This window comes from Hippoglossus stenolepis, chromosome 3, assembly GCF_022539355.2.
Source record: "Hippoglossus stenolepis isolate QCI-W04-F060 chromosome 3, HSTE1.2, whole genome shotgun sequence".
Lineage (NCBI taxonomy): Eukaryota > Metazoa > Chordata > Actinopteri > Pleuronectiformes > Pleuronectidae > Hippoglossus > Hippoglossus stenolepis.
The window spans coordinates 2,861,366-2,933,454 of NC_061485.1; the positions used below are offsets into that span (position 1 = coordinate 2,861,366).

General features: G+C 45.2%; 2 protein-coding genes across 6 annotated transcripts in view; one reads left to right on the plus strand and one right to left on the minus strand.

Annotated features, from left to right (window-relative positions):
• The window catches only part of chd6 (chromodomain helicase DNA binding protein 6), a 67,616-nt gene extending 52,235 nt beyond the window's left edge, over window positions 1-15,381 (plus strand). For 3 of the 5 annotated variants that reach the window (XM_047339365.1, XM_047339366.1, XM_035151283.2), the window contains exons 30-45: window positions 1-58; window positions 287-344; window positions 1,150-1,522; window positions 1,756-1,964; window positions 2,346-2,443; window positions 2,599-3,414; window positions 3,611-3,865; window positions 4,425-4,746; window positions 4,905-6,290; window positions 6,843-6,994; window positions 7,442-7,708; window positions 8,998-9,618; window positions 9,755-9,994; window positions 10,091-10,231; window positions 10,464-10,568; window positions 10,723-15,381. The exon at window positions 1-58 is cut by the window's left edge and continues 21 nt beyond it. In XM_047339365.1, the coding sequence (XP_047195321.1) occupies window positions 1-58; window positions 287-344; window positions 1,150-1,522; window positions 1,756-1,964; window positions 2,346-2,443; window positions 2,599-3,414; window positions 3,611-3,865; window positions 4,425-4,746; window positions 4,905-6,290; window positions 6,843-6,994; window positions 7,442-7,708; window positions 8,998-9,618; window positions 9,755-9,994; window positions 10,091-10,231; window positions 10,464-10,568; window positions 10,723-11,898 (6,277 nt within the window). In that variant the 3' untranslated portion in view covers window positions 11,899-15,381. The remainder of the gene's footprint in view (window positions 59-286; window positions 345-1,149; window positions 1,523-1,755; window positions 1,965-2,345; window positions 2,444-2,598; window positions 3,415-3,610; window positions 3,866-4,424; window positions 4,747-4,904; window positions 6,291-6,842; window positions 6,995-7,441; window positions 7,709-8,997; window positions 9,619-9,754; window positions 9,995-10,090; window positions 10,232-10,463; window positions 10,569-10,722) is intronic. The other 2 variants (XR_007032584.1, XM_047339367.1) reach the window with 2 other exon arrangements.
• A 3,610-nt stretch (window positions 15,382-18,991) lies between these two features.
• Window positions 18,992-41,783, minus strand: rspo4 (R-spondin 4). Its single transcript, XM_035152379.2, has 5 exons — window positions 41,320-41,783; window positions 35,138-35,326; window positions 34,570-34,707; window positions 31,692-31,886; window positions 18,992-19,786 (listed from the first exon to the last, which is right to left on the minus strand). The coding sequence occupies exons 1-5, from the start codon at window positions 41,402-41,404 to the stop codon at window positions 19,683-19,685; spliced, it is 711 nt and encodes a 236-aa protein (XP_035008270.1). The 5' UTR covers window positions 41,405-41,783; the 3' UTR covers window positions 18,992-19,682.
• Window positions 41,784-72,089: the final 30,306 nt, after the last annotated feature.

Sequence of the window (72,089 nt, forward strand, 5' to 3'; positions counted from 1 at the left end):
GAAGGATGATGCCGAGAACAAAGCTGACGGAGGAGAGGACCGAGACGAGAGCAGCAAGGTGAAGATCACTCACTCGCTCTTTATTTAATCAGGCCGTCTCGTTGAGATTTCATTTGTGTTTCATTAAAAATATCCCTGATAACATTGTGATATTGATTTGAACAAAATATCCAGTCTGAGAAAAAAGGCATCAAGACTGTGTCAGATGGTTGCGTGATAGAACTGTCGCTGTTGCTGTTGTGTTAATTCTTTCTAAACAGTTTTGTGTGTTTTTTTTAATTGACAGGGAGAAGAAACCTGCTCCAGCACTGACACCTCGGACAAACCTGACAGTACAGGTCCAGGTGAGACTCGCTGCTGATGTGTACAGACACGTCCCTGATTTCAGACCTGCACTGAAGTCTATTTTCCTGGATGTGAAATTAGAAACAGAAACGCACAAATACAGACGTTCCCCCTGTGATCGAAGGCTGTTTAGCGTCTTGACATTGTCAGGTCGTAAAAACAATTTTCCTGTAATGGCTGCGACGTCCCTTTTTTAACACAATGTGATATCATTTCTCTCCTCCGGACTGAATCTTTAATTCAGTACGAGAGGTTCTTTCCCCTGATGCGTCCTTTCTAAACCCATTTCACCTGCTGAGGACTTCATTTCACCGCCTCCCAGCAGAGCACAGGGGCTCGACTGGGCCAAATGAGTTCTGATAGTTCTGATAGTGTTCGGTCTCTGTGGGTAAATCTAATGAACATCCACTTGTTGAATGTTACTCTGGAGAAAGACGGGGAGACGTCCACGCAAATGTCCTCAGGTAGAAAGTGTTCTGCTGTGAATGGAGGAGCGTAAGAGAAAATATTATAAACTCCTTCAGTCTTTTCTATTTTTCCAAACATTTTTATTGTAAAAAGAGGATATTTGGGGTTTTAATTTTTAAAATTAGAATTAAAACCCTCACGTCCTGCAGTTGTAACGGCCCAGTGCTCTGCTGTGATTGATTTTAGTTTCCCAGCTCATAGGTCCTCTGGTTTAAAGTGAGAAATCCAAGCAGAGTTAAATGAGAACGTGATCTGAAGTTTTTATTAGTTTCCAGACGTCCTGCGGTTAAGGCCAGTTCCACCTTTTATGGTCAAACTGTTTCTCTCTCCTCCCAGACTCCCAAATGTCGGCTGACGTCTGCGTCCAGGACGGGCCTCTGGTCACCACGACAACAACAGGAACAGGAACGGGCGTGGCGTCTCTGCACGTGGTCCAGGCTCGACCCGTGTGGCCCACGGGCCCGGCCTTGACGGCTCGCGTGCGACGCCTCATCACCGCCTACCAGCGGTTCACGCTGCGCCGCGAGCCGCTGCTCAGGCACGACTTCCTGCTTCACGACGGCCTTGTTGGCATGGGGATGGGAGGAGGCGGATCCTCTCACAGTCACCACGCCGGCGGGCCGCTGGCGTGGCAGCTGGGTGAAGAGCTGAGGAGGTGTTCTGTTGTCGCCACAGAACCGGACCCTCTGTTCCTGGAGTGGCAGAGGAGGTGATGATTCTGGGAATTTAAAGCAGAGATAAACCGATTAATAAATATTGATTATTGATCGTCAGAATCAGCTAATTTTAAGTTTAAATATTATCATTGTTTGGATCCGCAAAACCATGGATTTTTATTCCAACCGTAATGTCAGAGAAAATAATTTTAACTTTTTACCAAGATGATAAAATGTACTTTTCTCTTCTTGAACATTTCTCCTTGTCTCCTCGCTCTCGCCTCAGGTGGACCCGTCGAGAGCAGGCGGACTTCTACCGCACCGTGTCGTCGTACGGGGTGGTCTACGACCCGGAGAGGAAAACCTTCGACTGGTCCCAGTTCAGAGCTCTGGCCCGACTGGAGAGGAAGACGGACGAGAGCTTGGAAAGATACTTTAACTCCTTCGTCAACATGTGCAGGACGGCCTGCAAGCTGCCCCTGAGGAAAGAAGAAGGTGTGGTTTATATTTGATGTGTTACAGAAAACCTTCTCTTGTCTTTTATATCCGCAGTTGGCTGGTTTTCACAATATATAAATCTACAAGTTAATGTCTTTACTGGGATGTAAGAGGGTCGAGCTCGCCATTTTCAGTTCAGCACATGAAAGTTAAGTTAGATCCAACATAAGATCCAAATAAACCTGTTCATGTGTTGGAATGTATATGACAACATGTATCATGTATATAATCTCAGATATTCGCCCTTGCACGTTGATATAAAGTACAGACGTGTTTGCTCACTTCAGTGATACAAACATCAGCTCAGGGGTTGAACTCTCTCTCTCATCTGTGAAACTCGTCTTCATGCTAACGTCTGACCCCCCCGTCTCACTCCAGGGCTGGTGGATCCCGCTGTGCTCGTGGAGCCTCTGACAGAGGAGAGAGCCGCCCGGACTTTGTATCGCATCGAGCTGCTCCGCAAAATCAGAGAGCAGGTGAAGAAACAAAGCTCTGTCGTTTATACGAGTTTTAAGACTCAGTTTCACAGGAACATAAAGAACTTCAGACTGAATCACAAAGCATGCTGGTGGAAACGTTTTTCAAAAATACGACCTTCACACTCTAAATTTCCTCCTCCTCCTCCTCTCAGGTTCTCCGTCACCCGTTACTCTCCGCCCGCCTCCAGCTGTGCCGCCCCTCCCTCTACCTCCCGGTCTGGTGGGAGACCGGCAAACACGACCGCGACCTCCTCATTGGGGCGGCACGTCACGGCTTGAGTCGAACCGACTTCTACATCCTCAACGACCCCCAGCTGAGCTTCCTGGAGGCTCACAGGAACTACGTCAAAAGACAGCCCTCTCACCTTCACCCTCAGAGTTACCATCACCATCCTGGCTTGTCGATCTCGTCCTCTTCTTTCTCCTCGTCGCATCCGCAGCTGCAGCATCCTCACTGCTGCTTGTACGACTCGGGCCTCGGCTGCCACTCCCCTCAGCCTCCTGAATACCCCCACCAGTCCTCTCACCACCACCAGCATCACCACCAGCATCACATTATGCCTCCATCAGCTCCCTCTCCTTCCTCCTCTTCTTCCTCTTCCTCTCACCCTCACCTCCAACCTCCACCACTGGATGCCCACGATTCTGCCTCACCGAGCCTGGGAATGGTGCCCGGGTCTCGGGGAGATTTCCTTGACTGTCCTCCTTTGGATGAATCCCTGGAGCTGAGTTCCCTGCAGCATGACGCCATGTCTGCAGATGCTCTCCACGGAGGGAAAACATCCAAAGACGCCCTCAACGGTTTCCCGTTCAACTCTGCTGCAGGAGGTCAGAGTATGCTCAACTCGTACGGTGTGGGCGGAACAGACCTGGATTCAAAACTAAGGAGCGACGTGCTTGTGGGCGAGCAGGGTTCGTCAGAGGAAACTGGGCTGATGGCGCCGTCAGTGGAGCTGGACCAGTTACAGGTTTGTGTTCTCCTTTTTAATTAATGTCTTATATGAAGTGCCTGCAACAAACAAACAATAAAATCATATGATCTAACTCCCACAAACTCTGACATTTTGCAAGGACTTTCCCAAGGTCGTAATTGTACTTTTCTATGACCTCATCCACATGTGTGCACCGCCATCTTTCTTTCATCCACCACCTCTGTCCCTGCAGGCTCCCTGGGACGGGACAGATCACTCCAGTCCTGCTCACCACATGTTCAACGAGTCCGATCCAATCCTGGGTCCCTCCGCTCTGGAGACCGGCTTTCTGGAGGAGGAGGACGAGGAGACGCAGGCGGGAGACAGAGGAGGGGAGGAAGGTGGGACCCTGGAGGAGTGTTTGGGCCTTCCGCCCTCATCCTCCCCGTCCCACCCATCTGCAGGAGATTCAGTGGAGCCGCTGTCCTCCAGCTACATGCTCTTTAAGGTGGGTTTTATCGTCCTGGTCCTTCAGGACGACATTAGCAACTCGCAGAGAAGATGATGATGATTTCAAAAGCATTTTAAAAACATGGCTGTGTAATCACAACCCCTGTGGAAACAATAATCTGAAACCATTTGTATTTTAATGTTTTCAGTGCGGCAGGCCGAGGACAAACAGTAAATTACTATGAAATTCATTTTATTTCTTTTTCATTTTTCTCAAAACGCCCACTTAAGCTGTTACTGACTTCTACCAGAGGAATATTACTTTACTATTTAGCAGTTAAATGACAAGACCTGCTGTTCTTTAATTGCTGCTGAAATCATTATTAAACAGACAATATTTTCGGTTTCGACCCAATGAGAGAAAATGTCTATTAAAAGCTGTTTAAAGATCAGGGAACTTTGGAAATATTGACGAACTAAATATAGTTTTAAAGCAGCACTATGTGACTTTGACTGAGCAACAGCGCCCCCTGCAGCCACACGTGGTGATCTGTGGTCTGAAAGATTGTTAGGAGGAAGTTCTTTATACATAAATGTGTTATTGTTATTTTGTTTAGGACATTGGTGTGAGCGAGGAACCCAGCGCAGATCAAACCGACCTGTCAGCGAGCCCCCCTCCGCCGTACGTCCCCCCTCCTCCCCTCTCTCTGTCTGACATCACCGCCCATGAGCCACAGGATAGGCTGGGCCACGCCGACGTCGCCGAGAGCCTGACCAATCCTGTGGACGAGGAAGAGGAGCGGCACGGGGGCGCTGGGTTTGAGTTCGATGAGAAGGAGGAAGAAGACGTGGAGGACTTGTCCGGGGAGAACATGGAGCAGAGCGGTGACAAAGAAGGAGGTCAGCGTCTGGAAGGAGAACAGAGTGACGCACAACAAGGTATTAGTGTGTAAAACTATTACGGTTTTATTGGTCTCAATAAAGACAGTTTCTAATAAACATGGGCCATCAGAATACATGTAAAGATGCTATAATCACATAAACTTCCTGCTTTCCTTTCCTCCTGACTTTAAATTCCATCTGACTTATATTTGCAGACCAAAGTTTGGGAGTCTTGAATCCACACATGGACCAGATCGATGGGTTAGAACCAGAAGACCAGGACGAGAGGATGGAGGTGTCAAACCATCTGTCTCAAGACTTTCAGCAGAGCTTTGAGCGAGGAGAGCGTAAATCAGGCTTTCCCCGAGACGTGCATCCTTATCTCGGGAAGATCGAGCAGTGTCCCGAGTCTATTGAAGAGCCGGAGGAGGAGGTGGACGGGTTGATTTTGTATCAGACGAATGAAAAGTCTGGAACTCTGATAGGAAATGCATCTGAAGAGTTCCTGCACGCGAGAGAAATAGCAGAAAATTCCAGAGAGGATGGTTCAATGGAGCCCACGGATCTTTCAGATCAAGTGGATGAGGACGTTCCAGTGAAACAGTCGAACGCTAAAGCCAGTGAGACCGAGCTGGACGGCGTTTACTGCACACGACCCTCCTGCCCTTCAGCTTCACTCCCCTCTGACACAGTGGCATCAACGTCTGATGAGACCCACGCCAAGAACGGTGGGAAAACTGAAGTCTCCACAGATCAGGAGAATTACGAAGGTCCAGGTGAAGACTGTAAGAACGGAGCCCTGACAATCTCCTCATATCAGGACAACAAAGACCATCTGCTTCAACACAACAAAATCCGACCTGTCGCCGCTCTGCCTGAAAACAGCGTTGACGCCAAAACACCGGATCTTAAATTTCCTCTGTTACCAGACGATGGTGGTGAGAAGAAACTGGCTCAACTGGAGCAGCCAATCAAGGTAGAGGAGACAAAGATGGAGGTCGTTGAGGAGGCGTTACCCGTCTACCCTGACAGCTCTGAAGTCAAACATGCAAAGTTTCTCGCTTACCCCGTTAAGTCAGAAAAGCTGGTGACCAAAGCGGAGCAGTTAGATTATCCCCTGAAAGAAGAAACCCTGCAGTCAGTACCTGAAGATCTAAGCATCTCCATGAAGCCTGAGCGCGTGGACCGTAAACCTGAAGTTCTCCAGTTTGCAGCCTTCTCAGACGGCGTCGAAGTCAAACCCGAAGCCAAACCAGTGGCTCTCGAGTTCGCTTCTTACCCAGACGTCTCCAGGCTTAAGAGTGAGACGAAGCCAGAGGGTTTAGGGTTCACAGCTTTCCCCGACACGTCCGCCATCAAGCCCGAGGCCAAGCCGGACGTTCTGGAGCTCGCAGCCTACCCGGACAGCTCAGAGGTCAAACCGGAGGCCAAGCCGGAGGACCTCGAGTTCACGGAGATCAAATCTGAGACGAAGCAGGAGCTGCTGGAGGCCGACAGCACGGTGCTGACCCCGAAGCTCGAGCAAGCGGACGGACTGGTGGACTCCTCAGAGAGCCTGGTGGAGAGAGGCCAAGTGAAGGAGGAGAGGCCGAGTACACCAAGTAAGAATCCTCATACGAGACATATTTTGCGGCAGTTTATTTAACAGTAAACTGGTGTGAGAGAGGTGTAACTACGGCATGGAAGAAACCTCTGAGGTAGATGACATGAGTTTAAATACGTGTTTAATACTTGTTGTTACAGATTAAATAACTATGAGCTTATTGTATTAATTGGACAAACATGTCTTCCAACATCTTCACTTGATGCCGACACCAAACGATGTCATGTGTCATGAAGCAGGACGTGGACGTGGTGTTTCAGGAGCTCACTTTACTACAGACGTTGTCGAACTTCTTTTTACATTCACAAAAACCTTAATAACACACTAGAGGACACTATGTCACTATGTCTCCTTTAAGCTCGGTTTGGTTCAAAGGTCAAAAGAATTTAGAGTAATAGACCTGGAGGAGTAAAGATACATCTCTTAATCCACTTTCTGTCGACTAATCTGTTGCTTGATTAACTGCTTTAATCACGATGATGTTAAATTCACACTACATGTTTCCTGTTAGACAAACTGCTGGTTTCAAACGTGTCGTCCTCTGTCCTAGTCCCTGTGGTGGAAGGATACGCAGGCAGCCCCCGGTTTGCAGCTCCCATCTCCATGTGTGACCTTCCTGACGGCCTCCACGACGCCAGGGAGCCGACCATCGCTCAGCTCTTACAGGAGAAAGCACTTTACTCGTTTTCAGAATGGCCGAAGGTACCGTGTTGTCGTTTCCGTCCAAATGGAATCAGTTTAACATGAGACACATTTCAAAGCTGTAAAAGTTTAGTTACTTCAAGTTGTTGTTTCAGTTTGTACAGATTTTGTTTTTTCCCCAGCCACAAATACCCACAATTTAAGTTTTTCCCCGTGCACCCAAATGTTTCCGTGTTTTCTTCTGCAGGAAGACAGACACCACTGTAGTTTACAATGTGCAAATGTTTTCATGAGGCAAACTCAAAAAATCGGCAACAGAAAGAGACAAATACAGTAGAAAAAGAAAACGGTTAAAGATTAGACATTATTTTGGGTTTATCAAAAAACAGATCGATTCTGAAACGTTGCCCTCCCCTCTCTCGTGTGTTTCTGGCACCGCTGTGTTCATCTTCTCATTGTATCTCCCTCAGGTTTTTAATTCCCGTCACATTATCTCTGCCCCTGTAGGACCGGGTGGTCATCAACCGTCTGGACAGCATCTGTCACGCCATCCTGAAAGGGAAGTGGCCTTGGCCCAGCGAGCAGCACGACGCGCCCGGTTCCCTCACCGCCAACTCCTGCCTGGCCAACAGCTTGGCCCAGCAGCACCACCACCACCGAGGGGGATTCCTCCCCACCACGGCCTCGAGCTCCGTCCAGGGACAGGCCAGAGTTCAGCAGACAAACCAGGGACTGGCGTTCCAGATCCCTCCGCCTCTGACCAGACTACCTAAGGTGAGAATGAACCTGTGACCTGATGAATGAATAGGTCTAAACCCTTTCCCGTCCATATCAGGGTATCTGTCATCTGTCTACATTTATTTCCATTGTCTCATATCACGATTCATACAAGTGGTGTCCAGTTTAAACTGCTGCTAAAGTTCATTCTCCTCAAAGGAGACCGACGAAGACTCTGCAGACTCAGAGTGTTTTACTTTAAATTACATAAAAATGAAGTATGTAATTTATCCTTGTTAGTTTTATTGAGTGTGTATCGCCTGTTTAGTTTTTTAATTTGTACAATATAGAGCAGGCTTGTCAGGTGACACTGGGCACCGCTGGTTCACTTCATAGATTCATCATTGCTTTCTTGTAAAGTTGCTGTTGTCTGTAATGTGTACTGTTGATATTATACATGTTGATATCAGACCTGGGCGTGTAGTCGTATAGCTAACGATTTATTTAAGCCTCATATATGAGGAAAATTTCTAATGCTTTTACTCAAGGAGAGAGATTTAGTGAAAAATCTAAAAGTATTTGTTATTTTACAGCCAATTATCAGACTTAGAAAATGTTACACACCATAAACCAGGGAACTGAGGGTGTGCGACCTATTTATAGACTTAATATCTCATAATCTCAGAGGTGAACGAATCAGGAAACCAACGAGTTGTTATTATTAAAAGAATTTGGAACAATAGACATGGAATAGTTAAGTTAAATCTCAAAATTACTTTTCTGTCGACTCAGCTGACTGTTTTAATCCTAATCACATGATGCCATGAACCACAGATTGTAAATAAAGGGTGTGGGAACCCGAGCCAAGCCCTTTGGGACCCGTTGAGTCGGGGCTGGGTTCTGACAAAAAAGTTTGAAATAATATTACTTAGGCTTGAATCATTTTTCGAGCCCGAGCTGCTCTTGAGGCTCCACTTCCTCCCGCTACCCAGCAATGAAGCCTGAGTATCCGTTATATGAAAGCTGCCCTCTTGCAGTAGTGATCGTGGAGTGGAGCCGTGGCAGCGATCATCATGATTGACAGCTAAGACTTCAGTCAGCCTTAGCTGTCAATCATGATGTTCCACCCGATTTTATGGCATCAAATAACTCATTGACGTCAAGTTACGTCCTGAAGCTGACGCATCAAAACCGAGAGCTGATAAAATACAGTGTTGAGGTAGTTTTCCCCAGGTCTGGTTGACAGCCGCCACTGTGTTGTGTCTCAGTCCATGTGTTTGTTTAATAAAGCCATCATCTCTCTCCCATTCTTGTCTACCCCTCACCCACCCTGTCCACCCTGACAGTACATGCCTCGGGGCGGCGCATGCGGGCGCGGAGCTTGGCGCCTCACCTCCTTGCCTCTCTTACAGGAGAGGCTCGTGGCTCCTCCCTACCTCCCCGAGCTCAAACGCGCAGGAGGTCGAAGGTCTTTCGACTACGAAGCCGCGGCCGCCGCAGCCGCTGCCAAGGTTTTAGCTGGGAAATCAGCGTCGGCGTGCCACGCTGCTGCCGCCACTAGCTCCAGTGGTGAGAAGGGGCCGGTGGTGGCCCCGCCCTCTCACCGCACAGGAGGCATGTTGATGAATGGCTGGCAAGAAGCAGCCATCGATCTAACCAAGTCGTCTACAGAAATAAGCACCACTAGTGGCTCGGGTGAGGCTGCATCAGGAAGCAGCCACCACGGGGCCGGCAGCGGTCACAAGCTGCCGCCGCCCCCCATCACAGCACCGTTAACTGGCTCTGTGGGAATCGACATGGCGGGGATACTGCAGGCCGGGCTCATCCATCCTGTAACAGGGCAGATAGTTAACGGGAGCCTGAGGGGAGATGACTCACTGAGGAGGAGGAGAGGGAGGAGGAGAAACGTGGAAGCTCTGTACTCTGAGTTCACCAAGAGCCGAGGACTGCACCTCCCTGAGACACAGGTGGGTCAGTGTGAGGCCGGTTTGAACTGTGTGTGCCTCAGTGTGACAGAGGAGCTTCACCGGGGGGGAGTCTGAAAGATGGAGTGTTAAATATCAAGCTAACACATCTGTGTGTGTGTGTGTGTGTTACCTGCAGGGCCGGGTGGATATGATCAGCCACTCCTCCGTCTCCTCCTCCACCTCCTCGCCGTCCCCCTCCCCTTCAGAGAGACCCGCGGGTCCTCCCACTCCGTCCACCTCTTCTACTCCCACCCCCACGCAGACGCCTCCTCAGCCGGAGATTGTGGCGATCGACAGGGAGGCGGCGAGCAAAGGTCTGATCGAGTGGCTGAGACAGAATCCGGGCTACAGCATGGATCTGCCCACGTTCGCTCATGTACGTCAGAAACGCGCTATTGGTGCGACAATGCCACGTTTATTTTTGTGTTTAAATAATGGTCGTGTCTCGTGAACGCCTCTGTCCTCTCTTCAGTCCGGAGCAGGTCTGTTACATGGTTTCGTGGAGCGTCCCAAGCAGAGGAGGCATCGCTGTAAAGACCCGACCAAGCTGGACATCAACTCTTTGACGGGGGAGGAGCGGGTGCCTGTCGTGCACCGAGGCACCGGACGCAGGGTAGAAAACACACACACACGTTCACACAGCTCACTTACACCATCGGTTCATCTACATTTTGGAGGAAAAACTCAGTGTCCTGCTGCGTTACACTTTGCTGCAGCTTGGTGGTGCTGTGGTGTCATCCACTGGTCTCACTGGCTGCCGTAAAGCAGATAAACACAGAGAACTCCCACATGTGGCTGAATATCTTTGTCATTGAATTGCTGTGCTGGTTTCCCTCACCTCGCAGCTTGGTGGCGCCATGGCTCCAGCCATCAAAGAGCTTTCCAGGTGGTTGGATGCCAACTCGGAGTACTACGTCGCTCCAGACTGGGCTGATGTGGTCAAACACTCTGTGAGTATAACAACTTTAATGATGACTGCAGGAATAAAAACATGCAGGATTATGATTATGATGAAAACATTGAGGGATGATTTTACTTTTTAATCCTCCTGTAGTTTTTTTATAATACGTTGAATATAATATTTGATCCTCCTTTAACCTGCAGGGTTTCCTCCCTGAGGGGAAGTTCTCTCGGATCCTGACAGAACCAGTTAACCGAGACCCGAACTCTCGCCGCCGTGGACGTCGGCCTCGCAGTGAGATGCCTAAGCCCCTCCTATCCGTCTCTGACTCCTCCTCATCAGGCCTCGGCCCCCCACTCTTCATGAACGGCGGTTTAATCGGCAGCATGGACTCCATGGTGGCCATGCAGAATCTCCGTGGCGGTATTTCTGGAATCCCCATCTCGGGGATCATGGCAGCTGGATTCCCTCACGGTTTCTCCACCCAGGCGGGTGGAGCTGGAGGGTCGGCAGAAGACGCCAAGAACGGGTTGAGCATGTTACCCATGATGCTGCACGGCATCCCGCACCCCCATGGGGCTGCGATCCCTCAGCATGCCTTGTTCAGCGTCGGAGCAATGATGGCACACGCGCAGCCTCCTCACCCCAGCTCCTCCTCTTCTTCTTCTCTGTCAGCGCCGAAGGTCACCACAACAATGGCACCCTCCACATCTGAGGCCAGCCCCTCATCCACAACGCCCGCCGACAGAGAGAGTGCAGCCTCTCCGGCCAACGGCGGCGAAAAGGACTGGAGCCAGGATGAGAAAGGAGCAGCGGACACCAACAAAAGGCCGGGAGCGATGGAGACGGCGGCCATCATTACCTCCACCAGCAGGGCCCATCTTGGCTCTATGCACCTCGGAGCGAGCGCTGGCAGCCATCTTACCTTCAACCCCTTCCTGATCCCGGGCATGTCCCACGGCCTGCTGTATCCGCACATGTTCTTGCAGCACGGTGGCATCATGGCGCTGCCCGCCATGCCCCATGGCGTAGTAGACGGTTCCCAGGGAAGCCCAAAGAGGAGGAGGAAGAGAGGGAGGGAGGAAGGGGAGAGAGAGGAGGAGAGAGAAAGTACAGTTAAGGTTAGCGTCGCCTCCCACCCAGCCTCCTCCGTGTCTCCCTCCATCCCCTCTACCTCGGCTCCGGACCCAGGCCCACCTCCGACTGAAGAGCCCCAGACCGGGCAGGGAGACACGGAGGACGGGCCCTCGGAGCCCCAGGAATCAGACTCCCACCCCCATCCTGAGGGAGCAGCAGCAACAGAGGAGGACGCGGAAGGATCGGAGGAGAAGCAGGAAACTGAGGAGCAGAGACAGGAAGACGGAGAGGAGGGGGTGTAGAGGAGGAGACAAACTGGACAGAGAGACTTCCTGCGCTCTCCTCCCGTCTCCTCTGTTGCTCCTTTTCTCGACTGAGCAACAGTGTAAAGTTTGTGCCGTGTCTGTCAGTCAATGTCCATGTAAAGACTTTTATTATGACGATGACTAATAATAACGATGATGATGATGATTATATTCAACTTGGTCATGTTTATATACCAAGACCCCACCCGCCCTCTTCACTCCCTCCTTGTATACAAACAAGTGTAAGAAACGATTCTTCTATGTATTCTTCCCCTTCATTCTGCATCAAGACTGAGTCCACACACACACACACAGACACACACACACACACACACAGACACACACAGACACACACAGCAGGCTAGATCCTCTAACCCCAGAAGGGAGTGTTTGGCGTGTTGTCACACAATAATCCAAGATGGTCTGTTTTGACAAATGTTTTGGATGCGCAGCTTTAGTTTGGTGTGTTTTGCACAGACACAAGATTTAAAGGAGGTGGTTTTCTTAACTCATTCTGAAGGGAGGAGGAACACTAGTGTAAAAAAAAAAATGAGCCCGTTCACCTCGGCGCCGTCTTGCTATTCGTACTTGAGGATGATATTTTTGGCCAGATTGACCTGGGAGAATCTGAAGCGGTGTTTAAACACCTCCGTTACATTCGCCTCAGGCTACATCCACACGACTACGTTTCAATAACTGCTACAGAAGCAGCGTCCACTCTTCTTTGGACGTTTGTAAACGCTGCAGACTCCGTCTTAGTTAAAAAAAACTCCATCTGAGATGTTTAGAAATAAAAAACGTCGACCCTCACGACCTCTCGCTGATCGGGCCTTTTTCCGTCATGTCCTAGCCTTTCGCTGATTCGTCAGGCTCCTGTCACATGACCCCCCCCCTTTCCAGAAGCAATCAACTAGCGTCGGCCTCGAGTGTAGAACACAACGTGGAGAATCAATTACAAGTGTCACTGACCCTGTTGTCCTTGCTAACAGCTGTTAAATTATGTGTTTTACAATTATACAACTGTTTACATGTGGAGGAGAACAGCTGTTATTCCAGCATTTCCTGTTTACGTTGGAGTGCACGAGAAGCGTCACGTGATAAGCGTGTTAGTTTCGGGGATTTAAATTGATGCAGAGCCAAAGTTTAAGTTTTAGTTTAAAAAGAAAAAAAAACATTTACGTCGTATGGATGTAGCCTAAGAGTTCAAATGAAACGGACAGAAGCCCGAGCAGGTTTCAGATCGTAGACTTTTAAAATCCCTAAATCATGTTGCTGTGACTCTCAAGAATCAAGAGAATCAAGAAGTACATGAGGTCGATGTCAGAAAGACGCCCAATCAGAAAAACTCAAATGTTTTGATAGTTTTTTACGTGTTAAAGTCCAGAGATCTGTGGTCGTTAAAGTGACCAGAAGGTCAGAAGCCACAATACAGAAGATGTTGATAAACCCCAGGCCAGGATGTTGTATCTTAAGTTTAGGATATCATTATCTGCCGCCCCCCCCCCCGTGTTTTAGATCTAATTCATGCTTTTATTTTGGCTATAAATTATCTATAATTTATCTATGCCATTGCTGCTCTAACTTTTTTTGAAGAAGTTTATTTCACCTTCACTCTAGAAGAATCCAAGAGGAGGAGATGTTGCGTGAAAACTGATTTTCAGAACAAGAACACCACCTTTTTTATTTTCTTTTGTTGAAAAGAGATTCATTTAATGAGATTAAGTTCTTTTATCCCTTTTTTTTTTTTTAGATCATGTTAAGATTTTCTAGCTCAGACACAAAGTCACTTTGAGAGAACGTCCCTTTAGAGCTCAGCCAAACCACCAGGGGGCAGTAGGAGGCCGATTCGATTCCACGCTGTCCATCAGACATTGAGATGGAGGGAGGAAAGAGGAAAGGAGGTGTTTTTTATTTTTTAAAGTCCCAAATGACATCAACTCACAGTAAATCAGATTAATCAGTGGCTCATACACAGTGAAACAACAACTTCAATCATGACCTGTAGCATCATTTCACTTCATATACATTTATACTTTATTTCTGATGTTTGACCAGACGTTGTCTTCTTTGTTTCCACTGCGGGATTCTGTGTTGAGACATGTCCACCATCTGTCCAGCGAAAGGGAAAAGTCTGTTTTCAAGGGACGAAGAGCAGAGAACACAGGAAGAGGAGGGAAACAAAGTCGTGTGACTCAGTCGTTGCTCTTTGTCTCGTCTCTTTTCCTAAGATTAGTTTTAATAGCAGTTCATACTAAGAGTTTCTAAATATGTAAATCTATCGCTGTATATTTCAGTTTTTTTTTTTATATATATATACATATATATATATATGTATATATATATGTAAGTGCACCATTTATTTCTTTCGCCTTTTTGTTTTTGTTTTGTTTCTCCAATGGGAAAAAAAAATACTTGACACATGCGAGGGGGTTTAGCGTTGAGCTTAGTCCCCGTGCACCACACAGACTGTACTGTACATTCAATGGATGCAAGTGGCTGGTTTCATTCACACAGGGTCTGGGCGTCGAGCGGAAACGTCAGATGTTTGTAACGTTCACGTCTTTTGTTTTCATACATGGAAACATTATTTTTGCACAATGTCTTTTTTTTTTTTTTTGTTTGTGAATGTTCACCTGTTTCTATCTTTTCTTCCCCCTGTGTGTGTGTGTGTGTGTGTGTCTGTGTGTGTTTGTGAGAGAGAGCGCGAGTGTGTGATGATGGGAGTGTGTGTGTGTCTGTCTGTGTGCATGCATGCGCACACGTCTCATTGTGTTTCCGTCTACAGGTCACATTTCTCATTGGGAAAAGAAAAAAAACATGGTTGTTGCCTTGTCACAAGTTTGTGGCTCCATATAATTTATTCTACTTTTCTTCTTGCTTTGCCAAACTTTCACCAAATATGACTTTTTTTTCTTTCTTTCTCTTAGTTTCATTATGTATTAATAAAAGTAAAATGCCTTATTTAGCTAGTATTTCTTTGTATAGATGTTCTGTTACATCTCGTCATGTTACGTGTTCGTGCTCGGTCCGTTAAGCGTTCACAGCCGTGGTGATGTGCATTATGTTGAAAAGCAAAGGTACCACTGTCCCAACCACTGCGCTCCGCCCCTGAAGTCAATCAGTCGTCGCTCAAAGCACAAAAAACGGAGAGTGAACAAAAAAAAAGTGACTGTTTCCTTATCAGTGCCTCGATTTAAATGACTTTAAATAAGTTTTCTCTTTGTTGCGGGCGTCGCCTGCACACGACGTAAAACATCACACTCCCGGTGGGAAAGCGATCTTCGTCGGGTTTCACTCTTCGCAGATCGTGGTTTGGTTAAAAGGGAAATTTAAAGATGAGAGCGAAGGGTGTGAGCCTCCTCCAGCTTTTTTTAATTTGAACTGAAACACTCCCTGTGTCGTCGACTGTTCATCTCTGTGACTGTTGTAGTTGTTTTCTAAATAACCCCCAACCCCCAATTAAAAGAAATTTAACTTCAACACACGGTGTATTTTCTATGGAGCCTGTTTAACGTGACGTCGGACATGAACTGAGAGGATCGAGGTTAAACGTGTCTCTAAAAGAATCTCTGAGGCCTTTCTGATCATATTTTCTGAAACTGGTAGAAAATGTTGTTGCTCATTCAAATTAACTGAAGTTGATCTCAGCATCCTGAACTCTGACTGATCACCAGCGTCTCTGAAATCTGAAATAATAAAGTTACACAATTTGCAGAATGAACTGACTGAAAAGATCCTAAACACTGAGACAGATGCTGCGACGGCAGTGGCAGGAATATCCAGAGAACTTTCTTCTTCTGTGGTTTTTCTTGGTGTTTATAGGAGGTTCATGCTCTTTTCTCTCATCCATGACGTTCTCACCTCGGTTTGTTTTCTCAAACCTCGACGGTAAAAGGTGGAGAACAGAATACTTAACATTTACCCTTAGTGGACGGCTGTTAAATCCATAGACTGAAATCAAGATGGACGATGCAGCTTCACTTCCTCCCAACATCCACACATGAAGCCAAGTTGTGATCGTGGAGCCTCGTTAGCCCTCGACCAATCGCGAGTCAGTCTCAGCTGTCAATCATGACGTAATTAAAACCAAACTAATCAGAAACATGAACAAACATCAGTGTGATGAGAACGACCATAAATGACAGAAACCATCTTTGAGAAACATTTATTTATCGTCTACTTTCATTTAATTTTTTTTTTAGTTCGTCCCATCCACTAACTCGGAGGAGGCGGGGCATATGACCTATACTACAGCCAGCCACCAGGGGGTGATTGAGACGTTTTGGCTTCACTTTGGGAGCCCGTCATGTCGTCCATCTTTATTTACGTATTATTTAAGTATTTGCTTGTTCTTGCGTGTTGGTTGCTATTCCATCACTGAGCCACTAGGGGGAGCCAGTCGTCTCCCACAGCTCAATTATCAGAAAGTTTTAAAAGTTAAAAAACTTGCGTCTCACTTCCTGTAACTGGTGTTTCCTCGTGTGGAAACTTGAATGGAAGCTGGAGGTCGTTCTCATGTCACAAACGTGTCACATGTCACACACCTTCTCTAACAGTGTTTTATTTTTGGGGTTCCATGTCCCTCAGAACGTTCACCTCAACAAAAAAGAAACGAAATGTAAACCTTCATCCTAAATAACGTATTTATTGTTGTCACGACTGATCGATGGTTTGTTTTGGTTCACATGGAAGTTCAACTATCGACCTTTTCTGTTTGACCCTCGTCTCCTGCTAATCTGCTTTCAGAGTCACCCTAACCCCCCTACGTCTCGTCTGAGACATCCAATAATGTGGCCTAAAGATAATCCTTGAGACTATCGGGCTGAAACAAACCTGCAGTGTCTTTTGTCCACGAGCCGAGAGTCGCTCCAAATGATAAAAAGTACGTTTATGGTTTTGTTTTGACTGAAGTTTGACTGAAAAGTCTCTGAAACAGACACAGAAGCTGAACAACACCTGGACAACAGCAGAAATTCACACTGATCCATTTATTGTATTTATAGCAAAGATGTGCTTTGTTTTTCTTGGTGTTTTCCCTTTTTCCCATTAGAACATTTGGATCATTTGTCCCATAGATCCAGTTCCATTGGATTTAAATTGTCTTCAACATCCAGAAATGTCCTGTCACACATTCTTAAAGGAGATTATTGTTTTATTATCATCTTGTTTTCATGCTCTGATCAGAAAACATCAGTTTAATCACATTGTCCATCGCTGCAGCTCCTCTTTTCAGCCTCTGCCTCAAACACCTGGTCTTAGCTCCTGTCTCTTTAAGAGCTGATCTGTCGCTGACCTTTGACCTTAGACGGACGAAACCTCTGACACGTGCACGGCCTCAGAACTCGGCTCCAAACAGGATCAACTTCTTCGTTTAGAGAATCTTGTAAAAGCGAGAACATTGCGTGAGTACGAAAGTTTCCTGGTTTCACAGACACTGAAATATGATCCTGGTGAAAGAGGTGAATATAATAATTGAAACGAAGCTATTTTCCATTCTCACAAAAGTGTTTCAGCAAAATGACGACGCGTCAAAGTCACAGGAGAAACAGTCGAGCTCCTCCCCCGTCAAAACTCTTCAATTCTATCAGGCTGCAGCAGATACTCACACATCTGAGTCCTTTAAATACAAATACTCACACATCTGAGTCCTTTAAATACAAATACTCACAGATCTGAGTCCTTTAAATACAAACACTCACAGATCTGAGTCCTTTAAATACAAACACTCACAGATCTGAGTCCTTTAAATACAAATACTCACAGATCTGAGTCCTTTAAATACAAATACTCACAGATCTGAGTCCTTTAAATACAAATACTCACAGATCTGAGTCCTTTAAATACAAATACTCACAGATCTGAGTCCTTTAAATACAAACTCAAATACTCACAGATCTGAGTCCTTTAAATACAAACACTCACCTACACAGATCTGAGTCCTTTAAATACAAACACTCACAGATCTGAGTCCTTTAAATACAAACTCTCACAGATCTGAGTCCTTTAAATACAAATACTCACAGATCTCAGTCCTTTAAATACAAACTCTCACAGATCTCAGTCCTTTAACACAAACGCTTCATCACGTGTCTGTGAATCCACCTCAACACAAAAAGAATCCGAGCGCGACTCACGAGGTTGTTTCTGTTAAACGTGGAGAAAAGACCGAACCTGGTCGTTACCGAGGAAACGTTCCCGTGGTTGGTTTTGATCTTTCTTTCCTTCCCTCTTTCTTTGGTTCCTCTTTGTAACTATATCTCTCTGTGTTCCCATGTGGACCAAGCTCATGAGTCAGAACATGGTATGTGTGATCTTTTATTGTGCAATAAAAGATGACTTTCAACTTTCCCTCGTCTTCGCTGACTCGTCCATGGACTCTGAATTAACTTGTGTAGAGTGAACTGAGCAGGTGGAGAACGAGAGGTGGAGAACGAGAGGTGAAATCCTCCGTCACAGGAGAACGAGCACTTTGAGTTGAGGCTCAAACTCCCGAGCATCGACCTGAGGGGGAGACGCGTTTTATTTTCCATGTGATGTTTCATATCTTCACCACTTTTCACTTTCATACAACCGATTTTTTTTAAATCTCATGAACCATGACTATGCTTCATGACATTTTACTCAATATAATAAAGTTCAGAAAAACCTGAGGGGGGGGGGAAACACCTCCCAGATTGCAGATAACTTATTTCAATAATGAAATATTGACTTATATCGACCTTGTTTTTCATTTTTCAACTTTGCTCCGGTTGTTTGAACAGAGTTTTATTCGAAGTTCTAAACGTCATCGTGTTGTTCACGCTCTTGTTTTCTCTGTTTGCTGCTGAAGATGCAAATTGAAGAGGTTTTAAGTTGTAATATTTCACCAAAAAGAGAAAAACAAACCCAACAACAGCAACATCCACCTCTTTAGAAACTCGTTGATATACTTATATGAAAATTAACTTCACGTTGATCAGCTCTGAAAGTGAATCGTCCGCAGATTCTCTTCAGACTCAGAGGGGGGGGAAATAATAAAAAGATGTTAAAGGTCACGATGAAAAGAAAACATGAATCTCTAATCGCAGAATCACGAAGCCCGGAGACAAACACAGAGGAAGCGTTTTACTCACAATCTTAATGTCACAAACAGAAAGTTACAAATTCAAGCTTTTTTAAATCCGGAAAGTCACGCGTCTGCAAGAAGCTACAGATCTGCAGTCAGCTCATCAACCATATTTACATTTAGTGACACGTACATTCATGTTGTGGAATAAAATCCCATTTCGTCATAGAAATGTTGTTAAATATAAAACTGACAGAAGCAAACGGGAGGAGAGGAAGAGCAGGAAATAAAACTTTTACCTTAAAAAGACACGTCAGCCACTTAATTACAGTTTGATTTGAAGGAAAAGTTCTTCACACAAGTTGTTTTTCTCTCTTTTAAATATAAACGCACGGATCAAACTTTAATATTCTGTGACTGCGAAATCAGGAACTGATCCGTCTCTGTGGTCGGACACCAGATAAACTCTGGATCCTCCGGGGGGACAGATGTTTGCTGACGATCACCAAGTCACCAGCATTCTCTGGAAATCGTTACTCACAGAATTTCTTAGTCATAGTATCAACTGGAGTTTCCAGTAAACAACTTTCTGATGTTTTTAATAACGAACAGTCTGATCGGAAACATCCTCAAACACTGATTTGGTCTCAGATTGAAATCGCTGACACGTGTCGTGCTGAGCCGCTCGTCTCGTCGCTCGTCTCGTCGCTCGTCTCGTCGCGTGTCCGTCACCTCCTCAGCTTCCTCCCGGCGAGTCGGCGTCGGCGCTGCTGCTGCTGAGGAGCTGCAGGAGTTTTCTCTCCCTCTTTCTTCCAAGTCCTTTTTTACTCTGTCTTCTTTCTGACGGATAAAAGATTAGAGTGAAAAAAATGAAAGAGAAAAACGTTAAATGGTGCAAATGCTTTTGTTTTGTCTTTGCTCGTCTACGTTAGGCCTGTGACCCGCTGACCCCCCGCTGACCCTGGATCTGTACGGGTTCGGATCTATGGGGGAAAGGGGGGAAAGTACAAGAGCCCCAACGATGAAGTCCAGGGCAACATTTCTCAGTTGTGGGTTTGAATCCCAGCTTTGTTTTCAGTAAATTCTGGATTTTTTGGGGTTCCAGCGTAGATTTTAACAACTGAAGCTGGATAGCGAAGCTAACAAACTTTTACATTCAACAAGTACAAAGAACTTCTCCTTCTGTTGGTCTGTTTGTTTGGGGGGGGGGATCAGGACAAAGGGTTGGATCCAAGAGTCTTTTATTACCATTGAGAGTTTTCTGGTGTTTGTCTTTCACATGATGAGAAAATACGAACCGTCAAACGAAACCTCATCAACACGTCCACTCGCTTACTGGGAATTCTTCTATTTTCTGTGAATCCATTTCCCAGATATTTCACTAGGGGGCGGCGGGGGAAACGTTCCAGAGAATGTCGGGAGCTGCTGACTCACAGATTTCCGTTCCCACTCGCGGCCCTTCCAGAAAACGTCAGGATGCCTGTCGGGCTCGAGCAGAGCAGCGTGTTCTCCTGAGGCTCGTTCTGTGTTTTTCAGTTCTGTTTCCCCCGGAGGGAACTCTGGAAGGAGAACGAGCATCGCTGGTGTGAGAACCCTCAGAGTGTGAAGTGACCTCATATCTCACACATCACATGTGTTCACCTTCAAATCCAGTAACTCTGTCTTGCGTTAGTTTGACACTAACAACGCGCCTCGAGAGCCGGAGGTTTGCCGACCTCAGACCTGAGCCGCGTTCGAACAGCTGCTCTGCACCTCCAACGTCACGTGTTCGAATACAGACAACAGAGTTTCTGTGAGTTACGCATTCCTTCGTTCACGTTTCATCAAAACATCGGAAAAATTTTTTTTGCACGCTGGGAAAATGTCGCTCAGGTGTTTGTGAGCCTCAGATTCTGATCCGGGACAAAACACTGACAGTGACGTGAGCTGAACGTTGGATTCTGCAGGTTTATGGTCAAGTGTCAGTGAAATATTCTCATTGATGTATTGCTGCTCGGAGACGGGAATCTTGGCCACGAGTTTGCAGAGGGAGAGAAAAAAGGCTTTTAAACTCTGGTCAGCGAAGATGTGACGTGACGAAACGGATCCGACTCCCAGACGCATCTGATTCTCTGTCGGGTTTTTCAAAAGTCTGAGGGTTTAGATCAAAACTTGTGGCTTTTTGAATTCAGGGACAACATGAACACAAGGACATCAGGACACACACACACACACACACACACACACACACACACACACATACACGGAGGTGATGAATGTGTGTGGAACTCTCTCATGATAGAAAATGTGCTTTTGATGCGGAAGAGCTTCAGTGTTTTTGGCCGGAGTTTAAAAGTGCAGTCGTTTTGTGTAAGAAGCTGCAGCGAGTTTGATTCAGACGTCGATTGACTTCAGAGAGTAAAAGAAAATCCAGGAAGGAGGGAAAGAGGAAAGGAGGAGAACAAAAAACTGGATGAGCTTTGGGGTTTTTGATGAAGCGGAACCGTGAGCGCCCACTTTTAAAACGTTTTTTGGGATCTGGAAGTAAACTCAATTTGCTCGTTTCAGAATAATTTCCTAAAAACACATTTTATTTTCCTCATGTATCATGTTGGGAAATAAACCTTCCCTTAGATCTACTTCTGTATTTACCTCTAGAGACAATAAGGGAAGGAGTAAAGTGTGTTCGGGTATCGAACCTGTGGCGCTGACAAACACGACGTATGAAGCAAACACATGATGTTGTGTTGATATCCAGACACACAATGTGTTTTTCTGTGTCATGCAGTCGCTCCCATCGTCGGTCCAGACCGGCTGGTTGCAGCTCCGCACTGATTTGCTCAAGGACACATCACACATCGCATGAACTTAATTCCAGGCTGGAGGTCGTTTGCCGATTGCTTCTCACACGTTGCTTTGAATAATATTTTGTTGTTTATCTGTCGTGTCAGAGGAGGAGGAAGAGGAGGAGGAGGAGGAGGAGGAGGAGGAGGAGGAGGAGGTTCAGCTCTGCTTACACCCGACCTCTTCTTCTCGGCCCCTTCGGTTACAGGAAGGCTGCAGCGTCAGGCCCCCGCCGTCATCTGCCCTTCATTAGAGACGAGCGCCCGTCTTCTCAAATCAGACTTTTTAAATCCCCTCGTCTCCTCCTCGTCCTCGTCCTCAAGTCAAACTCTCCTCTCCTTTTCCATGGCCGTCCCTCCTCCTCTCCAGTCGTCTCTTCATCGTCACGACCCCTGACACTAGCTGTCACTTTGACTCTGGATGCTGTGCTGCTGATTGGGAAGGCAGGCTGTCCTGAAACGCCTGTGCACGTCGCCTGTGCACGTCGCCTGTGCACGTCGCCTGTGTGCACATTTACATTTGCTACACATTACGAGTGTTAGCGGAACATGTGCTGCTCGTATGTTCCTCAGAGCCCGAGTGTGTGCGTGCTCCTGGTGGACGTAACTAACTGAACGTGTCCATGTGGTCCGTGTTGGTCTCTGTTGGTTTATTCATGTGTGAAGTTTTGCAAACTCGCAGGTACAAACAAGAACAAAGTGGAGTTTGGCAGAAAGTCTGAGACATTTGGAGAAAGTTAAAGGTTATTTCATGTTGAGCAGACTCAGTGGGAGCAGCTGGTTCTGAAAGTCCGTCCCTCACTACACATCGTGGATTCTTCTCTGCAAACATCTGCACGGACTCCTGAGAGCGAAAGTCAACGTTTCCCCCGTAAATCAAATCACAAACAATCAATGTTTTTATCAGTTCGAGGAAAATCTCAGAGATCAAGTTCTTTTCTGTTTTGACCTAAAATCGAGAAGATCTGTTCGATTCATTCCGGTTTCATCGCGGCTCCGTCCACCGACCGCTGCGGCACAGACCCTCACTTCCAACGACGTCACCTGATGCAAGATGGCGACGCTCGAGGGCAAAATATTATGGCTTCAGTAGTCGTGCATTTAAATTCATCTTAAGTCTTCATCACTAGTTGCTGCTGTGTGAGAGTGAACATCCCTCGGACATCTTTACTGAATCAAGTGCTGCGCTGGAAAACAGCCCTAACCACAGGGACACACACACACACACACACACACACACACACACACACACACACACACACACACACACACACACACACACACACACACTGGCCTTGTGGCTCCTTTACTTCTGTACAGCCCTCACACTGAACGTGTGACCGCACCACAACGTGGACACACTCAGTTCCCCCTTCCGGGTGAACGTCGCAGTCCAACATTGAAAACAGACGCTGAGCTCTTCCATGTGTTGCCGGTGTCGGTGCTGATGTGACGACGCCGCCCCCAAAACCGGAGCGTCGTTTCAAAAAACGTCTCAGCTTCGAAACCGAGACGTAAATTTTGATTTATTTGTTCGTGGGCACGTTCGGGTTGTTATTTTTTTTCGTGACGACAGGAATTTGCTAATGAGAAATAATCCGTGGTGGCGGTGTAGCGAGAAGAGAGCGACTCTACGGGAAGCAACGGGTCACCGCTGGAGACGTCCAGTGTTTATGGGGCAGTTAATAATAATAACAAGAAGAATAATGGCACACAGGTTTTATTTATAGAGACGATTTACACGCAGAGAAAATTATTATACAACATTAAGTACACACGGCCCTGAACAGCACTCTGCAGTTTAATGGGTTCATGGGCTTGTGTAAAAAAATTGGTGATTGATAAAAAAGAGAAGGAGAATAGATCAAGTGGAGACGAGTCACTAAATCAGCAAACTGACTATAAGATAGAAAAATTTATGAAAAGTCTGAAAACGTTTTTTTTTTTTTTTGCATAACCAGACCAAACACGACGGCAGCAGCCAAATCCACTTTTCATCTGCGAGAGGAAAAAATGTTATTTCTTCTTAATAAAAGTCAGATAATCTCACTTTAATGAAAAACAGACATTATAAGATATGAATATTGGCTTTTAAAAATACACAGTGAATCTGCGTCTACAAGCAACCTCAGATAACTTCCCTCCTTCACGCCAGAGATCCGGCTTCACCAACAAAGTGCGACTTTCACCGAGGTTTTTTAAATCAAATTATTTAAAAGCAACTGTTTTTAACCGTGAACGCAAAGTTAACCTGAACCAGGTCTGAACAGGAGATTCAAATCGTAACCTTCCAGGTGGTGGACGGATTTAAAACAGTTGACCAATAAAACATTTCTGTGTTTAACTGCACAAAGATTCGACTTTCTGTTTCTTCCCGAGCTGTGAACATCAGCAGCAGGACTCTGCCTCTGACGTTCTGTGTGGCTGGATCACATTAGAGAATACGATACAACTCAACTGACCCTTTAAATCAAGACAATATTTGTCGTCTCCGCGGTCGAACATTTACTCGACAAAGCCGCAGGATTTTTCAAAAAATGTCGGCCTTATCCTCTTGAGCCTGAACCGACTCCTTGCACAACGCAGAGTTACGCTCAGAACCACATGTTGCAGAGGGAGGAGGGTAGGAGATAAATCAGCATTACGAAGCAGCGTGGAACCATGTGGACGGACTCACACACAAACATGCAGCCCGACGTGAAACACAAATACGCAACACGGCAAAGAGCGGCTGGGTCGACCCCGTCGTCTCCTGCTCAGAGTGCGACAGCCGCCGTCGCACCGGACGAATTCCAAAAGTTTCCCCGGACGACCTTGAAGGAAAAAGATGCATCTGCACGAAATCACCCACTTCAGAAGAAACGCTCCCAGGGTGACGTCGCAGACGGGAATAAAACAAGGTTTATTTCTCCTTTGTCTGAAGCTAAGGGGCATCAGCACTGGATCGCATGCTAACGTGCACGTAATAACGATGCTAACGTGCTGATGGTTAGCACGTGTAATGATTACCATGCTACCAGCTGACTGGTGCTAAACGACGCGACACATGATTCCGATGCCGTCAGTTATTTGGGTTGCAAAGTGAGATCTTGACCCGACGTTGACGCGGATGAAAAATACCGAGGATGATACTTGGCTTTTGAATTCATCCCGAGGGCGCGTTAACGTCAATAACACATTTCATGGCAATCCATCCGAGTCGCTGAGGCATTTAACTCGGAGCCGTAAATGTGAACCTGATGTTGGTGCTCGAGGAGAAACAGAGAATCACCGAGACCATTAGGACTCTTCCTCTGGCAGCCATTAGTGTCTGTACAACGTTTGGCCCCAATAAATCAATTAGATGCTGAGATGATCCACAGAGTGAAGACTTTCAGCTACTTCATCACAGAGGATATTAGATCATTTGAATTCTGAATCTGGCGACGACGAAAGGAAACAAAACTATCACGACTTTCCGTCCAATGGTTGTTGAGATGTTTCAAACCACATCTTCATCTTGAGGCTGATTGATAGAAATCACGTGCAATTACACTTTATGTAAAAAGGGTTTATTTTCTTATTTAAGATGTATTTATACGTAAATGTATTTGTGTTTTTTACCTCATGACACTAAATAAGACTCTTGAAGGTCACCAGAGCTCAAACTACCAACCCTGCCAACAACAACAACAACAACAACAACAACCCCAGTCTCCCCCCTGAGCCACGTCCGTCTCATATCACACAAATAATCACATCATATCAATATTATCTATACTCGAACCAAAGGATACAAATGTAAAGGTAAATATAAAGCATCAGGTGCAGTGGGAGACGTTATATATTTATAATAAAATAAAATATAAATACCTGCTCCTAATTATCATTCAACACGTAGAGTAGATCAGCTGAGGAGGCGTCGAGCAGAATAAATCTCAAGGGACCAAAGACACCTGCTGCTTTATAGAGGCAATGTTAACTTATAGATGTATACATTATATATATTAATTTTGTATAACAGAGTATACAAGGACCACCTGTGGAGCAAAGGGAGTCTCTGACTTTATAGACAAAAGTGAATCGGTCCCACGCACACGAAACCTCATGGAATCCACCTAGAAACACACTTCTCTCATTTCGGGTCGGCCCCTGAACGGAGGGAGAAACTACCGACTCTCACTTCGGCGTTTCTCAGACTGAGGACTCAGAGGAAGACGGACCGCGGCTCCCTGTCCTCTAATGAGGACCTGTCGTGCAGGGTTCGGTTGCCCCGAGGCCGCGGCTGCACCAGGACCACTGTGCAATAACTTGATGCATATGCTACATGGGGGAATATGCACTTCGGCTCTCGGTGTGTGTTGTGTTACACTGTGAGATCCGCCCAGATCCACGTGCTTCCAGATGAGAACACTCCTGCATGTGGAAGCAGCAGAGAGTAATCTGAGTAACTCCCCGTCTGTCAGGCAGGATCCGTCTGAGCTGTGAGTAGACGTGAGATCGTTCTTTATAATCTTTCCAGTCCCGAATATTAAAGCTCTGGTTTAACTTCTGCCCCCGAAAAAAAATGAATAGGAGAGAATCTCTTTCTGTTCGAACGGAGGAAATGAATGACGGTTGCCGTGGTAACTTCGTGATGGAATGACACCCAGCATCAGCACCTTCAGGACTCCTCCCATTTCCTGATACAACTGCTGGTTGATTCACATGTTTCTCAGTCACACGATGGTTGAACATGTAAAACTATAAAAGTTAGATATCACAAGATAAAGTCTACTCATCAAACAAAGAATCAGCATCCTCTGTGATTTAGGGAACTCCTCATGTCTCCTCATGTCCCCTCATGTCCCCTCATGTCTCCTCAAGTCCCCTCATGTCTCCTCAAGTCTCCTCATGTCTCCTCATGTCCCCTCATGTCTCCTCATGTCTCCTCAAGTCTCCTCATGTCTCCTCAAGTCCCCTCAAGTCTCCTCACATATCTACATGTCTCCTCATGTCCCCTCAAGTCTCTTCATGTCCCCTCAAGTCTCCTCATGTCCCCTCATGTCTCCTCATGTCCCATCATGTCCCCTCACGTCCCTTCACACCCCCTCAAGTCTGGGTCAGTTCCGGTCTTCACCGAGAGGAGCTGAGTTCAGATTTTCTGCTGAAAGTGCCAAAGCAGAAAATGAGCTCATTCCCACCGGTCTCCAAAACTGATCTGGGTAATATCACTGTCCCCCCTTCGAGCTGTTGGAGGGAGAAGTAAATTATATAAAATATGCAGCACGGAGCAGTTGACCAGCAGGGGGCCGTTTCACTCATCTGTATTGATCTGATATTAGAGACCAGGCTGGTGTTCAGCTTGTCCACAACCCAGTACATGAAGATGGACGACACGTCTTCACTTCCTCCTCCTCTACAGAACTGAAGCCAAATTAACACGTTAGGTGTGAAAACCTTCCAGAGAGTTTAATAAAGAAAAAGCTGCTCTGTATGTATATTTTGTGTAATTCTGCCGACGAACAAATAAATGAACAGATAAATGAACGAGCTCCTCGGGGAAGGAAACAGATGAGCTGTGGGAGAAGTGACTGAATGAGTGAACGGGTTTTGAACATTTGAACATTTGAAGTCGTTTATCCTCCAGTTTTCACTGAAGCCCTATCAAAATAAGATGTGACGTGATGTTCTATAAATACAGGCCGATTTTCTTTTCACATTTCCACCGGGGTCATTTCCTGGTAGTATTATGGGATGTTAGTGATTTCTGACTGAGCAGCCGCACTCAGACTTGTGGATCCAGCGTCCTGCTCTGTGTGTGTGTGGAGCTTGTTCTTGGCGAGCTGGCTGTAGCGTGCAGAACCTTTTTTTTTATTTCATTTAATTCATTAAACTCTGACGCTCGGCTGGAGCAGGATTCTCCTCCCGAGAGGAATCACTTGTCTGAACGAGGCTTTTTCTTCTTCTGCAGCTTCCAGAGGCTTTAAGGGAGTTTGGATTCCTGTTGTGACTTGTGTCATTTCTACTTAACAGAGTTTTTAAAACAATCCCCCCGCTGCACTAATGGAATAATAATGAAGGATGGATATTTGACAGAGTGTGTTGGAGCCTAATATAGATGTGAGACAGATGCTGCTGCACTTGGACCACAGATAGAACTGCTCTCCTCCTGTTTACGTGTGTGTTGCGCTGCGTCGTAAAACACCAGCTATGCAGCCTCCTCAGTTTTATAGCAGGGGAAATGCATTGTGTCCCGAATAAGAGCTGCACCGCCGCGGCTCCGTCTGTAAAAGGGAGTCGAGTAAATCAGTCCGTTTTGATTATCACCGCCGTAAACTACAACTTAATAAGCTTTCACACTAACACCAAGCATGTGTCTGCAGCCGCGTCTGTCAGGTCGAGATGCAGAAGAGGAGGCCGTGGGACGCAGCAACATGTGGACAGGACGAAACCCTGGTTTTTCAAATTGCAGTAAAGGTGAAATGCTGAGCACTAAATCCTGATCAAACGCCTCCAGGCTCCTATCTTGTGCTTTTGGCTGCTTTGTTTTATGAGCTGAATACTTGAGCGCGGAGCGGAGGAACACAAAAACAACAACCGTCTGTTGGAGTCGGATCCCGGAGTCCACGGCCGAGCAGGCACGGAGCAGTTTTATTCTCCTGCGGGTTAATGTGCCCCCGTTTAATTAGCCTCACACATCCTGATCCTGCTCACTGGTCCCGGCCAACTCCAGACAAACAACACGGATCTGCGGCACGTATGGTGAATAAGCTGCGGTGCTGCTGCTGCTCCCAGTCAGACACGTGTTTCCAACGCATGGTCTGGATTATTATTAACTCACCAGTACGCTGGGAGTTTAAAATCATTTCCTGATACAACTGCTGGTTGATTCACATGTTTCTCAGTCACACGATGGTTGAACATGTAAAACTATAAAAGTTAGATATCACAAGATAAAGTCTACTCATCAAACAAAGAATCAGCATCCTCTGTGATTTAGGGAACGTCTCCTCATGTCCCCTCATGTCTCCTCATGTCTGCTCATGTCTGCTCATGTCTCCTCAAGTCTCCTCATGTCTGCTCATGTCTCCTCAAGTCTCCTCAAGTCTCCTCATGTCCCCTCATGTCTCCTCATGTCCCCTCACGTCTCTCCTCACATCGCTACATGTCCCCTAAAGTCTCCTCATGTCTCCTCAAGTCTCCTCAAGTCTCCTCACATCCCCCCATGTCTCCTCATGTCCCCTCATGTCTCCTCAAGTCCCTTCACATCCCCCCATGTCTCCTCATGTCCCCTCATGTCTCCTCAAGTCCCTTCACATCCCCTCAAGTCTCCTCAAGTCTCTTCAGTCCCTCAAGTCTCTTCATGTCTCCTCATGTCCCCTCACGTCTCTCCTCCAGTCTCTGGGGAGGAGTCTCTGTCTTCAGCTCAGACTTGAATATCTTCCTCCCTGTGATATTCCTGTCCGGACGTTAACGGTTCCCGTGGCGATGTTTCCTAACGACCTCTGCGATCTGTCGACCGCCCCTCTACTGCCCCCCCGAGGCGGACATCTGCTCGTCCATCACGTTTACTGCCATGAGATTTTGTGCGAGAAATGCGAGTCTCTCTCTGGGGATGAATGGTAATCCCCTCGGTGACCTCTGACCTCTGACCCCCAGCCACTGTTCTTTGTTCTTTGTGACTGTACTTTACTTTCCACACCCCCAGGCTGCAGCTGCTCTCTGTGGTCGGCGTTAGCACGCTGACAAACTGAATGAAGATGTGCTAACACTGAACTCAGGGCACGTCTAAACCAGAACCACAGAGTCTCTGCAGGGAACTGGGGCGGCACCGCCTGCATCTCCACCTCCGCACCCTTCACTGGGACTCGAACCTGTGATCAGGAGTCTTTAACCGCTGGGGCCCCCCCCCCCCGCTCATGGAACGTCACTGATAAGATAACGGACGTGGCTCTGGAAACGTACATATTAGCTGTAAGATGCTAAATTGTCGGGAAATCGGGCGACGGACCCTCGGCCGGGTTTCGCCCTCGTGTGACGTGTTGCTGATGCAGTGAGAAAAAAAAAGAAAGAGTGAATGAGAGATGAGACCCGTCCTCGTCATCTGAAAACAATAAGACAACACCCGGGCAGAGTCGTCTAATCGGGAACAACGGAGGAATGTCAAGGAGATGCCACAGCAGCCTTTTATCCCAGATGTGTGCTATTAGGTCCACGGGTCTGATCCCAGCGCCAGACTCCGCTGGATCGGATTTCTTCCTGCGCTAATGCCACCGGACATACGATCTGACAATGATAATGATGATTACTTCAAATGACATGCCTTCCATTGTGGAAAACACACAGGCATGCACACACACACACACACACACACACACACACACACACTGAAAACACAATATTTGCGGAGCTCTAAAGAGAAATTACCGTTTGGCTTTCTCGCCACTTTGGAAAAAGTGAAATAGAACACGGCTCCGTACATTCCTCTGCACGTTGAAATTCTTTTATCGGCTTCTCCCGCTGTTTGTGCAAAGTGGAACAAAATGGAACAATAAACAACGACTGGGTTTTAGTGGAGGAGCAGAGATCGCCGCCAATTTAGCTTTTCTTTTGAATGTCGTGGAATATATTCGCAAAGACGTTCATCGTTAATTTAACGCAGAGTTGAAAAACAAGATCCAGACACTGTCTCTGACACAAACGTTCTACTGCTGACGAAGCAAAGCCTAAAAATAAGGGACTGTAATCACTGTTTCTTTCTTCTCACTGCAATTCTAACCGACTCTGACAGCATCTCCACAACAGAGCTTAGAAAATATCCCTTTTCTTGTCTTAAGTCTATTTTCAGGTCGAAGAAACACGGAACACATGATGAGAATTACGCCCTGGACACGACTCGTCCTATTTCTGCGAGTTAAACCGAATCCGAGAGGCTGGATGTCCTTGGATGGAGGTAACGTAAAAGGCTTACACCACGAGTTGAAGCTCAGGAGGTGCGATGGCTTAAGATGCTATCTCACCCCCGGGAGCCGCCAACATAAAGAAATGCAAGAGAGAGGAGGACGAGGGTGATCTCTTCATCATCCTCTGTAACTCTTTTCTTCCACAGTTCTCAGGACAAAGTCTGGATGAGAGTGGAGACGTTTGAGGTGTGTGTCCTCTGATGAACTCTACAACCGCTCGGGATATTGATGCATCTTTTCAAACACCTGTGACCCTCCTCTTCCTCAGTCTCCCTCCAGTCTCTGTCTCATTCCTGGTGGAGCTCAGCTGAGTTCCTAGACTGTGCAGCCACGCCCCCATTCAACCTTGATGACATCATGAGGGGGTCTAAGCGCCGATTTAAATCACATCACTTTCATTTTCTTGTTGTCAATGGCAACATCAGGAAATCGTTTCATGTGTCGTTGGACAGGAAACATCCAACAGCGTCTTTACCTGGTGACGGTTGATGAAACTCTCCGTGGGAACAGTGACACCTCGTTGCTCGTGTTCTCAGTTCTGCATCATGATATCTATAATTTTAGATTTAATTAAAAGTCCTTCTGACGTTTGATTGTATGATTTTTCTTACTCATCACCAATAATCCTGGACTTTTGAAAACTCTCTCCGCTGATGTTGCCGGACGGTGGAAACATCCGCCCACAACTGGAAGTGGCACATGTTTTATGTTTTTTTATAGGATCCAATCTCTCCTACTTGGCCTTATAAAGTACACACGTGCATCAGAACAGCTCGTAACACGAGACCCAACAATGCAGGGAATCCACAGATGTTGGCCGTCCAACACAATAAAGAATAAATCAACTAAATGATCGGTTGTATCAGACGGAACTGATTAGAAATGGTTTCTGCCCAAGCTTCCATTTTGAAATGATAAATAACAGCTGTTAAATATTTTTAACCCCTTTTTGTACCAACGGTTCACTCCTGTCACCTCCGTCCGTCCGTCCGTCCTCACCTGTGGGACACTTTTTCTTCATCCTGCACCTTTGTGTCTCGCTGTGCGATGGACAAAGCAGAGCTGCGTTCTCCTCCGGCGTCCTGCCCCCCCGAGTCCTGGTCTGCATCCCCCACCTGAAGCCACAGGTGGCGCCATCACGGAGACAGACGCTCCACTCGCTCCAGTCTCCCAGCGGAGCCGGGAGACAGTTGTCTAAGAGAGAAACACACAACAGACCCACGTTTACTTTATCTGACAAAACCAGATTCTTAAAAGACAACAATACTGGGGGAAAAAATTAAAGAGCAGAAACGCTTAATCACTTTCACATGTTCTGAATCCATTAGGGTGCATTAAGGCTCCTGAGGATGAAGAAGACGATGATATCGTGAAAGAGGAAAAGGGCTCGAGCACTTTCAGGCCAAGAGCCTGAAAGCTAAGAGCTGTGGACCAGAATCTGGTGCAAGTCAGCGGTTCCTACACGGCCAACGTAAACTGGATCGAATCCCAATTTAGATTTCGGTGCAATTTCGGTGTTTTTTTGTGGCCAATCCCGACGTGAGCTCGATGTTTTAACGTAATCTGCACTGAGTTTGTGATTTTCTGTCCCTGGCTCACAGGGTTATTGTTTGTTTTAAATCAATGTGACCGAACAGAACCCGAATATCATTCCAACATTTTTGTCCAAACCCGGCCTCACGCTCGTCTGGTTTCGACGAGTGACGCTCGACCTTGTGTGTGACCCCCAGTCGATCCCATGGGCCGGCAGCGTGGACGTCCCGGACCTCGGTTCTGACACCGTTTAGAAACCACAACTGTTTTAAAATGACCCTTTGAGGTGGAAAGTGTTCAGACTCTGAACTATAACCAGAGGAAGTTTTCTGTTAATTGAAAAGAATGACCTGGCCTGACGTGCTTTTCCATGCAGGGATACAAAGTTCAGAGAAATGAGGAAAACAATAAATTACAACCGAGACTCTATTGAGACGAATGCTTCCTTCAGAGCCCTGGCAACCACTTTGTCAGGGTTCCATCTGAATGTCAGCAGAAGAAACGGACGGGACATTACGCTCGCTGGTTGCTGATGAGTGATGTCACCCACAAAGAAATCAGCCACTGCAACATTTTCCACAACGGAAAAACCAGCGGCTTCGGCCAAGATCAGACAATCATCTCTAGATAATCATCATTATCGTGGTCGGAGCTCAGATGAAATGACTTTTTGCTGGAGGTTTGCAGCACCGGTGGGATGTGGAACCCTTTAACGTCACCGTGAAGCACAAGAGGCCCAGAAACAACCGGGGCCACGGCCGGTGCAGGTGGAGGTCTGAACTGCACCGACAGAGGAGCTCAACCATATATCTCACTGGCTTCGACAGGCGGCATGATACACAACCACATGTGAAGATCGATGCTGAAACTCAACCTGAGTCGTGTGTTTTACTGAGAGTTCGGCTCCGTATTGGAAAAGATTTACCTGGAAGATAAACATAAAGAGAGAGATAAGTTCTTGACAGTTCTCAGAAGAAAACTTTCAATCTTTCAAGTCAGAATTTGGAGCTTAGATGTGCGTGAAGTTTATTTTGTGTTTTTTCTTTTTGACCTTAAACATCCCACTGCTGTCACACACATTTTAAATAAATAGAGAATAAACGCCAGAAACCCATCATCAGCGTTTCTATTGTTCGTCAAACGGTTTAAACTTGGATAAAACCACTTCCTCGAGAGCAAAGATCTGAAATGACTGAACCACTTCAAGGTTGCGTCTCTTCTTTCATCGTCTGTCCTGGAGTGTAGTTTCCCCCAAAACAGGTGCGATCAATCAACAGCCACTATTCCCCCCCAAAAAAATCTGCAGCTCGATGTAAAGCAAAGAAAATTCCTCAGACCACAACCGATGGGACCCTCGACCGCTCACACATGAAACACAGCGAGAGGAGTGAACACGGAGACGCAGATAAAAGCAGCAGGTCTGCAGCTCATTAAACTCTTTCTCCCCTGAAGCCCACGGTGCAGAGCGGAGCTACGTTTTAATGCTGCCTGAGGTCAACGGGCTTTCTGTTCCTGTCAGACGGTAACCTGACACGGCCATTAAGACGGGATACGAGTCACCAAAGGTTACACAGGTGTTACGCAGTGAATTGTGGGTTATTTGGACGACGGCGTACAAACACCTGGATTCCTGAGGTGTGTGGAGAGCGACGTTTCACAAGGAACCGGGTTGTTCATGCTCCGGTCGACGGGATTATTCGAATTATCTGTGTGTCGTGCTGTGTCGGTCGTTTCTGCCCATGTTCCTCGTCATGAGAGGAGGAACCTGCTCTGGTTTCTGCTGCTCACAGCTGCACCGTTGCTTCTTCTTTAACACTGGACGATGGACATGCCGGACACTTATCGGCATAACGACAATAATCACAGTTTCATTGACAGAAAACCGCCATGCCGTGATTCTGCCCCCCCGTCTGGAGCATGGCATAATGCCTGCCCTGTTGTGTACTTTAAAATGATTACCTCCACTTTGGTTTTTGTCATAGTTTGCAGGATTAAGCAAAAAGTGCTCGACGGGTTACAGCTCAATTCGTAAGGATGCGACATGGAAAACAACCCCTTAAAATGTCCATGCAGATCCAGGAAGTTGCTTTCACAACAACTTTCCGGGTCAAAGGCCAAGCGAGCGAGCGAGTGAGCGTGCTGCAGAAAGCGCTGCACAGAGCCACATGAGGCGGCAATGGAGCAGAACATCTATTGGTTATTTATGAAACTGGCAGGACAAGAATACGGCCTGTAGATAATAATCGAGGTGAAGCTTCGACACGGTCTGAGCTGTTGGAGCTTGTCGGAGGGATGCACTCGGCTGTGTGTCGTCCGGTGGTTGGTCGTGACGTGTCCGACTCACCTATGCAGTCGGTTTGGTGGGCGAACGTTTCCTTGGGGCAGCTCGTCAGACACTTTCCTTTGTACAGCAGGAAGCCGGCTTTACACTTGGTGCAGAAGTCCCGGCTGAAACAGTGCTCACAGTCCAGAGAGCGGCATTCTGGGAGGAGGGACACAAACAAATATTAGACATCATGAATCTGTCTGAGTCTTGATCGGCAGCTGTCACTCTGGACGTGAGAGCTCATTAAACTGCAGCAGGTTGAATTGTGACATCTTCACTTCCTCAATGAGATTATTTACGAGTTTAAATCAATAAGATTTCAGGTTAAGATTTGATATGAGCAACAAAAAAGACCGGATTGTTAAAAGTAATTTCTCTAAATATATATTTCTCAAAGATGGTCCTGTTCTACAGATTAGACTGATGTATGATCAACGGCTCATGTTCAGTGATTGACAGCTGAAACTGGCTTGCTATTGGTCGAGCACATGCAGGGGGCAGGACCTCGATACAGAGTCTGTCTCACAATGTGAGACGTGACGAGTCAGATCTCTGCCGGTGGAACAACCTGTGTGTGAGAACGTACTGGTGCAGCGGTTGATGTCCTTCCCTCTCTGTCCGTAGTGTCCAGCCGGGCAGGCGTGGACACAGGTCCCGTGGTGAGACATCCCCTCCCTCTGCAGGAACAGGAAGAGTCGCTCGGGGCAACGCACGCAGCCGTTGTCACGGGAACACTCCAGACAGCTCCGACAGTCGTCTGGTGTCTCTCTGTGGGCTGCAGGTCACACCGCGGATTAGGAGAGGGCTTCGTTTTCAATGTGATGATAAGGGTCACTTTTACTTTTCTTGCGGTACGTGGAGAGAAGGATGGAGAGATGGAGAGAGGGAGAGAGGGATGGACAGATGGAGAGAGGGATGGAACGATGGACTAAATCTGCAGAGGAGGAGACACTAAACACGCTGAGTGTTCGTGAGTCTGAACAATCGTCTGATCCTCAAAGTGTCCGGCTGTCGGCCTCTGAGAGAACCGGATCAACAGCAGAGGTCATTAAAGGTCACAGTTCATGAAGCCCGTGTACTGTTCATTACTTCTTCTGATGATAACTGATGTCAAAGATTTAAATCGTCTTATATTAAAACATGCACATGAAAGAAAAGGAACTGGGGCTGACAATTAAGTAGCAAAACTATTTACTTCAATAAATTAACTCTGGTAAAAGAAGAAATATTGATTTAAAGGTCCAACCTTTAAGAGCTCATGTTACATATATATACATAAATATATATATACTCACTGTATACACATACATGTTACTGCTTGTTCCAAACTTTACTGCTGCTCTCCCCGACAGCCCATAAAGTTTAAGACATTCTGGAAAAGGCAGGAAATAAATAGTAGCTAATGAGGCTGTGGTTCACTGGGTTCATCGTGGACTCACTAACGACCAGAATGAATCAGTGTAGGTTTCAATAAATAACTGAGATCGGACATCACAGATCAATACTGAACTTTCCAGTAACAAGTTGGGTGAACGATAAAAAATCCATCACGGTCAATTTGTCCGTCAGCCGTCACCCCGACATCGGCTGATTGACAGAATCACCTGCAGGCGGGTAAATGCAACAGCACAACGTGGACACCATGTTTCAGATCCTAGAGAGAAAAGGACCTACTCCACATGAAGCCTTTAATTCTAACTGTTCATCGACTCACTTAACGTTTGGGTTTGTTGTTTGTTCGAGGAAGAGAAAGAAGATTTAGAAACTGAAGCTGATGAGGATCCACAGACCAAACCTAACATTTCAATGTCTGAGGCAAACGCTGAGGCTGCAGGGAAAAAAAGTGAAATGACAGTTGAGACAATGAGTCATCGTCAATAGAGTGGACTTTAAATTTGCTTACCACGGGGGGTGTGGCCTATTTGCTGCTGCTGTAATCAAATTTTGGCTCAGATTCCCACAAAGAGCAGGATTTAGGATTTTCCTTTCATCTCTTTGTTCATCGTTGTGAGACAAGGTCCTTGGCAGAGGTTTGTGCTCTGGTGCTAATCTCACTAAACCAATCGTTGAGTATCTGTTACTCATCTGTGTCGTCCCCTGTTCGGCAGATTTACTCCTTTCTTCTCAGGAAGTGTTTCCAAGGCTCTGAGGACAAAGGCTTTCTCAGATGAACAGACTTTCCTTGTCATTGATAAAATAAAGTCACAGAATTGTTCTTCAAGTCTTGATGTGGTTACTGATATCTGACAAACGTGAATGAACCAGTTCATGAACCATTAACCAGTTGTTATTAGTTAATTGATGCACTGCAGAGAGAGAACATGAGGTCAGTTCGTCAGTAATGCAGAATCCAGAACTCAGCTGCTTTTCAAAGCCCTCGAACCTCCAGTTGAACGGCAGCTAAACTAGCCTGACGCCACCGATAGACGGATATTTCTAGACCTTCATCACACGGATCTAAACGTGACACTGACCGATGGGAGGGAGGTTGTGGGAAAGCGAGAGCTGCAGCGGACGGACCGGTTTGGTCGTCTGAGTTCTGGCAAAAACAAGTTGCGCCTCTCCCTGCTTCTTTGAACTCGGTCCGTCCCTGTCAGCCAATGATGACATATTGAGTTGAGAAATGTAAACTGTAAAGGAGCTGACACATGTGTTCTGGGGGTCACGCCACTCGAAGCTGTTCAGACATGTTATTGACAGTGAACACACGGAGGTCATCGCCGTGTGTTCAGCCACGCGGCCGGAGGAACGGGTCTGTCTGGGAAAATCAAGAAGCGTCAAACATGACGACCGAGCAAAAACCACGGGAAAACAAATCAAGGAGCCTGATCAACTTAAAGACTGATGATGTTCAATTAGCACTTTGCATCTGCAGCACTGACCGGCGACCTCTGAACTCGCATTATGCTCAGCGAACGTACTCCGGTGATCTCGGCTCAGTATGAGTGGAGCAGGGTTTCTAATAATCAAGAGTAAAGACTGAAGAGATAAAGACGAAAGTGAAGAAGAGTTCAGTGAAGAGAAGAAACGAGCAGATTTCCTCAGAATAACCCAGGGACCCATTTCCCTGAGCTGTGGGACCTCACTCTGAGGCCCCGACCCATTGTCTGAGAAACAGTTCTCTGCACATGTGCTATCGATCTGAAGGCTTAAGGGACTTTTAGAGGAGCGGCAGGTTTAGGTAGCGTAAAAACTGTGACCTCTGACCTTGCATGGGATTGCACGGGGTTTTTAACCAGCACCAGGTGTAACGAGCTCTGCTGGGATCTCTGCGAAACATGCTAGAGCGCAGACGGGACTTCCACCCTAAAACTGAATTTACACTGAGCTGATGCTGTAAAGATAACAGACGGTAGAAAAAAGGTAAAGACAACAGTGGACAAGAAGTGAATCTTATTCTGAGCTTCAGCCAAAGTTGGGTGAGCTGCTCTCAAAAAGACAACGGAGAGAATGAGTCTCTTGAGATTCTCCCCACTGCGTCAGAAATACAAAGTTTATACTGACGACTCGTCAAGAAGTAACGTCAATCAAAGGTCTCACGTAGGTGATGACGACAGGACGTACGTACAAAATACTTTGGTGCGAAATCACAACTAACCTGATTGAATGTAAACGATGCAACAAAGACAATTACCTTAAACTTCAGTCCCAACTTGAAAATGCTCTCAAAGTTAGATGCTGTCTCTATGGACTCATTCTTACAGAAGATATTTCCTCATTTGGAGTTTGGATTCTCTCGATTGGGGCCTTTAGCATTGTGGTTTCCGATTCCAGTTTGATAAATCACGTTTGAAGCTTTGGTTCCCCGCTGGTCACCAGTACGTGTGGAGAACACAGTGACAGAAAGAATCTACTTTTGAATTTAATCTTAGTCTTAGTCTGACTCTTGTGTTAAGAGAAACTCGTCGGACTGTAAACGTTGTTCAGAGAATGGAGGAGGGATTCTTGGACCCTGTGTCGATTCACAAGACCCAGCTGATTGGCTGTTGCCTCTGGACGCTAATTCGTTCTCAGACGATTTTGGATCCGCTTTTTTATTTCCCTAGGTTTACAATTGGGTTGCGATCTTGTGGCTCCGCAGGTCAAAGCGTGTTCATGAATCCATGTAGTGACCCCTCCATGTTTCTCCACTTGTTTTCCACGTTTTAATTTTAAATCCCTTGTCCATTCACAGAAGGAATTCGGTTTTAGGGTGTATTTTCCAGTAACACACACAGCAGCCACTTCTGTAGATGGAGCCAAAATACCCACAATGCACCATAATGTATACATTAACTAGAAAAATGTGCCAGGTGGGGGTGATGTGATAAAACAACACAAGATGTGCGGTTCCTAATTACACACGTGCGCATGTCCAGACAATTGAGAGCAGCTGCGTTTGAGACTTGCTGCCATTTGACACATTTCTCACCACGTGACTTCTCGGGTTTGTGCAGCGCGTCGGTCGAGCGGCTTGTGTTACATCTTCATATTCACTCTGCAGAGCTGAGCTGAGCTGAGGATCCTGTGCAGCTGCACCGAGACACCGTCAGTCTGCAGATAGGAACCCCGAGGTTCCTGGTTCAGTTCTGGCAGATGTCAGAAGAAACCAACTCTCATCTTTCTTGTCAATTAACACAATTATGCAAAACAACCGAAAACCATGATCCCTAAAAATGGAGCAACACAATGAGATCAAATGTGTCTGTGTCGTGTTTTTCTCATCAGATCCATAATAATCAGTCACATCAACTTGTTGATCTACTCACTAGTGAAACTGTTTTCATTGACTGTTGATTGTACAGATGTTCTAACACCATCTTCTCTTCCAGAGTCCGATACATCTGGAAACAGTAACGATCCGAAACCAATGCATTCAAACAGATAACAACTTATACAACATATTTTAACAGTTGTATGCTACTAGCCCTGTGTTGCTCGTGCTGTAAATAGCAACACTAGCGCCACCTCTTGACACTGAAGTCGATACACGTCCCCGTTTTACCTGTTTACCTCGTTCACAGTGTGAGATATTGCCAAGATGCTAACATCTTAGTGGACGCCGGGTAAATCACTTCTTCTCTGTCAGTGCAGCACGACTGCTGTTCTGTAGCAGAGCAGAAGAAGAAGGGAGTTCTGTGCAGAAGTGTTTCTGAACATCAGAGCACATAAATAAAGACTTTCAAGTAATAACACTTATTAAAACTATCAACTTAGTGTGAGCAGAATATGTAAATAACTGTGTTCCTCCAGCAGGACTCCAATGAGACAGTGGAGTGTATGTACCCAACATTTCAAACAGCAGAACCTTGAACGTTTGCACACGGTGACATGGATTCACTGTCGGTGCCTTGAATCTCCAGTGACGATTGATTATTAATTGGCACAAAGAAGCTTTAAAGAAACTGTGGATGCGCAGGTGTTAAGTTCCTGCGTTCGAGGACTTGAAGCCAAACATCCGACCGTTTGTCTCTGGACACAAGCCCCAGTTATTCTTCGTCCCTCCCTCTGAATTCTCCAGTAAAACAGTCACAGGTGCTGAACATTATCTGCAGTAATCTTATAAAAACACAACTCGCACTAATGGACGTGATAATGGCCCGATGACTTCTACAGTTCAGCTTTCCCGCTCTGAACCTTTTCAGCTGTGTGTGTTTATTTCACAGCTAAATGAACCAAGTCCAGATGTTGCAGAGGGGGATTGTTGAAGAGGGACGAATAAAACAACATGAATGAAAAGAGCCACAACCAGTGTTTGACCTTTCAGACCTGAAACGCTATCGAGCTCAAAGCTGCTGAACCATTCGCATCAAATGTCTAATTGTCAACATTCATTTTCAAATTTTCTACAGCTCTTCACTTAGAATTTGTACATTTTATGTAACTATTGTAAATTACAAATATAATGTATAAAGTGGTGGATTTCTACTTTTAGATATTTTTTATTTTATGATTTAAATTCTAATTCCAATCTTTATCATTTATCTGTATTAAATGCAACACCTGCATATTATTTTCAGATTTTTTTAAATACTGAATTTCCAACCGCTGTCGAGCGTCTGTTGGTTCAGATCCTAACGAGCAGCGACACAACAACTCAGCCGGAAGATAACTGGGGCCTTTACGAGTACATGTCGGGGGACTCAGTGTGTTGTAGTAAAATGTGTTGTTTCTGGATTTGAAGCAAAAGTTGTCATGAAATGTAAAATAAGTGGTCGAACGGTAATGGAGACCGCTGGACGTCGTAAAAGATTCTTTAATATTATTTATTGAAATGATTGTTCATTGTTAAATCTGGAAGCTGAAACTCTTCCTCTGGATTAATTCTTCATTATTCTGCGTTCGATCAAATACATAAATATTGATATTGTTATTTTTATCTAATATTTTTATTTTAAATAATTGATATTAAGGCAAAAACCTGTTTTTACATTTTTACTATCACAAATGTACTATAAAAAGAACAGTTTAATAAAAAGCACAAACCTCTGCTCTTATTAAAAACAACAAGTGCTTAATGATGAATGATGGTAAAAGACATTTTACAGTTTTTTACAATTTTTCTAAATGTTTTAAAGTGAAAATTACATTAATTACTATTATTCATTATTTATTAATTCAACTTTCTCGTAGTAAACGTACAACGTTGATGTATCAGAATTAAAATTTGAGTCCGATTAACAATTTGTGCCTGTTTCCATTGTGTATAACGTACAGAGTCCATCCACTTGTCCAAAGTTTTTAAATGTATAACCCCCCCAAATAAAACCCCTCGTGTCGCCCACTCACCACTTTGCTTCTGCACGACACCAGACCCCATCCTGATCACCTCGCACAGCAACGACATCACAATGGCAAAGAGTCGCAAATGCATCTGGGCTGCTGGCAAACGCCCGCTTCAGCGCCAGGCTGCGGACATCTGCAGGGACTCCAGGGGCGCCGGGGCGAAGACTTAGTTCCACAGCGAGGGACGAGGTGAGAGGGGCAGCGACGTAGGGGGGGGGGGGGTTTGGAAGCAGCAGCGGCAGGGATGGATGAGGTGGAGGAGATAATCTCACAGGCCCAGAGCAGAAGACGATGAAGACGATGAGTGCTGAGGTGAGGGACGACAGGAGGGGAGATCCTCCTCTCCTTTTGTGGCGCTGCACGCAGGAGATTTAGGGCTGAGATGAGGAGGCAGGCGCCATAAACCAGGGGAGAGGAGCAGGGGAGAGTCGGGAGCGCAGGAGGTGTGGAGAGCAGTGCAGAGTCTCGTCTGCTTCCCCAGACTGACGGCCTGGAGTGAAAACTCACCATTTAACTGCCTCTGTCAAATTTGCGATAAACGAGCTCCACTTATCCCGTAGCCATCTTTAACCCTTTACGGGGCGAGCGGCGCCTAAGTGATTCCACATTTCCATCCTGATCCTCAGCCTCCTCCTACTCGCTCTCTATCTATTGTTGTTCCGTCTCTTCTTTTTATCGCTGGTGTTTACTTCTCCTGCACAGGGTGGCTTGGTTTTCTCTGGAAATCCTATTAAATATGGGCAGTCGGTAAATTTAATTTGACCACCCTGAGAGGCCGAGGAGAACAGCATGACTCGCACGTTGAGATGGGACCGCTGCCTGCCGCGTCCTCGCAGTCGATTTAGCAGTTTGTTGTGTGTTTGGTTCACGAGAAGCTTGTGATTCATACGTTTAACATGAAGATTCTGGTCAAATATACGTACATGCAGATAAAAGGCAAATCGTAAATCCTCCTCGTACTGTCGGGACAAAGTATGGATCTAACATCTGTCAGTGCTGTTACACAAGGTATATTATTCCAAGTGTATTTTATTGTATTTTATTGTAAGAAAACTAACTAAATATGTCCCAAACATTAATTTACAACAACACCTTTTTATGTTTATGTAAAAAATGTAGGGGGCAAATATATAAAACACGACATCATCAGTGGCGACTCTCGGACCAAAGTTTTCTCTTTAAAAATACAACAAAAACTAAATTGTACTTTCTCTAATGTGGTCAAGTTGCATGAAACATAGAAAATGCTCTTTCCTTTCAAATCTGTATGTATTAGTACACAAGTGAAAGTCCACAGCCTGCGTTCACTTTGTTGACAGTTACTTTTCTCTTGTTTGTCCAGATTCTTTATTTAGAATTGTAATATATATTACAATGTTCAGTGTCACGTCTCTACTTCGACTCATTTCCACGTATCCTCCGTTAGCAGATCAAACGTAGCTCGATGTGTCTTTTGTGGTTTTTACCAAAGTTCACTAACTTTCTGATCCTTTCAGGGTCTCGACCTCCAGAACTTGTTTTAAAACCAAATCTCCTCGTGATGTTTCTAAGTCCGAGGACGCTTCCAAAAGCCTGAGATGCTTTTCCAGAAATATTTTCCTATTAAATCGTTTGATGATATTTATACAAGTCAGGAGCCCTAATGAACTTATCCCATGACGAATCACAACCTTTATGGTTTCCCAGCAGTCAGGGTGGCCCCATAAAGGTCACAGATTCCAGCCGTGGATCTATCTCTGCCTCTTGCCTTTGAGCAAGACCCTGGATCCTGCTGCTTGTTGTCAGATGATCGGTGTTGGAGCGCCAGCTACATGATCAGTCTGTAGTCGGGCTCCTTTTGGGCACATAAAAAGTAATTGCATCCATCGTTAGTCATACATTTCATTTCACTCTTTATTCTACTGAACTCGACGTGTCTGGAGCAGGTGAACTTCCTCTCGTTCGTTTCCTCCTCCAGGCTTCACCCGTCTTATAAAAACATCTAACAACCAAATAGAACTGGTTTTAAAAGGCCTCATTGTACCGTGAATCCTCCAGTTTTATACGTTCATCATGCACTGTGATGCATCTGTTCGATGCTCGTGTTATTCAGTTTTTTAAGTGAAGCCATCAGCAGCACAGAGTGAATATAGTGAATATATGTCTCATGAGGATCCTTTAAACTTTTATCCGTCGTGTTGATGGAACTGTTAAACCGAGATGCACAAACTGGGGAAATAGTTTTTCTTTAGTTCCAACAGAGACACAGTTTTAATTTGCTCCCCCTCACATTGAGCAGGAATGGAATCCCTCTGGTGATGTCGGGGCCTCCCCATTAAGCCTGGTTGTAATTTTAATGTAGATGTTTTTGCGGCCACAGTCTTTTTACGTGGTTGGGCAGAGTAAACTGCGGTGGCACATGGAAGAGGAGGATGGAGCGAAGGGTCTCGTGCACAAACACCTGATGAGAAGCTAACAAGTCTTCTGTCTGACTCTGGAACATGGATCCAGAGTCGTCTCCGTGGTGTGGGGACGGCAGATTGGATAGAAACCTCCTTCATATAGACAGAATCCATGTGTGTGAATGTGACACTTGAGGGGTTGATTAGAAAAGCTCCATATAAATGTTGTGATTTACTTCACTGTTCCTCAAGTTTTGACTTAAAGTCGCACGATAAATATAAAGGAATAAATACATAATACAATAAATACAGCGTTTCATTAATTAAAAATAAGAGTCACTGCCACAGGACTTTCCTTGGTTGACTCTGCTCGAAAACAACAGGAATGTCATTCGATAATGGAACAAAAATGTTTAATAAAGGAGAGAAATCAGAAAACATAAACAAGCGAGTGAAGCAGGCAGAGTTCAGGGAGTTAGTGTCCAAAAGACAATCAGTCAAAGGTCTGCACGCTCATCGAAAAAGACAAAAGTGCTTAAAGAAAAGTTTGTCTCGAAGCTCAGGGGACGCTTCACGTCTCCGGTTAAAAGAAAAACCATCAAGTAAATAACAGAGTGGAAACTGTTTAGATCAATAATCAGCAGAAGAAGCTCAGAACTGCTGAACACCGGCAACTACACACAAATCCCTCAGCGCTTCATTTGCACTGCTGCATGTTGAAGGAAATGTGATTTTTAATGTCCACGTCAACACCTCCGACTCAGCGGTGCAGGAGAACTGGCTGCAGCAGATTATTAAAAAGCTGCGGACGGACTTTGTGTTTAGCCCACAGACGTAAGCAGCTGCTGACAGACGGCCTCTAAACACATTGTTAGCACACACTTAACTTCACAGATACACACAGTTGGAGGTTGATGTGGTCGCGGGAGATCGGAGGGCGAAGGCCTGTTGTCTCTCCGTCGTCTCATTTAGGGAAACCTCCATGTACGTCCAACTGAAGATGAATAATGCTAATGCTTTGCACTTGTATTATTACAGCAGCGTACCTTCCCTTCGGCTAAGCAGCAGTTTGCAGTTGATAGAAAGGAGGCCTGTGAGATCACACCGTGTGTTGCGTACTCGTGGTCGTGAAGGGCAAAAGAAAAGGATAAAAGAAACAACAGCAGCTAAAGCAACCAGATAAGTTATTATAATTTTGCAGACTTCCCGAGTTCCCGTTGCGACTTGTGGTGGCGTTTACACGAATGTTCACAACCGGGAACTAATCTTTTCGAGTATTTCCGACACAAGGCACAAGGTAACGCTTAACCATGACAAGCTGCAGATGAATTTGTCCAGTTTCTCCCAAAAAACATCCCTCATATCCGCTGAGTTGTCTCTGCGGTGTTGCACACTTTGATGAAAGACACCCTGGTGACACCAGCAGAAAATAAAAGCCTCTGTAATCTGCTTTCCCTGTGGCCGCAGATAAAAGTCCGCTGGTTTGAGGTCTGAAGAAGAGGAAACAGGGGAGGAAACAAAGGACAGCTGATGAAGAGACGAGGGGAGAGAGCGAGGGGGGCAGCAGTGATTGGAAAAGGCCCGTCCCAGCAGAAGAGAGACAGGAGAAGCACATGTAGGGGGCTTCCACGCAGCCAGAGCACGGGGCAAATGTGCAACAGATGCTCAGGGTGTGTGAGCATGTGTGAGTTATGGGCTGTTCAGTGTCACGCAATGGCAACGCAAGCTTATCTGCACATCGTATCTCCAACACCTGGACTCCCGACTGTGCTCCGCTGATGCTCGCGTACAGAAACCTTACAAACACACTCACACACACACAGACACAGACACACACATGCACATGGACAGAACGCTGCTGTACTTTACACGGACGAATTCAACACAGACCATGTAACAACTGGACCCTGTTACGGGATTAAAGATTGTGCCGCTGCCACGTCCTGATGCGGCGGCTCGCGGTGGCCCCGACATCTTACGAGGACACTTAAAGTCGGTCCTTCCTGTGATTTGTCACCCGGCTGTTTGTGATATCTGCTCCTGGTTACTGCCAGCTCGCCCTTTCAGGAGCTTCAAGGAGAGTTTGAACACGTAGGTCATCTTCTATCAGGATACGAGAGGCATGCAGCAGCGATAAAGCCTCCACATGCAGGACAGCTGCTGCTGCTGTGTTTCCTACCTGTGGGCCTGCAGAGGTAAACTCAGGTCAGCGGTTCCGGTCGTAGAACGTTCCAAACCTTCAATACTTTCTTCTAGGATTTAAATCCATTTCTACTTTTCTGCTTAAAGGTACAATACGTAACTTCCGAGTTGCTGTCTTCACCACCAGCGCCGATAAAAAAATCGACCTGACGTCACTCATGTTCAGGGATGAGGTGAAGTGTTGAAGTTATATTCACGTTACGCAGCAGACAGCAAAGAGTGGAAGGAAAACACAGCTAACTGGCTAACAGGCTAACTGTGTGTATTTACACCACGTGAAGTTAAAGTGGAGACAGAGCGACGCACAAAGTGAATATTACAAGATCAAGTGAATACTACAATGAAACGTCTCGTTGCCTCGGATCAAACTGGGGATTCCCTCATGAAAATACACGAGAGAACAAAACGTTTAGACATTTCAATGAAGAATTGTGACAAATTACGTTTTTAATATTGCAAAAACTATCACAAGTGGAATTTTGACATGATCAGAGTTTACAAGACGTAAACTGGTGATTATCTGACATGATGTAAATATTATATACCTCATTGTGATCTCTAGTAAATGTGTGATCAACAACATTACGTAAAAAAAACTAAAATATTATATAGACACGTTTTTGCTTCATCGTGAGAGGTGGAGCCGGACTGAGCCTCGGAGGACACTGCACCCATTGGGCGGTACTAGCTGTCAATCACACTGTGGTAGCCACACCCCCCAATGCACATGGTGCTTTAAGGTCTATTTGAGTCTAAATTGACCCACGTGAGTAAACAGAAATGATCCTAACGTGACGTGACGCAGGTGAAGGCCGCACAAGGCACCAGAGGCTGTTTCCCACATCACGAGATCTCAGCAAGTAACTCGACAAAGCAGTAAAATCACAGTGACGTCATAATGACAGGGGCAGCGGTAGCGTGAGGGGGCTTCCACTAATTGGGAGGTTGGTGGTTCGGTCCTCTGATCCAAAGTGCACATGATGGCATTTGCATGAACCATAAACAAAACTGGAATTTTCTATTAATGTCACTAACAATTAGGAGAACAGCTTCCACTTTAGTTCCTGAGGTACGAATCAATGCGCCAGTCGTCCTCTTATTATCCAGATGAACCAGTAAAAGCCATGTATGGAAGGAATGAGCCGCCCGACGGGTGACTCACTGTCAGCTCCCTGCCCAGATTCCTCCTGCGTCCACAGCACAAGCTTGACTCAATCATCTCGCTGGGAAATGAAGTTGCATCACGCAACATTGTCCACAAAGGTTTCATGACAAGAGCCGGAGACCAACGAGCAAACGGCACGGCAAGCTCCATGTGAGGGTTCTAACCTTTTCTTAATGACGCACAAGAGCCGCTGCAGAAATGTAATCGTCAAAATTTATGTTATTTTAAAGAGAAACGATTAGTTTTACAAGTATATTCAGGCTGAATAGAAAAATCATAAAGAAACGTTCTGTTGTGGTTCAGGCTTCAAACAGTGATGTCACCGAACTCAGACTGTGGTCGTGTTGCATGTGTGTGATTTTGAATGTTTTGCGTACTCGTGGTCGTGAATGAGTTTCTGAGCCCGATGAAGTGAAGCCGCACTGACTCTGTGCTTCTTCGTCCCTGATGCACACGGCTCCTGCTGCTCGTCTTCTCTGATCGGACACACGTGTCCAACATCAGCTCAAACCAGAATATCATTTAACCCTTGTGTTGTTCCTGGGTCGAATTGACCCAGAGTGAGTGTGTGTGTGTCTGTGTGTCTGTGTGTGATCATACGCAAGCCCTGGCCGGTCAGGGTTCGGGTTAGGGTGACCCAAGGATTGTCATTATCCAATTCTCCTGGGGTAATTGAGACCAATGGATTGTCATTCTCGATTGTCATGGGAGGGGTCATTCAGACCCCCAGAGAGGGCGCTGTGGTGCTCTGTGGGGTCATTTAGACCCACACCTGATTCCAATTGAAATCAAGGGGGGGTACATTAGACCCACATATAAGTCTCAGTGTGCCACTCTCTCACGGACCATGGCACGATGTCGCGTCAGGAGCGTTTCACCAGAGAACAGGTTCTCCAACAGCTATTCTCCCAGCAACCATCCTCTGAACCCGAAGAGGACGCGAAAAGGCCAGACCGAGAAGCGGACGGACAAGGAGATGGAGAAGCAGACCGAGAAGCAGACAGAAAAGCAGACCGAGAAGAAGACAGAGAGGACGGAGACAGAGACGGAGACGGAGACAACGGCGATAGCGAAGAAGACGAAGACGGCGCGGTGACTACGAAGGCAGCCGACGGTGACGAAGACTACGACCCAGTGGGTGATGCTTCTGCAGATTCTTCATCCATGGAAGAAGAAGAAGAAGGAGGACAAGACCACGGCGACACCACCACCACCACCACCACCGGACTCGTGGAAAGAGAGACCTTCCCCTCAAGAAACGGGGAAATAACATGGTCCTCGAGGGCGTATGGCTGAGAGGAGGGCCACTGCTCCTCCTCCTCCTCCTCCTCCTCCTCTTCCTCCTCTGCTGCGGTTCAAAGCGGGGTCCTCCGCGATATTTCGTGCCACGATGCCCCTAAAACTCTTCCACACGTACTCCAGACTGCTGCGCTTCGACGACCACGAGGCAGGAGCGCATGAGGCAGCCACGGACAAATTGGCGGCCGTGCGAGAGGTCTGGGACGCGTGGGTGTCCTTGCTACCGCACCTCTACAACCCGGGGCCGAAGTGACCGTGGACGAGCAACTGGTTCCGTTCAGAGGTTAGTCTTTTTTTTTTATATTATTATTATGTTATGTTAGTTATGTTATGTTATGTTATGTAGATAGCGGCTGCTAGTCCTCATCCTCATCTCATCTCCTCTCATCTCTTCTCCTCCTCTTCTTCTCCCTAGGCCGGTGTCCATTCCGTCAGTACATGCCCAGCAAGCCGGCGAAATACGGGATCAAGTCGTGGGTGGCCTGCGATGCGAAATCAAGCTACACTTGGAAGATGCAAGTGTACACCGGAAAGCCGAGCGGCGGACGCCCAGAACGGAACCAGGGTTGCGGTAGTGCTCGATGTAACGGAGGGACTGCACGGTCAAAATGTCACGTGCGACAATTACTTCACCTCCTACGAACTCGCGCGGCAGCTCCTGGAGAGGAAGCTCACCGTGGTCGGCACTGTTCGGAAGAACAAGCCCGAGCTCCCGACCGGGCTGCTCGCGGTCAAGGGAAGAGAGGGTGTCTCATCCAAGTTCGCATTCACGCCCACCGCCACTCTGGTGTGTCCCTACATCCCAAGAAAAACAGGAATGTGGTGCTCCTGAGCACACGGCACCCTGAGGCCGACATCAGCGACCGCGAGCGAGGGCAGACCGGTCATCGTCCTGGACTACAACCGCAACAAAGGTGGCGTGGACAACCTAAACAAGGTGATCGGAGCGTACAGCTGCAGGAGGATGACGCGCGCTGGCCCTGGTCGTCTTTCACAACATTCTCGACGTCTCTTCCTACAACGCCTTCGTATGGAGAGAGATCAACCCAGACTGGATGCCGGGCAAGCGGACAAGCGGAGGGTGTTCCTAGAGCAGCTGGGAAAGGCTCTGACTCCGTTCATCGCACGAAGGAGCGCATCCCCCGCGGACGCGTCCACCGGGTTGTGAAGGCTGTAAAAGCCGCCGCCGCGCCGCCGCCATGAGCTGTTGACTACGACGCTCGACCCGAGTGTCCGGCCTCCTCCATAGCCCTAGCAGCAGCCCCGCTCGGGGCGAGTAAGAGGAAGAGGTGTCAGATATGCCCCAGGAAAAAGGACTGTAAAACTCACACCATGTGCCGCGGGTGTAACAAATACATCTGCAAGGGCTGCTCACTTGTCTATTGTCCTACGTGTGCGTCCTAATATGGGGTGGACTATGTGAGGGGGCCAACAGCCGGGGGAAGCAGGGACAACACAAGGGTTATTATCATTAGTTTTTTTAATCTAATTATCTGAAGCAAATTATTTTGAGATGAAGTTTTTGTTGCACGGTTGATGTGTGAGACGTGTTTGTGTAATAGTGAGTCACTGTGTGCGTTAAACTGTGTGTTTACAACCTCGAGGACAGAGAAAAACAATCAGAGACAGAAGCAACACAGTCGAAATCAACATGTTCTAGATTTGACTTTGATATTAAATCTTTTATTCGAATAATAGTAAAATGAGTCACACACACAAACACACACACACACACACACACACACACACACACACACACACACACACACACACACACACACACACACACACACACACACACACACACAGAGAGAGAGAATGGCGCAGGTTAAAAGAGCTTCTATAAAAACAGCAGATTAAAACCAGAATCAACAGAGATGAAGAGAGACAGATGGAAAACTAACTACTGGGCACAAAGTGGTGGTATCACACACACACACACACACACACACACACACACACACACACACACACACACACACACACACACACACACACACACACACACACACATGCTTTTACATCATATCTGTGATTACACCCATAGGCATGCATTTAAACCAACACACGCTTTGCAGATATTTGTGTGTGTGTGTGTACAAAGAGGATCCAGATGTCAGTGCAGGTCAAAGAGGCCTCATGGAGACCTGTGTGTGTGTGTGTGTGTGTGTGTGTGTTGTGTGTGTGTGTGTGTCTGTGTGTGTGTGTGTGTGTGTGTGTGGTGCAGGCCAGGCGGTGAGGAGAGTCTCTGGGGGACGTCCCACTCAGACTCACACTGGTTGTTTATTACACGGCTCTGTCTCTGTGTTGGTTTCATGTTTAGGTAAAAGCACAAAAGACAGAAGTTTACAAAAGAATCACCTGTTGTGGGAGTTTCCACTCAAACCAGTAAACTGGTGACACGTTAGAAGAAGGAACTAGTGTGAAGCAGCGGATGTGACACAAAAGACAACAGACAGAACAATACTTTTAAAACGTGACATTACTTTGACTCTGTCTGAAAACACAGGCAGAGACGAGGATGTCCTACAACAGGAAGGAGCCTCTTCTCTGAACGAGCATCAGCGGCGTCCAAACGGTTTCACAACAAAATACCAAACTCGGGTTCTGGCGTTCTGACATTCACCAGAACCTCGGCTTCCAGCTGGCAAATCATCTTAGACGTGTTTAAACAGATGATTTGCTTTTATAACTAAGTGATGTCGACAGCAGGGACATGAATCATCTTCTGAAGCAGGTGCATGTTGATGAATTCCTCTCAGCAGGATTCACTCTGAGGGCCGAGCTGGAGGACGCTGCCCTCTGCTGCCCTCTGCTGCTCAGCAACCACACGTGGGCTCGTTCTGCTCTCTGACTTTACGCTCCTCAAATGACTTTAACTAATGTAACTACAGGTTTAAACCCTCCTCTGAAATTAAACTTTAAAAGTGTGGAATTCTACTTTATTCTCTTGTTTCATCATCTCTCTTTTTTTTTAAATCTTGTTTTAATTGCTGTTCTTTTCACTCACATTATTCCCTCTGCTGCTGAGGTGACGTTTCTGCTCCTGTTGTGTCTGTTTGTCTGTTTGTTTGTTTGTTTGTTTGTTTGTTTGTTTGTTTGTTTGTTTATCAGCAGGATTTAGCAAAAACTACTGAACAGTTTTAAACTTGTGTGGATCCAGAGAAAGGAGCTGATCCAGGAAGTTGTTAATCTCTTTCTTAAACATTGAGGTTTGGATAGTTTTCAACATTATTTTTGTTGTTGTTGTTGTTATTGTTGTTACCTCAGTCTGAAGCATTGTGGAAATTTTAGTGTCAGTTCTGTATTTGATTTCTTCATAAGTTAATTTAGTGACGCTGAATCAAACCAAAGGATTAACTTCAAATAAACCAGATTTAATGAGTCTGACCTTAACGTCCTTTTTAAGTTCAGAGGACTAAACATTTTCAAGTGTTCTGAATAAACTGACATATTAGTTTTGTCTTTATCCGTAACGAGTGGGCATAAATAACAAATACTACAATACTTTAAAACAGTCTTCACACACATCAGCTGTTATAAAAGATGTAAATTCATAAAGCTTTCTTCATAAAGGTGTGTGTGTTTAATCCTTCAATAGTAAAAATCTTGTTTTGATTCACCTGAAAAAGAAGAAGTGACTTCAAACGGCTGGTTGCACCGAGTCGTGCAGATTCAAGTGTCCAGCAGATGGAGATGTTTGCTGCATGTTTGATTTCTTCTGCAACAGGAAGCCTCGTTATTCGTTCCTCTGTCCAGTCTGTTCACATAAGAACCTCCTGTAGTTTGATTTATTTAGATATTAAATATTTAGTTAGATCATATTTCCATATTATCAGACCTGTTTGATATTGAGGAACATGTTCCCACAAGAGAAATAATAAAGATATTATAAATAGATAATAATTATAACTTTCATCCTCTATGTTTCAAAGTGTTTTTACAAAAAACGAAGTGAAACCACACGAGGCAGATAAACTGAGAACAAGACAGAAGAGCAGGGAAAAGTAAAAACGATAAAAAATAGATAGAAAAGTCAGAATATAAAAAAAGCTGTTGTGAATCATTTCCAAGACCTTAAGAAATAAATAAAGGTTTTAAGACGCCAGTGAAGCAAAGTGTCCCCGACTCAACTGAAGTGAGAGGTTTTATTCTTTCAGTGGAGAAGATTTACTCTGACATTTCTCCCTGAGACGCACAAACTTCATTTTACTACATAATTATCCAGTGACACACGTCTTCTCTGCTCTTTTACCTGTGAGGGGAAAAAAACAAAACAACCGTATTTCTCATTTCAAAAGAAAGAGGAAATATATCAGGGTTATAAACGGAGAAATCCCACTGTTTTGTCATTTTCTTCTGGTTTGACCTGGAAATGAGGCTTTTTATCCTTCATCTCTGACGAGCTGTATTTCCAGGGCCTTGTTTTCTGTGCCTCATTGTTTCGCTGCTGAAAGCGTGAGTGGGTGTGAGAGAAGCTTTTGTCTCAGACGCAGTAGAAGGGACTTTTTAAAAGCCAGAAACCTCAGCACCTGCTGAAGTAACTGCCATCAATCAATCAATCAATCAACCCCACGCAGACGTGGAGTGGTGTGATTATGTGATTATGCCAGTTACAGCTGTAATTAATGTGCATTGAGCAGAGAAAACTAAATAAGTAGTAACTCAAAAAGGGCAAAATGAAGAAGTGGGCTCAGTTGGTTGCTCGCTGACGGTTATACACACCGTGGGACTTTGTGTGCTCTCGCTCCGTCACACAACAACAGGGCGAGTGGTCGTGCTCAGCCGGTGTCGGCTTTATGTTTTACCCCGTGTGTGCAAACGAATTAAAAGTTAAGTTAATTAACTACTTGAGTAAGTAGAGCAGGCGGGATGGAGCCAAATCAATTAGCTATTGGCAGGAGAGATGAAGCTGTGGGGTACGAGAGAGGGGGTCTCCACCCACCACGGCCAAAACACACACACCTCACAAAAACACAGGAACCACACAGAACACACACATGGATGCAGAATGTGGCCTCACACACACACAACCAGGACAACAAGCCTGCAAATATACGTGTAAACACCACATTTAAGATCGACACACATTTTTCCCACTTACACAGTCAAGTAAGTAGGAAAATTAATTAACTTCTGTCGGTTGAAGAAAAGCTTTGGTGTCGCTTTACAGAAGGTTGGAGTTGGCAAAGAGGAGGAGACAGATGCTGCGAGAGGAAAAGGAAACGCAGCGAATTATCCTGGAAAAAAACAAAACAGAACAACCTGCACGTTCAAGAAGCCAAAATAGTTTTTACTTTTTCTACCTGGAGTTGAAACCCGTCTGTGTGATACTTCTCCTATCGAAGTCGTATTTGTCTGGAATTCAGACGAAGTTTAATTAGCAGAACAAGTTGTGTTTCCCACTGAAACGTGTTGGACTTGAGTCTCATTCACAGCAACTACATGAAGTCCACGTGTTTCTGTTAAACAAACTGTGTAAGAAGAACATCGTCATCATCTTCTGGCTTCTGGTCTTTTTACACAGAGACGTGTGATGTTTCATTTTGTCCACATCAGTCTGATCTGCTCTCGGGGAGGAAAACTAACATCGTTGGGGATTAAACCCGAATGAGCCCAGAGACGAGAAGGTTCAGGACGAGTTATGTTCAGGTGAAGAGAAAGAGAAAGACTTCAGGACGTTTTCCTCACTGAGAGTCTGAAGCTTCATGTGTTTGTTCCAGAGTTTCATCTGATCTGTTAGTTTTGGTTTCACATTGTAATTTAGGGACTAACGAACTTTGTCTGACAGACGTCCGTCCTGTCGTCTTCACCTGCATGGGCTGCGTCTACCTAGCTTCATTTGTTGCAGTACTCCACAGTACTATATTACTACAGTACTACAGTACTACAGTACTAGTGTATATCCCTTTTACGCTAAATGGTCTTTGGAACTAGTTGGAACATAAGTTGTCGACCACCAGCAGATGTTCAGGACGTATTAACAGTCGTGAACCTCGGTGTCATCGAGTGTTTCGCCCACCACAGGCCGACCGGACCAGGGTGTGTGGCCCCAGCATCCTGGGGCCCAGTCGGGGTCTTTCCTCTTGATCCTCCTGCAAACAAACCGAATCCTGGTTTAGTTTGATCCAGACCCAGACCACCTCTTCTGATCGGACTGTATCTGGGTCTGTTGGTCTGAGGAACCTTTCACACCTGAGAGGTCTGGAGACCCGGGACCCGTCCTGCGAGAGGAGTGGAAACCAGTAATGACCGACCTGCAGCCTAATTTAAACATTGTTGTTGTAATCCAGATTTTTGTGAATTGAACGAACTGCACAACCTTCAGCTTGTATCTGTAGAAACCGTGTCACAGCTGAATGTGTGGAGCACCGACCCTGGGCTGGAGTCGGTTCAATGACTTTGCCGTTGCGTGGTGCGGTGCAGCCGCGGTGATGTACATGACTCACTGTACATAAAAGGAGCTTATTTTTAAGTGTGTTATATCACACAGGCAGCCGCCGTGTGTTTGATGCCAACAAGGAGTTCTAGTCTATTTGTGCAACCCACACAGATAGAAGATATTTTTCCTTGTTTTACCCAAAGAAAATCCAATAATTCTGTAAATTGAACCCGTGGCCTTGTGTTGACGTAACTGACACTTGTGTTGATGTTAAAACACGTGTCACAAACTGTGTGTAACTGTGGTTCTATGAATTCTGGGTAGATGTCGGATAAAACACTTAGACAACTTGTGATGTCATCGTGATGGAAAAAGAGCTGAGGCTGGTTTGCATGATGGGAAATTTGTGAAATGGAAAACAACACAACATCGACGTTGAAATGAAGATGTTCCGTCCGTTGTGCAGAAATGAAGCCAAAGTATCCCAGACACATGGAGGCCGCCATCTTGCATTTTTTCTGGGCATTTGCAGCCACAGATTACGAAGTATCGAGGAACGTGGGCTCGACCAATCACGAGTCAGTGACTCATCTGTCAATCAGGAAATTTTAAATAAATAATTAAAGAAACATGAACGTACGTCAAATCACAGAAATCAGGGTGGCTTCACATTTCCTTCACAGTTCCAACTGCATGACGTCTTAATATTTACATACATGGTCTCTCTCTCTCTCTCTCTCTCTCTCTCTCTCTCTCTCTCTCTCTCTCCCCCACTCCCTTTCACAGGATGTGGCTGATTTACCACCGACGCTGTTTCACTGTAGAATAGTTTAAAATCTTTTCTCCACTCTGTTCGATCCCGATGCGTCAGAGGATTTAACTCGTTAAAACACTCGGAGACTAAAGATCGAGTGGACGTGTGATTTCTGCGTCTTTATGACGAATGATTTCATTTATTCATCCGACCGAGTCAGAAGAAGCAGCTGTAATGATGCTATTGATTTAACCCGGTGCACACTCAGCCCGACTGTGTTGTATAAATCTGCTGTTGTGTTTATATCAGACAGATAAAAGCACATTTCAGTCGAGTACAACGTGAATATATTTCAAAAGGACACGACAAGATAAAAGATAATAATAACTCTGATATATCGCGGCATCTCTCCGCAGCTTCCCACCTAAGATGTTGTTCTTATTCTTATCTTCTTTTTTTTTTTAAGGCTTTTCGCGCCGTCAAGGTCTTTAACAGTGAGTGGGAGCATGAAATTAATGTTGTGTCCACAGTCGAACAAGCAGCGAGGTTTATTTCCATCAGCTTTTCCTCGAGTCTTCTCTTCATCTGCTGCGACAACCTCTTCGCCTCCGCCGGGCGTGCAAACTTTTCTAATGAGAATAAATGGAAAAAGTGTCGCCGCAGCACATACGATCTTTCGAGTGAATTCATAAGGAGCCATGAAATTACCAAGAGGACTTAAGGACAAAGGGAATTATGCTCGATGAGAATCTTGTTTCGGCGCCACCTGTAACAGCTGCTTTCTGTGCAGGCATGAAATTTGAAGCTATTGAGTTGTTAAAAATAGATCAGTGGTCTAGTAAAAACAATGACACGGCCCATCGCACCACACGTCTTTCTGCCATTGTTCACAGGCTCATGTTTTATTTTCTGCAGTTTAATCCAAATGTGGCTCTTCACTGAATTCTCAGACTATTAACGCACAAACAAAAAATACATCTGTTCACTGTCGATGGTTCTTATTAGACGCCTTTGATGATGATGATGTCAATAATAATGTTGAATTACATTCTTTACTGTAATTAGACAGTAAGTTTCAGGCAACTTTTGCTGCCAGACGTTTTACTATTTGGACCTAAAATGACAGAATCCATATTTCAGAAACACGTCTTGAATGTTTTTAGTTTGGTCCATGTCCCATCTGTTAACATGGAAGAGGCGGGGTTTATGAGCTATACTGCAGCCAGCCACCAGGGGGCGATTGAGATGTTATGTCTGTGCACACAGAGTTAATCGATTCATAAACGATAACCAAGGAACATTTCAGTTTAGTTCCCTTGATGTAAATGTGTATATTTGTGTGTTTTATGATTTCCTGCATCGACGTGACTCGTCTCTGCTGCTGCACTTTGTCTCCGTTTGACGTGTCAGGTCCTGCGGTCAATTCAAATGAGTCCAGTGTTTATCACGGCCGGAGCTCGGCGAGGTTTCCCCACGCCATTTTCAAAGATGACACATGGTTCTGTTTTCCATTCATCTCTGTGTGAGTCTTCTGTGTGACGGCCGTTACAATTGTGAGGTTACGACATGCGGCGTTTTACATTTGTGTGTTAAAAAACACACATAACTCTGCTCTGTCCGTCTGTGTCCTCCGTCTCTTCCGTCTCTTCTGTCTTCTTCTCTTTGTCGCATGGATTTCTTTGTGCTGCTAAAAAAAAAAAAAGACACGGAAGAATTCCTTTTGATTAATTCTTTGAAATTGATAGTAGAACGGAAATTAATTGAGAACCAATACAAAGTTAGCGTTTTAAAAGTGAAATCTAAATGAGGAAATTAAAAAAAGTGGGCTTCCCGACCCGCCTCCGTTTACAAAGATCTGTAGCACTGAAGAAATGTGATAATGGGGAGGTTCACCTCTCTGATGAACGCTGGGGGAAGGAAAGATTAATTGAATTAGAAGGGGAGGCAGGTTTTAAGCTGAACAAGCAATTTGATCCTTCTTTTCCAATGGAGGAATTTACCCCACAGGATTTCCAGGCAGCTCCGTCAATGAGAATAAGACGAGGAGGAGGAAGAAGAGGAGGAGGAGGAAGAGGAGGAGGAAGAGGAAGAGGAGGAGGAAGAGGGTTGTGTGTCTGTCTCCTCAAATCTGTGCCAGTTCTATTTGACGCTCTAATTCTAGGAGGTGTTGAGTATTTTCTTTCTTCACATATCGTCACATCCTCCTTTCACAGATGTTTGCGTTCCTGAAATCATTCATGTATTTTTCACTCAGTTTGTCTGCACAGGTGTGAGTGTGTGTGTGTGTGTGTGTGTGTGTGTGTGTGTGTGTAAGTGTAAGTGTAGTTTGTGTGTGTGAGACCATGCAAGTTTGTGTCTTTCCTGAAATATGCCAGAGCTAAGACATTGTCTGCATGTGCCGCAGGTTTACTCGTGTGTGTGTGTTGTGTGTGTGTGTGTGTGTGTGTGTGTGTGTGTGTGTGTGTGTGTGTGTGTGTGTGTGTGTGTGTGTGTGTGTGTGTGTGTGAGAGAGAGAGAGTGTGTGTGTGTGTGTGTGAGAGTGGTAGTGTGAAAGTCAGCTCAGCCAAACAGCCTGGCTCAAACAGGATCAACCGCTAATCCTTTATCTGCTTAGCCATGGAGGTGGCAGGGTGTGAGTGTGTGTGTGTGTGTGTGTGTGTGTGTGTGTGTGTGTGTGTGTGTAGTTTATCATAATTAATGTCTCTAGGGAGCTAAGAGAGAGAGAGAGAGAGAGAGAGAGAGAGAGAGAGAGAGAGATGCTCTATTGACCTTCTAAAACATGAAAACCCTCCTCGCCTTGTTTTCAACCTGGGAAAAAAAGGTTTCAGCCAAAACTATTTATGTTCAAAGTTTTCTACCTGTTAAAAGGGACGTTTTTCTCGCCAAGCTCCGACTCTCGTGGGAACATCGGGTCTCTATAAATAATATGGTAAAGGGAACAGTCCCATCCGGCTCTATAGGGAAAGTGCCCTGGAGGCCAACATCTGAAACCATCTTTTGTTTAATCACATCTCAAACGTGCTTCAGATTCAGACGTGACGAAGATGGTGAGGATGATGAAGGGACGACCGTGGTACAGAAATAAAACTCACACAGAATGTGACTGTTCGGCATCATGAGGCTGCTTGATGGACAGGTGTTCCTAATAAAGCGCTCAATGAATCCTGGAACGTAGATCAGCCGGTAAATCGAGAGCTTTGCCCAGAGCTGCTCCTTCGTTACCACAAGGGTCCAGTGCAACGGCCAAATTACTGCTGACGCTGCTCTTTCTCCCCCCCCCTTTCTTGGGTGTCTAGGTGTATAGTGTTAAAACCACAGACACACACACACACAGACACACACACACACACACACACACACACATCTGCACACAAAAAATGACTGGTAAGGTGGGATAAACGGAAGTGTGTGTGTGTCAGTGTGTGTCAGTGAGTGTGAGTGTGTGTGTGTGTGTGTGTGTGTGTGTGTGTGTATGTGTGTGTGTGTGTGTGTGTGAGTGTGTGTGTTAGTGTGTGTGTGTGTGTGAGCAGGGATTAGTATTAGTGCAGAGGATTATCCAGACGAAGGACTGCCTGCCTGGGTAAGTGCCTTTCTCTCTCTCTCTCTCTCTCTCTCTCTCTCTCTCTCTCTCTCTCTCTCTCTCTCTCTCTCTCTCTCTCTGTCTCTCTCTCTCTCTCTCTCTCTCTCTCTCTCTCTCTCTCTCTCTCTCTCTCTCTCTCTCTCTCTCTCTCTCTCCCCCTCTCTCCCCTCTCTCTCCCTCCTCTCTCGCTCATCCAGCAGTGAAGAGGTCTCAGAGAGTCGGGCGATAAGGAGAACAAACAACCATGGGCAGCTCACTCAGACTCTTTGAACATCCTCCTCCTCTCCTCTGTGCCACCTCCACACACCTCTCCTCTCTCCCTGAACCTCCACGCTCCACATCATCCCTTCTTCTTTCTCTCTTTCCTTCCTCCCTCTTCCTGTCACCTCACTCTGTTCTTCCTCATACCTTTTCTTTTATTCAGATTTTACTTTTTCTTTCACACTCTTCATCCTCTTGTTATTCTTTCTCTTCTTCTTCTTCCTGTGTCAAAGGCTTCTCGTTGTCCTCCACTTCATCTCTTTCTCATCACGTCTCTCTTTGCTTTTGGATCCAATTTCTCTTTTTGTTTCATTTATATTCTCTTTCTCTTACATATTATCTTGCTTCTTTCTTTTTGCACATTACAGCTCATCTAGTTTATTATTCATTCGCCTCCTTTTTTGGAACTTTATTTTATTTTATGCTAGTCTATGTTACTTTATTTTACTCTTTTCTTGTATTTCATGTTGTCTTTTTATTGTCCAACGCATCCACTACGATTGTTTCAGTTTTATAAAATGTCCTTTTCATACGTCTTTATCCGATCTTTTAAAACTACTAAATCCACAGTTGAGCTCATCATCGTTTATTGAACCCAGTGATGAGGATAATAAAAGACGTGCAGTTCATTCTGCTCCTCAGCCGCTTGGCCCTCTCCTCGTCTTGTTGTCATAACAGCTCATGTGAAGCGTTGGCCGGGCTCCCTCCATGGTTAACGGGTTTAGACACCTTCTGATCCTCCTCTGGCTTAATTTCTGTCACCGACACGTCGAGCGCTTCTCTGCATGAGCGCTAAAATGGATTCACCTCCCATGGCTCGCAAACACTGCCACGGATCCACGTCGAGTGGAGCTTCCGTTAAAACCACACCGACCCGTCGACTGGCATCCAGCGCCGTGGGTTTCAGGGTTTTTCATGCGAAGGCGTTTAGCCGGTTGTATTTTCTTAATCCGGTGGATAAAAAGCGTCTCGTGCTGGCAAAAGGTCACAAGTCTGACCCCCGGGAGCAGCCAGAGTGTCCATGTGTCTCTGAGCTGCACACAGATCGCTGCCAGCTCGTTCATTGTAGGTTCGCAGGAGGTACGGGCCAGAAATGTGGCAGTGAAACGAACAAACATAACGACAACGGCTCAGTGGTCGCTGCTCGGTCACGGAGAGCTGACCAGTGTAATCTCTCCTGCAGCCGGAGCGTCCAGCTCACAGCAAGTTCATCACGAGAGGATTCAGGGCTCCGTCATTTGAGATTTCATGTAGTTCGCTCCCAATACTTGTCCCTCGACACCTGATAATGTCAGACCCACAGACTCTAGATGAAATTGGACGTAGATTCTGGAAAAGTCTGGAAAGTGGAATTGCCTGAAACCTGTATTCTCTCAAATGGCCAGCGGGGGGCGACACCACTGGTTTTTAAAGAAGTCAGTTTCTATAAAAGTCCATAATCTCTAGTTCCAAGTCTTCTTCAATCAGCCTGATGTTCGACCATGAAGCGCTGTGTGCATTGGGGCGTAGATGCCGTGTGACTGACAGCTAGTAGCGTCCAATGGCTGCAGGTGTAGGTGAGCGTTGTCACATTTTATGACATTTCATATTCTAACTGATGATCAGACCGTCTGAAGCAGTTTTAAATTCGTTCAAACTTGATTTTTGGAAAACGTGACAGTTTTGTAATGGCTGCAGATCTCAGGTGTAGGTGGGCGTGTCCTGGAGCTCCCAGCCAGGCTCCACCCCCTGCTCGTCTAAATGTGGTTACTTCTGGTTTCGAAAGTCCAAGATGACGCTGGACAAAAAAATGTCAAACTCAAGGATTCAAACCAACATCTCACAACCCAATGGGTGACGTCACGGTGGGTTGATGAGCTCCACAGGTACATTCTCAGGTATCGAACCGCCGAGCGGTCGTTCATTCATTCAGACTGTAGACAGCTTCATTAAGCTTTCTAAAGTTAGAGGCACTGGAATTAGACTTGTTTTTCTCCAGCCAACAAATCCTTTATCTGGCAGGATGACAAAACTGTCCAATTAACAAGCTACTTGTTATTTAAACAGGTAACCTCACTGTGATCCCAATCTGTTTTTCAAGCAGAAGAAACACACACACACACACACACACACACACACACACACCACACACACACACACACACACACACACACACACACACACACACACACACACACACACACACACGCACACACTCTAAATCAGACACAAACCAAAGCATAATTAACACATTAAACTTGTAAATCTACACAATATAAAACTGTATTTAGTCTCGTTTTGTGTGCCTGTCCGGGTGTGAAATACTTTGTAAGTTATTATATCTGTAATGAGTCTGATAAAAACTGTCTGTGTATTAAACTCATCTAAAAATATTCAGACTTTGTGCGTCAGGTCACTTGTTACCGTGAAAATCCAATAAAATATCAATTCAAGTATTGTGTAATATTTAAAAGCACCGATATCGGGGGGGTGAAACTAGAGAGTCCGTCAGTGACAGTAAATCTTGAGCCAGTAAAGAGATTAACCTACAACGTGAGGGCCAGTGCAGGGTAATCTGTGATAGCTTCAAACATGTAATCAACCGACAGCATCACAGCGCTCGTCCTGTTCCACTGTTAATGGTGTGAATTATATCTATACAGACACTTCATTCAATCTGGAGGCAGAATTTGCACATGAATTATTGTTATTCATAAGTGCTGTCGATTGAGTGATTGGTTGGAATTCTGATTAGTCTTGTTTCCTGATTTAACCACATTTTACTCGATGAATCTAAAATTTGAAGCTGTAAAACATCAGAATTCTGCAGAAGAAGAAGAGGAGGAGGAATAGAAATGTTAAAATTAAAGTTATCCTTAATGAGAGGAGATAGTGTTTTAATTCTGCTTATGGTGAATAAAGTTCAAATGTTGAGAATAAACTTTAAATTTCAAGGTTTAAGTTGAACTTTGATGATTAAAGTATTGATGTCAACACATACGACTGCCTCTCCAAAATGTCTTGTGTAGATTGGATTGGTGAACGTGTTTATTTAAAATTTTTAGAGAAGTTGTTTATTTCAACTTGGTTCTTGAGATTTCAAATTACAAACTGTTACGTGTTGCTGACACTTGGTGGCGCTAAAGTATGAGGTTGGCGTGCGCAGTGTTGATGTTCAATGTGCTGCCTGTCACCTCCTGGGAGCTGCTGCTCCTCCGGTGTGAGGAGGAACCGTGGATCATCGTTATGCACATTATAGTCAAAGATCATATGGGAGGAATATCTACAAATACACATGCAGGAGTTTAAAGTAGACAAAACCATGAATGATGAACTTTGACCTTAGTTTTAAATAGAATGTGTTTAAAATATCTAAACATATTTAAGGATAAGGACACTATACTAACATAACATATACTAATAATACTATACCAACATAACATATACTAATACTACTATAACATAACATATACTAATAATACTATACCAACATAACATATACTAATACTACTTTAACATAACATATACTAATAATACTATACCAACATAACATATACTAATACTACTATAACATAACATATACTGATAAGACTATACTAACATAACATATACTAATAATACTTTAACATAACATATACTAATAATACTATACCAACATAACATATACTAATAATACTACATTAACATAACATATACTAATAATACTATACCAACATAACATATACTATCAATACTACACTAGCATAAAATATACTTATAATACTATGAAATAACATATACTAGATAATACTATACCAACATAACATATACTAATTATTCTATAACATAACATATACTGATAATACTATACCAACATAACATATACTAATAATACTATACCAACATAACATATACTAATAATACTATAACATAACATATACTGATAATACTATACCAACATAACATATACTAATTATTCTATAACATAACATATACTGATAATACTATACCAACATAACATATACTAATAATACTATAACATAACATATACTAACAATACTATACTAACATAACATATACTGATAATACTATAACAAAACATATACTGATAATACTATACCAACATAACATATACTAATAATACTATAACATAACATATACTATCAATACTATACTAACATAACATATACTGATAATACTATAACAAAACATATACTGATAATACTATACAACCTTTACATATACTAATTATTCTATAACATAACATATGCTGATAATACTATACTAAGATAATAAAATAATAAAAATAAACTTTACTTTTCTGACAAAGTGCTGAACAACAAGATGTGAAACCAAACGAACACGTGACGATGAAGCAGGAAACAGGACGTGAGTGTTCTGTGTGTTTTCCACGTTTCTCTTCCAGTGTTTCAGAATCTGTTAATATGGGATTCAGGATAAACAGGAGTGAGTGGAGCTCAGCGAGTGCTCGGCTTTAATTATCCTTCTGTGTAAGAGCTTGTCACCGACGCTAAGTCACCGCTCACTAAAGGGATTGAGTGGCCACGCCAGGGCACGGCGTGGACTGCACAGTACACGCTTAATGGACTGGCTGCCATTGTTCCACCCTCAGCAGGGCACAAATAAAGTGGCCGAGTTGAGCCTGTTTATTTACACTCGTACTCTTTGAATTCAAATGGTGGAGGACGGAGGACGGAGGACGGAGACGTAGATGATGGCACGTGAAGAATCAGGACTGAAGAGTGAGTGAAGGAGATATGAGAAAGATAATGAGATGACGTAGAGCCACGACAAACAGGAAATACCAGTGCATAAGGAGTGGTGACCCTTTCCCATGTGTCCTGAGTGGTGACTGACCTGTCAGTAACTCCAAGTCACTGAGTGTTAATGAGGTTGGCCCGCTGGCCGGAGACAGTGGGGGCTCCATCACAATCTTTTCATGTATTTCTCATAATTTCTCATTATTTTCTACATATACACCATGTAGCCAGCTTTTGTTTTTACTCCTTCAAATGATGTCGTTTCCAGATATTGTCTCAAAATAAGAACAATGCTGGAAAGTGAAGTTTGTTTCATGCATCATTTAAGTCAAATAACAGTAGATAATGATAAAGATGTATTTATAAATCACTGTTTGAGTCTTATCAACCTCTCGAAGTGCTTCAGACGCACATTAGCTGCTCTCAGACCTGCTCTGGACATGTCTGGAGGGGCTGCACGGGAGAACCAAGACATCCGAGCCACCAGGGGGCGATCCCGATGACTTGGCTTCACTTTCGGGAACTGTGACGTCGCCCCAACTTAAAAAACAGACTCTGAGTAACACCTGTGGTTTACCTGCTATTTATCACAAGATTAGAGACACAATTCAACTGGACAGCTCGATAGAGATAAAGTGAATCACACGATGAAACCGTGGAAGCTGATATTGAAATTAAAAAATGCTTTGCTGGAGGATGAAATTGGTCGTTATCCTCTGAAAGAGATCCTAAAGGGATTAGCCTCTAATGACACGTTCATGGATCTAAGAGGGTCGGCGGTCAGAGCCTCAGGTTCCTCGAGTGCAGAGTTCGATTATAACTTATAAGAACTAAACGGGAGCTTAATTAATAAAGGATGTTGAAATTATTACAACACATTTTTTTCCAAGTTGTTGTGCATGAAAACGATCAAAAAGATGGTGTCACATATCAAACACTCATATACGTCTGACTTCTTAAGGTTTTCACATTACATGTACTTATTATTCACTGGAAATTGTTTAAAAAGTGCGATTTAAAAATATTGTAAAATGTATTTTAACTGAGACACTTGATTAAAATTGACTTCTTATCTTTCAGCAGTTTCTAGTTCTACACGGGTTCTGAGGAACAAACTTCATTTCACTGTGATTTTACACATTTGGCTGCAACAAGAATAATAAATAAAGTTTTATTTGAACCTTGAACTTGACATCAAACTGCTGACTTGTGTCCTAACCTCTGTTTTTACTTGGTTCCTTGTTTAACGATGATTCAATGATGAGTTCATCAGAAACTAAACCAGGAGATTTGATATTTTCTGCTTCTGCTGTTAAACTGCAACACATTTCGAAACGTGACGAGGAAAAGAATCTGGCCCGGGGACCAGTTTACTGTGGCTTAAAGGATTAACTCTGACCTGTGACTGTTTGCCACCTCATGACCAGAGGGACGAGCAAGTACAAGTTCAGCCATTTTAAATTCATTCTGCAGCTCCCGCTGTGTTCGATTCCCAAACTGAACCTCGTCTTAAAATGAAAATGTCTCGTTCAGGGCTGAAAGTCAAAGGTTCAGTTCTCCTGCAGTGATGATTGTCCACATAAATATTTGTTCGGAGGACGGTGGACGAGTAAAAGTTTTGAGCAGCTGAAGACACAAAATCCTTATTATATATTAGTATATTAACACATTTTAGACAAATACAAATCGATTTCAAAAAGTTACATGAACATTGAATATGAAAACAGACAAATCGGAATCAGCTCCAGCAAGTTGAAGAGTGAAGCTGAACTGTGGATCAGTTAAAAAGACCCAGAAGAGTCACGCAAGAGTTTATCTCCAATATTCAGCAGGAAACGTATAAAACATGAAGAATTCGAAGTCAGAGCTTCACTCAACACATTGATAGTTTTTTCTCTACATGAAAACCACTGAACCAAACAGATGTAATCACCACGTGTGGCTGCAGGGGGCGCTGCTGCTCAGTCGACGTGTTTCTTTAAGAGGAAGTTCACCTGAACAGAATCACTTCCTGGAGGAGGCGGGATCTCACACTCGACGACTGTGTGGGGAAATAAATGAAAACACGCTGTGATTTAAAAAACATCTGTTCGTTTTGAACGTTTTTTTTTTTCCAGCGTTGAACAAAGAACTGAGCATCGACATCAATTAATCAATTAAGTTGTTTCCGTACTATAGCATAGACTAAATGGAGGAGAGTGTGGAGCAGCAGCTGTTTGAAAGTCACTTCTCATCCACGTGTTTCTCCTCCTTAATGGTTTCCTGTTGGTTTCCTGTTGGTTTCCTGTTGGCATCGAACCTGTGCGACAGTAGCTGTGGTTTTCAGGCTGGATATCGTTGGAAAGGGAAACGCAGACAGACAGAACTCAAAGGTTTTCCTTGTTGTTTCTTTGAACTCTCACTGAAACTTCTAACAATTGAACACGAGCGTCATCAGTGTCACTGCTTCACCATTAGAGCTGATTCAAGGTTTTATATAATATGCAGAGGCTGATAGTCGACTTGAGGAAGTGAAGTTAATTGTAGTAGTTTCCAGACGTCTGACAGCTCCGGCAATGACTTCCATTGTGCTGCTTTACTTTCACTCCAGAAACCACTTTACAGGAGTGAGTCCCTTTCACACGATGACTATCTCACCGCAGACGGAAGCTCTCCATTTCCTTCCCTGTGGTCGCCGAGGAAAAAACATTATTAAAACCATTTCTCAGAGCCGGGGCTGCGTTATTGAATACGTGCACCCGTGTACTGAGGATGAATGTGGCGTGGAAACAGGGCGAGACGTCGGTCTGGGAAGCCGACAGAGATGAGGAATGGTCCAATGAGACAAGTGGAACCTGAACCCCATTAACCCTCAGCTACAGTATGTACATCACCCACGGGACTCGCCTGCTCTCAGGTGGTTAATGAAACTTAGGTTTTTTCTGCGTTGGCGTTTTCCTCCTCATGCAAACTGTGTGTGAGGTGACTGAGGGTGGAGCCGCCGTCAAACTCCCTCCAGGCTGAGGAGGGTTTCAGTGTAAACACGACTTTGTGGCTCCATGCTAGTGTGCAACGAGGCAATTTGGTGCATTTAAATATAGTTGGACGACTTGATACCCCCGAAAGCTGCAGAATAAAAATAAAAAAAAATACCTCCTCCATATCAATGGATGGGACATGGGCCAAGCTATTGGGTCAAAGTAAAAGTTAAAGTACATTTTTAGATGGTTTCTGTCATTTTAGGTGTTTTTTATCACTCTGATGTTTATTCAAGATGATATTTCAGCTTCATTTCTGGACAGTGGGAGGAAGTGGAGATGTATCGTCCATCTTTAAAAATACACACACACATTCAACTCGTGGATTAACTGATTCAATGTGGAAGGTCAAAGGTCACGGTGACCTAACAAATCAAGTCTTACTTCGGAGAGTTGCTTCGAATTCTGACCAGTTGTCTCTTGGACTCAACGATGAACTGATGTGGTTTCAGTGGTCGGAGGTCAAAGGTCACTGGGACTCGCTGGGAAAAACGATATGTAGACAGAAAGTGCTTCCTGCTCTGGAGTTTTTACTGAGTCTTTAAATCAGTGCTTGTGTGAACAGGATATTTTTCAGAACTAAAGAGGAAGTGAGGCTTTGATAAATCCCCGTGAGGACCAGGCGTCTGTCTGTGTCAGTTAGTCGAGGAGTCAGGGACGAGGAGACACTGCTGCTGCTCCCGAATAGAACAGATCCTCTGGTGTGTGGTTGTAATATCGGTGCAGCCGCAGCGTTGACCTCTGAAGACTATCGCCGACAACATCAGCCCGATTCCAGTGTCCAGGGTCGTTTGTTTCTGTGCCTGTTACCGAACCGTGTCCCTCAATTGAAGGACAAGTAACCTCACTCTCTGTGGAATCTGTTTTCCTTTTAAACTCTCCTCTCTTCTGCCTAAACACTAACACATTTGGGAGATCTGCAATAAACCTCCTGATCTGATGAAGAGAGGTGAGAGACTCTCTAAAGGCCGAAGTGAAAAGCTTCTACACACACACATCCGGCTCAGTGGTTTGTTCCTGCAGCCTTCACGTTCACTGTAGAGCTTCGATCTACTTTAATGCGATAATGAGAGCGGCTGCTGGAAGAAAACGCTGAAAGACGCAGGTGGTGTTTGAGTTCAGCGGGAAAACGCAGCCTGAACACGAGGCCGGTTGCACAAACGCACCTTTGCCGTCTAACTGCTTTCACTCGCTCTTGTCTGTTGTGAGCGCCTTCATCAAAGAGGCTTTTAATTTGCAGTGATGGCAACAGTGTCCTTCGGAGCAGGTTCATTATATGAGCAGAGTGAGCGATGTGGGAGCATGACACAGCAGCTGCAGACGAGAAGAGGCCTCGTGGAAACTCAACCACCTCACTAAACAGAAACGTCTCTGTAGAGGACGGTGGTGGTGAGATCTCCAGAGGAAGAAAATCACTTAGTATTAATACTTTTACGTTAAAAGTACGTTGAATAGCTACATTTTCGTGTAGAAATCCACTTGTTTGCTTCAGTTCGTGTTGCGATGCTCTGCTCGTATTTATTCGTACGACCGGTCGGGCTGTTCCTGCTGCTCTCTCTCCCCCCTCGTGGTCTCAGTGCAATGCATGATGGTACATACTGTCCGGTTAGTGACACTACTTTTAACGATGCATTGTGGGAAACACTAAGTTCCTTTCAGTCCTGTGGAGCTGAGCTTTGTATCTTCTAACAGAACCCAGATGGGCAGTTGTAATTCATGACGTTTCCATATTAATGATAATCTAATACGGATCTGGTATTTGGAAGCAAGTATAAGTACGACGGGGGAATGAGCTCTGCATGTGTGTAACAATCTACCAACCCCCCCCTATTGGAAAACAATATGAAAATCTGTACGTAACGTTGAAATAGTTGATTGGACAAGAATAAACTTCAACCTGCTGAGTTTGCAGGTTAAACTGACTTAAGGTCGGAATACGAGCGGACGTCGGCAGGATCCATCTTCCTGATGCCGTGAATGTCTGTTTTAAATCTTCATGGAGATAGTTATTGAGAAAGTTCTGCCCCAGTCATTTGACCAACCGACTGAAATCCATCGACTGACTTTCAAACGAAGGAGGGAACAACCGACGCTTGATTCACCCGCAGGAGAGAAGCTGCGTCCTGGTGGACGTCCCTCGAGTGTCAGACGTCTCCTGGTGCGTCGCCTCGGTGCCGCTGCCTCCACTGTGATCGTGGGTGAGCTGAGCTGCTGATGACACTAAGCCGCCGGCTGCTGAAGGGATTGACGTCTCCGGCCATGTCATCGGGGTCAAGACACAAACCAAACCGCTGGCTGGTCAGCGTGGATCAAATCCCTTCTGCTCCTTCATGTTCCGTCTCATTGTTTTAATTAAATCCTCTCTCGGGGCCATGTTTGTTTTTTTGATTTGGAGACATTACTTGTGTTTTGAAAGGTGTTGCTCAGGTGCTGCACCCCTGTGAGGACGGTGTGTGTGTGTGTGTGTGTGTGTGTGTGTGTGTGTGTTTGTGTGTCACTAAGTCGACGGCTAAATGGATTGACCTCTCCAGCCATGTCAGACTGGTCAGCACACAGATCCAGCAGAGCTTGACCAAAGAGCTTTTACAAGCCAAACGCTTGACGTGGAAATCACGTTGCTGCTTGGAAGCGTCAAGTCCTGTCCTGCACACAAAGAACATGTGAAATTAGATTCATCGTGTTGGATATTACGCGTCGTGTGCACGGGATAAAAATGCTTTTCCTTGTTTTAAGCCTTGAAATCTAATTAAAGAGGTTTTGTATGATTTAAACTAACTAAGTGAACGGTGCACATCTCTGACCTGAAAGGTTTCAACGTTTCAAATACGTTTTTCCAAAGAGAGCTGCAGTTTTGAAGGAAGGAAAATTCAAACACTAAATAATGTTCGCAGAGAATCCAAACATTATGCAAGGCTTCAAAACTTTGTTTCAATCAACCAGAACCTTTTTTCTTTATTAGATTTCAAGCTTTCGAAGCCGTTTCACGTTCAGAATAAAGCACGATATTTAGTCTGTGTATATAAACATGGGCGTCAGTGCAGTTAAGTGTCTCTACGCGTTGTGTCTTCAATGTTTACCATGTTGGTTTACACACACACACACACACACACACACACACACACACACACACACACACACACACACACACACACACACACACACACACAGAACCTTTGTGTTAACTTCCGGAGCTGCATGCACCTTTGTCGCCCTGTGTACTTATCTCCTTGTGTTGCGGTTTGTTTGTGTGCTTGTTTGTGCATATCTCTGTAAAAGCCAATACCAAAAGCGGCGGAGATGAGAAATAAATAGCATTTTTATCTGATTCCTCCCTGATATCCGTTTAAGCAAAGAGGAGCAATATCGCCGCGACGGCCACTTCTCCGCCGCGGCTCTGAAAAAAGAGAAAAGAAAACCAGATGAAGAGCCGAGACGGAAAGAAAATCACTGAGTAATCGCTTTCCGCTCGCCAACTGTTATTCACTTACTCTTTGTGCGTTGTGGTATTGTCTGGTTTGTGTTTTTGCGTGTGGGAGTGTGTATTTGCCAGGGTGCAGGTACAAGGAGTTGTGTGAGCGCGTGTGTGTGTGTGTGTGTGTGTGTGTGTGTGTGTGTGTGTGTGTGTGTGTTGTGTGTTTGGGCAAAGCAGAAATTCAATTGAGTTTATTGTTCAGGCAGCTTTTATGAGGATGAAACATGAAATACATATTTTCTGCTCAGTAATAATAGAGGAGAGAAGCTAAAATACGAAAAATGAAACCACTTTGCCATTTTTTTTAAAAATGTCGTTTATTATATTGAGCGCAGCGAGTGCTCTTCAAACCTGGGGGTCATATCTGCTGATACCTGGCCACCGTGAGCTGAAGGTTATCATTTTACCAAATGGAGGAATCGTTCAGGGGCCTGATTCAGATGGAAGGATGAAACAGATGAAACCACAGATGGTACCAGAGGACGCCGGGACGCCATAAATCTGCAGGAGTATCAGACGGCAGCAACACTTACTGGCAATCCACTCTCATTTAGTGAGAGCAAATTAAATTCAATAATTGTTTCTACAAGAGAAACAAGAGAGCGTTGGCAAAGCAAGTCAAGTTTCTCCTGTTTGGAAACCGTGCCTCCTTTTAGCAGCGTGATAATCGTGATGTAAAAATATGTTGCGATGCAGGAATCAAGGTTTTTTTTCTTATTATTTCTTATTATTTATATTTTCCTATGAACCAAATCTGACCAGACGTTGCAGAACGCGTTAATCATAACTGTAACCAACATATTTGTTTTGTTTTGAGTTCAGCCGTGGCTTCATTTGCTCTTTTAAAGGAGACGGTGATGGTGTTTTTTTGTGATTGTTAAAGTTAAGAGTTAAAAAGCCCAAAGTCTGAGGTGAAGAGGGAGAAAACACTGAAGCTCCTGCAAAATAAAAGCCTGAATTTAGACTGTTTTCTCCTCTAAGTTTTGGTGGTGAAGTATTAAACAGAAGCAAAGTTGAGCACATCTGGAAAACAACCCACAGGTGAACATCATCGTCAACACATTGCATAATTTCAAAACTGCAACTGCAGTCAGGCTCCTATATAAATGAATTGTTTGGGTGCAGACAGATGGATATAGGAGAGTAAAGAAGGTAATTCATAACCCACACAATGCTTCTGTAAGGTAATAAGGCAGAATGTGCTTAGGGAGGAAGTATGTCGGAGATTGAAAATATTTTGCAGCCATCGAGCCTGAAGAAGCAAACATCCCATTTGCAGCCGTCTCCAGGATGTGAGAGGGTTTCACAGCGTGTGAACACCCAGAAGACTGAACTCCACCATGTGAGATGTTTGGAAGCTCCAGACTCTCGGGGGCGACGCTGACGAGATGAATTCTCCATGTGACATTAAAGAAGACGACATCAGAGGCCCGGGTGAAGGACACACAGCGTCGGGGACCCGCACACATCAAACTCAGCCTCACAACAAACACACAAACAGACAAAGTAGTAGATACACAC

Bases quoted from the DNA above. Each gene is read 5' to 3' on its own strand.
- rspo4 (XM_035152379.2), bottom strand. From the start codon at position 41,404: ATGCATTTGCGACTCTTTGCCATTGTGATGTCGTTGCTGTGCGAGGTG. The intron at 34,708-35,137 runs GTACGTTCTCAC...CCCTCCTCCCAG, and splicing joins GGACATCAACCGCTGCACCA to AATGCCGCTCTCTGGACTGT. The intron at 19,787-31,691 runs GTGAGGACGGAC...TTTATCCGTCAG, and splicing joins GAAGAAAAAGTGTCCCACAG to AAAGAAGACAGAGTAAAAAA.